Here is a 56,121-nt window from a genome sequence, read left to right on the forward strand (position 1 = left end):
CCAACTCGTCGAGTCCCTCCTCTCACTTCACAACCCTGTTCGCTGCAGCTCGTCGAGTATGGCATAAACTCGACGAGTTCCCTTTCGATTCTAGAATTCAGGCTATCTGCATCCGACTCACCGAGTTGTATGAAGAACTCGACGAGTTGTTCTTGAATCTATGAAGATTTCCTTAAGCCCGCCGAGTTGTATGAACAACTCGTCGAGTCCCTCCATTACTGATTCTAACCTCCGACTTACTGAGTCCATTCTACTACTCACTGGTCCCCACTCGGAATCACTCAAAGGGGAAAGATCGGGGACTCGCGGCTCGACTCGCCGAGTCGCATGCATGCAGTTACTAAAAACTCGATTATGCTCAAAACCACTGTATACAATTTATAGATCTGAGTTTCTAAGGCTTGTTTACCACATAAAGTTTCCAACTTTACGTGTACATACGCATGAAAAGGGATTTAAAGGTTGAAAAGGCACTTAAAAGAGTAGATCTAGGGTTATCATGCAAAATGGCTCCATAAAGGTGTTAGATCTACGTTTTTGGAACTGAAACATGGCTAGATCCGAAGGCTAAACAACCCAATGTGATCTCTCTACTATAAACAAGCTAAGAAATGGATAAAATGGACCAAATGTGCTTATAATGGAGAATCAATCATAGAAACAGAAGGAAATCTGATTATTACCTCAATAAGCTCTGTAATGGTGCAAGATCTTGGATCTTCTTCTACTCCTTTGGATCTAGCCTCCTTCTTCTCTTCAAAATTTCAAGATTCACACATGAAATGCTCAAATACTCAAGGGAATGGTTAGGGTTTGCTAAATGTGCTCTGAGGGTGAAGGTGACGAGTTTGGGACTCATAAGATGGTTTAAATAGGGTGCAAACCCAGGGATTTAGGGTTTCTACCTGGCAGGCGGACTCTCCGAGTCCTGAATATGGACTCGTCGAGTCGCTGATCTATACGCTGCTTAAGATCCCGTATCTACTCGACGAGTCTGGCAATAGACTCGTCGAGTCCCTCTTAAAACTTCTAAATAAATAACATGAAAACAACATACCAGAGACGGGTCGTTACAATTCTCCCCCACTTGACTCAGACTTCATCCTCGAAGTTTGCTACGACTGAATCTGAAAATAACTCTGGGTAGTGCTCTCTCATCTCAACCTCAGCCTCCCACGTCCACTCAGACCCCTTCTGGTTCTCCCACTGCACCTTCACTAGCTGAATTACCTTGTTCCTTAAGGTCTTTGTCTTCCGGTCCAGAATCGCGACCGGCCTCTCAATATAATTCCGGCTGCTATCAACCTCAATATCTTCTAAGGGAATAACTACTGACTCATCCACCAAACACTTCCTCAACTGAGACACATGGAAATTGTTGTGGATCTGGCTAAGCTCTGCCAGAAGATCCAGCCGATAAGCAACCCGACCCACTCGGGCCAAAAACCTGAAAGGACCAATGAACCTGCGGCCTAGCTTGCCCCTCTTCCGAAACCTGATGACACCCTTCCAAGGTGAGACCTTCAGAAGGACCATGTCGCCTACCCGGAACTCCAAGTCTGAACGCCTCCTGTCGGCGTAGCTCATCTACCGACTCTGCGAAGTCTGCAATCTACTATGAACCTGCTGAATCAACTCGGTCGTCTTGAGCACCACCTCTGTGCTCCCAATGACTCGCTGACTGACCTCGCCCCAACAAATCGGGGTCCTGCACTTCCTCCCATAAAGCATCTCAAAGGGAGGTCGGTCAATGCTCGCATAATAACTGTTGCTATATGAAAATTCCGCTAACGGAAGATACGTATCCCAACTGCCATCGAAGTCTAGGACACATGCCCGGAGCATGTCCTTGAGAGTCTGAATCGTCCTCTTGGTCTGCCCGTCCGTCTGAGGGTGGAAAGCGGTGCTGAAATGGAGACGAGTACCCATCTCGTCGTGAAATCGCTTCCAGAATCTGGATGTAAAACGGACGTCTCGGTCTGACACCACCGATACCGGCACTCCATGACGTGCAACTACCTCCCGCACATAGATATCGGCTAACTTCTCCGCCGATATGCTCTCCTGGATCGGTATGAAATGAGCACTCTTCGTCAACCGATCCACTACTACCCAAATCGAATCTAACCCACGTGCGGTCCTGGGAAGCTTGGTGATAAAATCCATGGTGATGTCCTCCCATTTCCACACGGGAATGTCTAACGGCTGCATCTTGTCGTGAGGCCTCTGGTGTTCTGCCTTGACCTTCCTGCAGGTCAGGCACCTCTCTACATACCAGGCGACATCCCGCTTCATGCAGGGCCACCAGTAGGGATGAGCAAAAGGACCGAACCGGCCGGAACCGGCCCGAACCAGACCGGAACCGGGAACCGGCTTCGGCCAAAATCAAGAACCGAACCGGCCCGGCGGTTCTATCGGTTCCAGTTCTACCGGTTCCCGGTTCTTACCGGTTCTTGTCGTGTCTTCAAATGTTGGAACCGGTCCTTGAAAAATAGCATCATACGGTTCCGGTTTTTGCCGGTTCTACCAGTTCCGGTTATATCGGTTCCGGTTCCTACCGGTTCCCGGTTCCAAAAATCCACAAAGATAACGTCCCGGTCTCGGCCCGACCGGTTCCATCGGGTTCCGGTTTCGGTGCCGGTGCCGGTTCCGGTTCCGGCCGGTTCCCCGGTCCATTTGCTCATCCCTAGCCACCAGTAATCGGTTCGAAGATCTCTATACATCTTCGTCGCCCCTAAGTGGATAGAAAATCGAGACTTATGAGCCTCGTCCATCAACACCTGTCGTACTCCACCCCGTACAGTACCCACACTCTCCCATGAAGGGTCAACAACCCCCAACTATCATAATCAAACGAAGCTTCTCGGCCCACTATCCTCTCGCACTTCTGTCTCTCCTCCTTGAGGCCCTCAACCTGAGCCTCCCTGATCTGTTCCAACAACGGAGTAATCACTGTCATCCTTAGACATAAGTCTCTGATAGGGGCTGCTGTCACCTTGCGGCTTAGGGCGTTAGCCACTACTTTGGCCTTCCCTAGATGGTAAAGGATTTCACAATCATAATCCTTCAGCACATCCAACCACCTCCTCTGCCTCATGTTTAGACTCGGCTGATCCATAAGGTATCTCAAACTCTTGTGATCCATGTAGATGGTACAACGGACCCCATAAAGGTAATGTCTCCAAATCTTGAGGGATAACACCACCGCCCCCAACTCTAAATCGTGGGTAGGATAGTTACCCTCGTGAGGCTTCAACTGTCTCGAGGCGTAAGCTATCACATGCCCTCGCTGCATCAATACTGCTCCCATACCTGTGATTGAGGCATCACAGTAGACTACAAAATCCTCTATTCCCTCTGGCAAGGTAAGAATCGGAGCCTCGCACAACCTCTGCCTGAGGGTCTCAAACGCCGCCTGCTGCTCAAGCCCCCAACAAAACACCACCGACTTCTTGGTCAGTCGGGTGAGCGGTACTGCAATCTTGGAGAAATCCTGAATGAATCTTCTGTAATACCCTACCAAACCTAGGAAGCTCCGAATCTCGGATGGAGACTTCGGGACCTCCCACTGCATCACGACCTCTATCTTGGCCGAATCTACTAAGATACCCTTCTGGTTGATGAGGTAACCTAGGAACTGCACCTCACGCAACCAAAACTCGTACTTTGAGAACTTTGCGAAAAGTCTCTTCCTTCTCAAAACTTCTAGCACCTCCCTCAGGTGCTCCTCATGCTGCTCCTAAGTCTTGGAATACACCAAGATATCATCTATGAATACTATCACGGACTGATCTAGCATCGGTCTACATACGCGATTCATGAGATCCATGAACGCGGCTGGAGCATTAGTGAGCCCAAAAGGCATCACCACGAACTCGAAATGACCATAACGGGTCCTGAAAGCAGTCTTCTACACATCTTCGCCTCTGACTCGCATCTGGTGATATCCGGAGCGTAAATCGATCTTGGAGAACCAAGACGCCCCCTGAAGCTGATCAAACAAATCATCTATCCTCAGGAGGGGGTAACGGTTCTTCACCGTTACCTTATTCAACTCTCGATAGTATATACACATACGGTGCGACCCATCCTTCTTCTTCACAAACAGGATCGGCGCTCCCCAAGGTGAACTACTCGGCCAAATAAAACCTTTGTCTAGCAGCTCCTGCAGCTGCGTAGACAACTATTGCATCTCAGGGGGAGCTTGCCGGTACGGTGCCTTAGCTATCGGAGCCGCACCAGGAATTAGGTCGATCCCAAACTCGACCTGACTCTCAGGAGGTATTCCCGGTAAATCCTCTGTACATCCGGGAAGTCTCGCACTACCAGAATATCGTCAACTGTCGTCTTGACCTTCTCTCGGGCATCCAAGACATAAGCTACATAACCGGCGCAACCCAGCTGAAAATAGCGCCTCGCCCTCGCGGCTGAACAAAAAGTTGGTCCACGTTGTGACCTCTTGCCCTGAATCACTAACTCTCCCCCACCGGGAGTGCGAACCCTCAATAGCTGCAACTCGTAATCAATCACTGCTCCGTTGGGACTCAACCAATCCATGCCCACTATAACCTTATTCCCTCGCAGGGGAATAGGGACCAAGTCCACCGAAAATTGCTCGTCGAACAACTGAAGAGAACATCCTCTATGCACCCTGGCGACCCTCACGGTCCTTTCATCTGCTATCTCGACCTCTAGTGGACAATCCAGCTCCCCTGGAGCTCTACTAAATCTCTTGCTAAGCGCTAGCGATACAAACGATCAGGTAGCCCCCGAATCAAATAATACTATAGCAGAAATGCCATTCACAGAAAACGACCCTATACAAAACATATAACCATAAGCAATAATCAATTCTAATATAGAGATGAAGGGAAGATACATACCCATCACCACATCAGGAGTCGCTCGTGCCTCCTCTGCTGTCATCTGAAAAGCTCTACTCTTTACCACTGGTGCCTCGGCTCGGCCCTGCCGGCCATCTGTAATCCTCAAAGTAGCAGGGGCAGGTGCAACCACCTTCCTTGCTGCAACTAAACTCGGATACTGGGACTTTTTATGTCCCCTCTGGTTGCACTGAAAGCAAATCAGATCTGATGCTGCAATAGCGGTAGCAGGGGCCGTACAATCCCTGCTTAAATGCCCAGTCCGACCGCACTTGTAGCAGCCAGAACTCCCTGCCTTGCACACCCCATCGTGCAATCTCCCACACTTGCCACATCGACCATGGCTCTGCTGACTCCTGGATCTGTGATATGAAAACTTGGGCTTTTTGCCCGAACTACCTGTACCCAAAACCGCCTCCGATTTCCTCTTCTTCTCCATCTCAAGGTCAATCTCTCTCTCCTGAGCCCTAGCAATCATGTCATCCAGCATTTTACAGCTGGACCGGCTCACAAACTGGCGGATATCGCTCCGCAACATCTCATGATAACGGGCCTTCTTCATTTCCTCATCGGCTGCATACTGAGGAACGAGAAGAGCCCTCTCCCTGAATTTGGCGGTGATCTCCGCCACGGTCTCTGTAGTCTGGGTGAGGTCCTGAAACTCTCTGGCTAACTGATACACCTCAATAACTGGTGCAAACGCCGCCCTAAACCTAGTGAAGAAATCAGCCCAGGTCATGGCATCTAGTGCTGCATCATCTCCAATGGTATGTCCGACCTCTTCCCACCAATCCCGTGCTCTGTCCTTCAGAAGACAGGACACCAATCTAACCTTGTCCCCCTCGGGACACCTGCTCGTGCGGAAAGCGTTAGCCACATCCGCCAACCATCTAGTACTCGCTATGGGGTCCCGCGCCCCGTGGTAATCAGGAGCTCCACATGCCCTGAACTCCCTGAACGTAAGTGTGCGCGACCTCATCATGGCCGCCACCTCGGCACGGAAGGTGCCCAATCTCTGATCCATCAGCTCTAGGATACCCTCCTTGATCGAACTGAAGATCACAAGAGTCTGCTCTAGTATGATACGAGTAATCTCTGAAGAAAGAAACTCTCCGGTCTGCTCATCCAACTGCCCGGCCTCCGGGCCTGATCCTGATCCCCCTCTGGCACCTGAACTACCGACTGCTGGCCTCGAACGTAAAACTACCATTCTGAAACAAATCAGCAACATCAGAAAAACTGAAATATCTCAAGGGATCATTGATACCAATACTAGTTTCCTGGTCTTGTCTCAGCCTTCCTTGATTCGAGTACGGATCCTTTGCTTTCAGTAGTACGGGCCCATACTACCTTCCACATCTATCCGTACTTTCCTCAAGAACTGCCTTGACTCCACCAAGTCACTTCTACTACTACTGATCTCTGCTACTCTCATCCTAGGCTTGCCCTAGGGAAATCTCTGACTCCATTCAAACCAGTCCTCAGTTGCTGAAGGCCTCCTTGTAATACTAATTAGTCATCACCTGAATACCATCACATGTGATGAGGCTCAGATAATCCTTCGAGTAAAAGACTCGTCCCTACAACGGTTAGACTCAAACAAGAGCTGCGCAATAGGGCCAAATCCAACACTCTGAGATTATTCAACCCTTATCACATGTGATGTGACGTATTCACCTAATGGCTAACTCCCATCACTCAGAGTCCCACAAAGCACAAAGCAAGCAGGATTCGGATACAGGAAACTACTCAAGCAAATCTATTCTCATAACGAGATACTGTACTGGCATACAATGCTAAGCTCATACTATCAGGCATAACCTAAACAAGCTATCCTACTATTGTCTACTCAATACTAGCATGAAAATCTTGTAAAGCTGAAACACATATAGCAGGCACATAAGGCATCCTCCTAGATCCTTAGTCCTATTCTGTTCTACTGAAACTAAAACTGACAATCATAACATAACTTGTATCGGTAATTTGGGAGTACTTACTTGAGCTCGGTTGATCGCATACGCCACACCATTTTCCTTTTATAAAAACTCTTCTTCTTTCTAAATTCTTTTTCAAAAACCACTTTCCAAGACATTTTTCTTTTGAAAATCCTTACCGTTTCCTTAGTTTGAGTTCAGACACACCCGAAAAGTGTATCTAAATCCCTCAAACCAAGGCTCTGATACCAACTTGAAACATCCCAAAATACGACCCAAATTTTTTTTTAATAATTACTAAAAACACCATGATAATATCATAAGGTAAAACTCGTACGTCAATATCTCAAAAACAATAGCAAAGTGTTATGAGTAAACTGTATCAAGACTGTATCAAATCACATCTATGAAAACTAAAAACAACTCCTAGGACAACTGAAGTTGTGGTGTGTGCGATGCCATCAACCCGAGCTCTTCCCTTTGCTTGAGGAAGTACCTGAAACCAAAACTAAAACTGTAAGCACGAAGCTTAGTGAGCTCCCCCAAACTACCACATACCATACAATACATATAAACACATACTGGGTCTTGCCCACTGCATCGGACCGAAGTCCAGAACTAACCAGGGCCTTGCCCTTTGTATCAGACCGAAGTCCGGAACTACTGAGGCCTTGCCTCCTGCATCGGACCGAAATCCGGAACTAACTGCATCGGAGTGAAGTCCGGAACTAACTGCATCGGACCGAAGTCCGGAACTGACTGCGTCGGACAGAAGTCCGGAACTACTGAACATAGCATAGCATAAACATATCAACTAGCATGAACACATAAACTGCATACTGCATCGGGCTGTAACCCGGAACACATAACACATAAATCCTGTCTGAGCCACGAAGGCGTCAAACATACTAAAATCTGCATCGGACCGAAGTCCGGAAACTACTACTAGCTAAACGGGCCGGTATTGTGGCCTTAGACCCATTCCTACTAGAAGGAAACTCACCTCGTGATCTGGCTGCTGAGTGTATGGCTCTGGAAGCTATCTGCTGCTGCTCCGGTATCTCCCCGGTTACAATTCCACAAATACACTCAATCAAATACTAATAATTGCATTGTGGTAAAATGACTCTTTTACCCCTGGCTAAAGTCAACTCTCCTGGTCAAAGTCAACTTATAGTTGACCTGACTCGCCGAATTGACCTGACTCGCCGAGTTGGGCCGCCAACTCGCCGAGTCCCTACTCTCACTTCTCAACCCTGTTCACTGCTACTCGTCGAGTATGGCATAAACTCGACGAGTTCCCTTTCGATTCTAGAATTCAGGCTATCTGCATTCGACTCGCCGAGTTGTATGAACAACTTGACGAGTTGTTCTTGAATCTATGAAGATTACCTTAGACTCGCCGAGTTGTATGAACAAATCGTCGAGTCCCTCCATTACTGATTCTAACCTCCGACTTACTGAGTCCATTCTACTACTCACTGGTCCCCACTCGGAATCACTCAAAGGGGAAAGATCGGGGACTCGCGGCTCGACTCGCCGAGTCCGAAGAACGACTCGCCGAGTCGCATGCATGCAGTTACTGAGTCCATTCTACTACTCACTAGTCCCCACTCGGAATCACTCAAAGGGGAAAGATCGGGGACTTGCGGCTCGACTCGCCGAGTCCGAAGAACGACTCGCCGAGTCGCATGCATGCAGTTACTAAAAACTCGATTCTGCTCAAAACCACTGCATACAATTTATAGATCTGAGTTTCTAAGGCTTTTTTACCACGTAAAGTTTCCAACTTTACGTGTACATACGCATGAAAAGGGATTTAAAGGTTAAAAAGGCACTTAAAAGAGTAGATCTAGGGTTATCATGCAAAATGACTCCATAAAGGTGTTAGATCTACGTTTTTGGAACTGAAACATGGCTAGATCCGATCCGAAGGCTAAACAACCCAATGTGATCTCTCTACTATAAACAAGCTAAGAAATGGATAAAATGGACTAAATGTGCTTATAATGGAGAATCAATCATAGAAACAGAAGGAAATCCGATTATTACCTCAATAAGCTCTGTAATGGTGCAAGATCTTGGATCTTCTTCTACTCCTTTGGATCTAGCCTCCTTCTTCTCTTCAAAACTTCAAGATTCACACAAGAAATGCTCAAATACTCAAGGGAATGGTTACAGTTTGCTAAATGATGCTCTGAGGGTGAAGGAGATGAGTTTGGGACTCATAAGATGGTTTAAATAGGGTGCAAACCCGGGGATTTAGGGTTTCTACCTGGCAGGCGGACTCGCCGAGTCCCGAATATGGACTCGTCGAGTCGCTGATCTATACACTGCTCAAGATCCCGTCTCTTCTCGAAGAGTCTGGCAATAGACTCGCCGAGTCTCTCTTAAAACTTCGAAGTAAATAACATGAAAACAACATACCAAAGACGGATCGTTACAATTGTTTTATTGGATTATTAATTTATTATAGTTGACTTTTTTTAATTTTTTTGTTAGAGTAATTCTTTTTATTGAGTTATTATATATCAATACATATAGTTTTTCATATATAGTATTTATATCATAATAAATATTATATTATTGGATTATTAATTTCTTTTAGTTAATATTTTTAATTCTTTTTTTAATTTTTTTTTATTGGATTATTTCTTTTATTTCTTTTAATTTATTATTTTCTTCATATACTAAATGTTGTTTTATTGGATTATTAATTTATTTTAGTTAATTCTTTTTTAAAAAAATTGTCGAAGTAATTATTTTCTATTGAATTATAATATATCAATACATATAACTTTTAATATATAATATTTATATCATAATAAGTATTATATTATTGGATTATTATTATCTTTTAGTTAATTTTTTGTAATTTTTTTTTAAAAACTATTTTTTATTGGATTATTACTTTTAATTTATTATTTTCTTCATATACTAAATATTATTTTATCGGATTATAATAATAGTTCTTGTTAATTTTATTGGTTCCACCCCAAAGTCATGGGATACGCAAAATCGTCGTCTCTCATCATCGAAATCGTTAGGATCGCTGTCAAACACTTTCATTTCATCTAGCTTATAATGAGAAATCATTGGGAAAATACCATCACTCGGTCACCACCACCACTTATAAATGTTATTGGGGTTTGTTGCGCATTATGTGGGATATGAAGGATTCCAGTGGATTATGAAGAGGTTTTCGCAGGTGGCTACCAACAACGTTGGGTGGAATAGGGTATGGTATCTATTGAACCTCTGATGGAGGTGTTTGGAGGTGATCCTGCTAATTTCTGACGATGATAAGCGACACTTTTATGTATTTCGGCGATATTGTGGTGAAACTAATAAAATTAAAAACAATTAATAGTATAAATTCAAAATAAAATAATAATCCAATAAGATAATATTTATTATATTAAAAAAATAATAAATTAAAACTAATATTTCAATAAATTAATAATTCAAAAAAAATTACAAAAATTAATAATCCAATAATGTATTATTTATTATGATGTAAATAGTATATATTAAAAATAATATTTGTTGATATATAACAATCTAATAAAAAAGGAATTGCTCCAACAAAAAGAAATTATAAAAAGAATCAACTAAAAAAAATTAATAATCCAATAAAATAATGTTTTGTAATATGTAATAATTTCTTAATATAATATTTATGATGATATAAATATTATATATTAAAAACTATATGTACTGATATATTATAATTCAATAAAAAAAGAATTACTTCGACAAAAAAATTAAAAAAATAATTAACTAAAATAAATTAATAATCCAATAAAACAACATTTACTATAAGAAGAAAATAAAAAATTAAAAGTAGCAATACAATAAAAAATAATTAAAAATTACAAAAATTAACTAAAAAAAATTAATAAGCTAATAATATAATATTCATTATGATATAAATATTATATATTAAAAACTATATGTATTGATATATAATAATTTAATAAAAAAGAATTACTCCAACAATTTTTTTTAAAAAAATCAACTAAAATAAACTAATAATCCAATAAAAAATATTTATTAATATATAATATTATATATTAAATATAATATATATTAATATATAATACTTCATTAATATATATATATATATATATATATATATATATATATATATATATATATATATATATATATATATATATATATATATATATATATATATATATATATATATGCAAAATTGTCCTTATAGTATAGTAAAAGACAAAACTATGAAAATGATCACTGGAGGTAAAAATTGTCATTTTAAGGAACTTAACGGATGAGGAACCAAAACCACAAAAAAAGTTTCTGTAAATGACTAAATCTGCAACTTTTCAAACGTTTGAACGATAACCATATAAAATGAGAAACCATAGGGATCATTTTTGCAGTTTTATCTTCTATCGAATTATAGATTTAATTAAAGGTGAAGTTGCCCGATTACAAATATATTAAGAAAACAAAGTCAATAAGGCCATAAACGGGCTAGACATATACAACAGAAATAAGCTCAAATTGGGCTAAATATAAATATATACTATAGACAAATAATATACACTAATACCCATGTCTGGTAATGATATTTGTGGCTATCTTTCTAGTACACTGTGATTATGTCAAGTGGGAGAATGTTGTACCGCTCATAACTTCATATTATATTGCTTAGGATTATTTATCTCTTGGATTGGCCGACCACGTGCCCTGATCCTTTTTGTGATCGTTTGCCAAATCCACTATGTTTTTTTATTTATTGATATACAAACATTACTCATATGATTTTATCCTTGTTATGCAAAAAAATAAATAATGTTTATATACAAATCTGTAAATATTAATTATCTATAAGAATATTAACACCTAAATAGTAAAATATTAATTAGTGCGAAGTTCGGTAAGTTTAGTTTAACAAGTATAAGATATATTTTATATAAGAATATATCGTTATAAACGCACGATAAAATATATATTTTCCAACCCTAAACATATAAAAAAATATGAGGTGTTTATGCTCCAACGGCAAATGGTTTGGAAGTTATATGATTAATTTAAAGTAAATGCGGGACTTGACCTTTATCTTTTTTCCACACGCCACTAGGCCGATTAGCACGACAACTTTGACGAGCAACCTCGTTAGTCTGACCTTATTAAACTTCGGTTTGAATCAGCCTGGCTATAAGTACCTCACACACACACACACTCTCTCTTCTCTTCACTGCATCTGCTTCTGCTACATCAATCTAAGCTTCAAACATGGCGAAATCACCAGAATCAGAGCATCCCATCAAGGCCTACGGTTATGCTGCCCGCGACACTTCTGGAACCTTCTCACCCCTCACCTTCTCCCGAAGGTAAGCACTTCAGAGACTACAAATCCAACTGCTTCTTTTAGTTTTATTTTCTATCATTCCTATTTTGATTCCACTAACAAGAATGGTTGCTTTGACTAGTGTAAGTGGAAAAGTAAAGTTATTTGTGACGTTATTTGTCATTGATATGTTACAGAGCTACAGGGGATAAAGACGTAAGATTTAAAGTTCTTTATTGCGGAATCTGTCATTCGGATCTTCATTTTGCCAAGAACGAATGGGGAGTGACTACCTATCCGGTAGTTCCAGGGTACAACTTCTATCACCCCTTTTATTTTTTAAACTGTTAGAACTACAATATGAATATGTATGCATATATTTATCGAACTTATGATGACAAATGAAGGCATGAGATTGTGGGTGTCGTGACAGAAGTAGGAAACAAAGTAGAGAAATTCAAAGTGGGAGAAACAGTTGGTGTTGGATGCTTGGTGGGATCATGCAGATCATGTCAAAGCTGTTCTAACAATCTTGAACAATTCTGCCCGAAGATGACCTTCACTTATGCTTTTCCTAATTATTCCGATGGCACAATCACATACGGTGGCTACTCGGATCACATGGTTGCTGATGAGCACTTTGTGTTGCATTGGCCTGACAATTTGCCACTTGACTCCGGTGCACCATTGCTATGTGCTGGGATCACAACTTACAGCCCCCTCCGACACTACGGACTTGACAAGCCGGGTATGAAGATCGGGGTGGTTGGTCTTGGTGGACTCGGTCATGTTGCAGTGAAGATAGCCAAGGCTTTGGGGGCAGAGGTTACAGTTTTTAGTACGACCCCAGAGAAGAAGGAGGAAGCGCTCGATGGACTTAAAGCTGACCATTTCATTGTTAGCAAAGACATGGACCAAATGCAGGTCAATGGCACTCCTAATTTTATTTATACTTTAATTATATACTACTTGGAACAAATTATTTGTTTCCATTACAGAAATGGTCTAGGGTGGTGTGGGTTAGCTCAAAGAATAATCATTTTTGCATGAACTAATTATTTATATATTTGCTTAACTTGACTTTATTGATTTTGTGAGTAGGCTGCTACGGGAACGCTCGATGGTATCTTAGATACGGTTTCTGCATCTCATTCGATTGTGCCGTTTCTTAATATTCTGAAAACTGATGGGAAGCTTGTTCTTGTTGGTATGCCCGGGGTGCCACATGAGCTACCAGCATTTCCTTTGGTCTTAGGTAACGAGTTCAACTTAACTCAGTCGATACTTTTTTTTTGGTGTCGATCCCACATTGGCTTGTATAGTCCGCCCTGCCTCTATATATGTTTAGAATCTTTTCTCTGTCACTCTCTCCCTTTAGAACCTCTTATTGAGAGAATATGAAGGACTTTACATATTAATATCTAGGTCTAGTACCAAATCTCTAGGATTAAATACATATTTGGTCAAATCACATTGGCGATCACTTCATGTCAAGGCCATGTTGGTGTGGCATGTTGTCTATAATATATTGAACTTCATATAATGCGGCACATTATTATTATGTCTTCTATATAACTCTATTTTTTTTCCATATAATGCGGTGAACTTACAAAGTTCAATGGACCATATTTAAATATTTAGTTAAGTATTAGAAATCCTTATTGTTATAATTTTTTTTTCTATTGAAGGGTTCAATGAACTCCAAATTCTTTTAATGCCAATGAAGAATTTGTTAGAATTTTATTTATTAAATGATTACTAGATTTGTCATACCATTCAACTCTTTTATTCGACTCTCCATTATGGATGCTCTAACTTGTGCCGACAAAAAGTGATTCAACCAAACCTATTTAAAACACCATCTGACTTTAGCCTTGTTAATATTCTAGTTATAATAATCATTTTTATTTTTTTATTTAATTTAGTATGGATAGAAAATTGTTTTATATCTAATAAATATAAATAGAATGTAATTCATAAACTTGTATTTGATTTCTACTATTTTCACATGAGGAATCCTTTTACTTAAATGGCTCAATCAGGGTTTAATCCTATTATTTCAACATGTTTTATTATAAAAAGAATAAACGGACCAACATAAACCAGTTTATTTAATAGTTGGAAAATCTGAGCCCTTTTAATTAAACATGTCAACCCGAATCCAACATGACCCATTTCTACCCGTAGGTGTAATACCTCAAATGTAGGGCTCAACACACGTCTAGTTTAATCTCACATCAATTTGTCCTAACTACCTCTTTATATGTTGGATTGTGCCTCTCTCTTAGACTCAAGGACTCCATATATCTAACTTGTTTCGAAATTGGTTGTTTGATTGAATAATTTTGAGAGTAATGGTTTAAAAATTGATAGGGAGGAAGATTGTTGGTGGTAGTAATATTGGAGGACTGAAAGAGACTCAAGAGATGCTTGATTTTTGTGCAAAACATGGAATAACAGCAGATATTGAGGTTATCCCAATAGATTATGTGAATACAGCCATGGATCGTCTCTTGAAATCGGATGTTAGATATCGCTTTGTGATCGATGTTGCAAATTCCATAAAGGCTCCATTAGAGTTGAGATCCAAAGTATGAGGTTGATGAAGGTATCCGGAAGAACTTGGTTATTAGTGAACATGAGTCGTTATATTTAATTGTATGCTTTTTGTTAAAGCTTTTGTTTGCATGATGATTCACTGCTACAAGATACAAGTCCAACTATAAACATGAATCATGATTAGATAGTTTCATCAAGTTCTTCATAATACAAATTTACAAATTTTACTATTGTTCCATATGAAACATATGATAATGTGAGTTCTTAGATTCTTCTATTTTAAGAACAAACTTGTCCCATTTTTTCTAAAAAACAAACCCATCATATGTTTATATCAACGATATGCAACTGTTTTTAAATAGCAATTCCAGTCTATGTACATATTAACTCCTTTCGTTCAAGTTTTCTACATGTATTATATCATTTGTACATGCGTTTTATAGTTACTTCTCATGTATTGAAGACATTTTTCATGGAATGTACACAACTTGTACTTTAATGAACATAGGTTTCTACCATCAAATTCATAAAATCCATATTATAATAAAAGAATAAGTTTATTATTTTTTTGTTATATCACCTATTAGATCTTCTGATTAATATAATGTTCTTTATCAACAAATTGATTTTCTATTTTAAATTTTAAATTTTAAAATTTTCATTTTAATTATATTAAATTAATAACATTATAATAAAAAATAACATAAAATTAATACAGATTATAAAATAATATAATTTCATTTATTTATTTAAATCAACGATTATAATATTATATAACTAAAAAATATTTGTTAATTAATAATTTATTTAAAATAATTAATTAATAATTTTAATTTTATTTTATTTAATTAATTTTATAAATATAGTTTCCAAACTATTTATAAATAATCCACATATTACTTCCGATTCTTTCATTATTGTCGGCACATGCCAGCAACCCTTTGTCCCTTTTATCTTTAGAATTTCACAGATTATAAAATTAGGATCTTGGTGCTATTGATAAAGCCAATATTTCAATATTATTTTAATTCACTGATGGGTCTTGCATCACCAATTATTACAAACTATTAACATATATGCTTCATTCATCCCATTTGTTACTAGATTCGGTATGCAATTGCAAACAGATATAACCTAGGATTTTGTCTGCGGTTTCACTCCGTTTTGTACATTGAATTTTGATGATTGTATTGATAAAAATAAAGTATATTTGTATTTGTTGGTATATAAATATACAAGGTTGATATCAATGACTAGCTCTAATATAACATACAAGTTGTGAGACCTATGTATTACATAGATTAATTTAAAAAATAAATAAATATAAAAGTTAAAATATTTAAGAGCTTTAAAATATAAGAAAATTAAAAAAATAATGAATTATTATAATGTAAATGTTTTTTACCTTTTAAATTTAAGAGTAAATTACACGAATGGTCCCTATGGTTTTGAGTAATTTGCACGTTTGATCCCTAACTTATTTTTTTTAACTCGGAAGGTCCTTACTGTTTGTTTTTGTTACGTGTTTGGTCCCTACTGTTTGTTTTTGTTACACGTTTGGTCCCTGTCTTACCCAAAACGACTATTATTTAAATAGGAAAAATAATAGGGCGGGTAAGGTAAGGTGAGAAGGGTGGGGTTGGGGGTCTGTTTATTTAAATAGATTAAAAAGTCAAGGGTAAAATAATCTTTTTATGTATGACAGGGATCAAGTGCGTAACAAAAACAAACAATAGGGATCTTCCAAGTTAAAAATATAAATTAGGGACCAAATGCGCAAATTACCCTAAACCATAGGGACCATTCGTGCAATTTACTCTAAATTTAAACAAAAAATCTAAATAAAGAAAAGATACTAATGATCTTTAATTTTATGAATTTTGAAATTAAATGGTAAGTTTATTAATGAAATTGATATCTAATTATTACTATATTTAATTATTCCATTAAAATATTATGTGGAATTTAATAAAATACAAAACTCATAAAATGACATGTGAATAAAAAAAATTAATTCAAAATAACTATAAAATGACATTTGACAAATTGAATGAGAGTATGACAAGTAACAAAAATGACATTCATTTATTATATATAATCAAATTCATACATAAGAAACTTATACAAAAATAAAAATGAAACGTAAAGAAACTGAAATTTGTACCGACACGTATATCAAAATAAGTAAGTAACATTTTTTAATCAAATAAAAAACCGTATTGTATATGACCTGACTCATAAGTAGGAATCTTAAATAAAAATTAGCACAAAAACACACACACACACAAAAAAAAAAAAAAAAAAAAAAAACACATCAAAACGTAGACAAACTTGATTTATACCGACACATAGATAAAAAAAACAACTTGATTTTTTTTTGTATAAATTGACGAACAAAAGTTCTAAATTAACGTCGAAATGTTGACCAAATGAAATTTATACCGCGCATACATAAAATTTATTTTTTTAGGTTAATAAACGAAAATATTAAGGGACATCGGATTATGTATACTATGTGGATAAACATGAAAATTTATAAAATAGAGGGGATGAAAGTGATACTTTACAAAGTTCAAAGTCGATGGGATCAAAGTGAAATTTTTTTAAAAAGATAGATGGAAAATGACATTATACAAAGTATTTAAAAAATAAATGGTCAAAGTGAAATTTTAAAAAATATAAAGGTAAAAACTATCATTATTATTAAAAGTTGGTTTAAAATGTTGATGGTAAAAAATGTCATTTTGTGAAAGTAGATGGGTTACGATGTCGGTGAAAACTTTCACTGACATTGCAAATTAATATATAGTTAATATGAAATCAAAAATTTGAATCAAATGACCCTTGCCCTACAGGTATTATGTGTTTGAATATGGTTTCGTTCAGCAACAGGTTAAGGGTGTAATGTAACATTCATAAAAATCATGGTAAATTTAAACGTTTTAAAACCAACCACTTTCATAAATTGTTTACAAACATAGTTTTCAAAGTATTCCAACATAAGAATTCCCAAAACATAAGTCCAAAATATGAGGATGTGTAGGGTCACGTGTTCTCCTTTCCACGGTCCTTTAAGTACCTAAAATGTAACAACGTAAATTTCAGAAAAAAAATTTCATTTTTCATTAACCAAGTTCATATAAAAACATCCTCAAATATTTCCAATATTAGTTTTTGAAACATAACATATCCCAAGATCATAAAATCAAGCTCTCTCTCTCTAGTGTGTACGAATCACGTCGGCGCTTTCCCACGGTCCTCGTTAGTACCTGAAACACATAATACAACAACTGTAAGCATAAATGCTCAATGAGTTCCCCAAAATACCGCATACAACACATACGCCACTCGAGGCTATAATACGACCCTCCGGTCGATGTGTCTCAGCGGGACCCTCCAGTCTCGTAGCTCGTTGGATCCTCTGGTCTGGTCATAGCTCGTTGGACCCTCCGGTCTGGTCTATAACATCATACAACATACATATATCATATAGCACATAATCTCATACGTAATGCATAAGACCCTCTGGTCAACACATAATATCACTCTAGGTAACGTCTAGTGAAAAGACTCACCTCAGGTGTCTCAGTAAGTCTCTGACTCGGTAGAAATGTGATCTAGCCTCCGCCTAATCACATAAAGTAAATACTCTCATAAATATAACTATACTCAAACCTTTCTTAACACTCTCAGAAGAGTAAAAGACCATTTTACCCCTCTCTTGGCTTAAAGGCCTCACTGTTGACCAAACCCTAAAAGTCAACAAAATTCAACGATCAAACTCTGACCCGACTCATCGAGTGCACTTGGGCGACTCAGTGAGTCTACACGTGTCCACTTACTCTCTTAGTCCCTCTTGGCACGTCGAGTCCTTCCCCTTACTCGACGAGTCATACCTGGCATGAATCGCGGGGCCACCCCGACTCAACTCGTCGAGTCTCAAGAACAACTCGGCGAGTTCCGCCTTGAACTCCAGTCCCCTAACTCTCCCTGACTCAGCGAGTTATTTCCCCAACTCAGTAAGTCTACTCACTGAGTGATTTACGGGAAACCCTCATCCTACTCGTCGAGTCTGCTCTTCGGACTCGGTGAGTTCATGCTATGCACAAACTCCACAGGCCTCCTGAGGTCAGATCTGTTCCTTAAATTCATAGATCTGGTCTTCCCAAGCATGATAATCACGTAAAGTTCAGACCTTGACACTCATATAACATCTAAAGGGTGTAACTTGGTGATTTAGCCCCAAAAATGACATCCCAAGCTCATGGCTCCCAAAATAACTCATAAAGCTCCAAGGGTTAAGGCCTCTGGACCTCTTTGGGTCCAGATCCAGAGCATGGACTCGAGAAGGGACCAATTGCTCCACATATCCATCCTCTAAAGGGGCTAGAAAACCCTAACTCTAAGAATCAACACCAAAATTGAAAAAGGTCCGAGCAAATACCTGAATATGATCTCTATGAACTCAAAAGTCACCAAAATCGCACTTCCTTCAGCCTCCTCTTGCCTTGGTCACTTCCTTTTTGCAAATACACCAACAAAAGGATCAAGAATGGCCTCTCCTTCTTCACAAACACTCTAGATCTCTTAGGGTTTCTCTCTGGGGTTTGGTAGCCGCAAATGACGGCCTTAAGAGCCTTTATATAGTTCTCAAACCCCGGAAATTAGGGTTTCATTAAACAGCGTGGACTTGCCGAGTCCACTCATGAAATTGCCGATTCCGACTATGAACCCGGATACGAATCCGCAACCATACTCGGCGAGTTTAAACACCAACTCGCCGAGTCTCCTCAAACATCCAAAATAAAAGAATAAAATGCTATACCTAGGAATCCGGATGTTACAATTCTCCCCCACTAGAATTAGACTTCTCCCTCGAAGTCTCACTCTACAAAGAACTCTGGATGCTGCTCCCGCATCTCACGCTCCGGCTCCCAAGTCAACTCCGACCCTTTCTGATGCTACCACTGGACCTGCACCAAAGGCACCTCCTTGTTCCTCAAAACCTTGATCTTCCGATTCCTAATCGCCACCGGTCTCTCAACATAATTCAGGCTCACATCCACCTGAATATCTTCTAATGACACCACTGCCGACTCGTCGGCAATACACTTTCGCAGCTGCGACACGTGGAATGTGTCATGAATCTGACCCAACTCTGCAGGTAATTCCAAATGGTAGGCTACCCTGCCTACCCTCGCGATCACCCTGAAAGGACCAATATATCGGGGCCCCAACTTGCCCATCTTCCTGAATCAAATCACTCCTTTCCAAGGAGAGACCTTCAGGAGCACGAAGTCGCCAACCTGAAACTTGAGCTCGGACCGGTGTCTGTCCGCATAACTCTTCTGACGACTCTGAGCGGTCACAACCTCTGTCTGACCTGTTGAATCTGCTCTGTCATCTGAAGCACGATCTTGGTACTACCCATCACACGCTGCCCTACTTCTCCCCGGAAAATGGGGGTCCGAAACCTCCTCCCATACAACAGCTCAAAGGGCGGCATACCAATGCTCGAATGATGACTGTTGTTGTAGGAAAACTCCGCCAAGGGAAAATACGTGTCCTAACTCCCGCCGAAATCCAACACACATGCTTGGAGCATGTCCTCGAGCATCTGAATCGTCCGCTCACTCTGCCCGTCAGTCTGTGGGTGGTATGCGGTATTAAAATGCAGTTTCGTAACCAATTCCTCATGAAACTTCTTCCAGAATCTAGAAGTGAAACATACATCTCGATCTGATACAATCGATATCGGCACTTCATGCCGCGATATCACCTCTCTCACGTACATCTCTGCCAACCTCTCCGCGGAAGAGCTCTCATTGATAGCCAGTAAGTGAGCACTCTTCGTCAAACTGTCAACAATCACCCAAATTGCATCGACACCCCCTCGGAGTCCTTGGCAATTTGGTGATGAAATCCATGGTAATCTGTTCCCATTTCCACTCGGGAATCTCTAACGGTTGCAACTTACCATGTGGACTCTGGTGCTCGGCCTTAACCCTGCGGCAGGTCAAGCATCTCTCTACAAACCATGTGACATCCCTCTTCATACAGGGCCACCAATACTCCCTTTTCAGGTCCAAATACATCTTAGTGGCCCCGAGATGGATCGAGAACTTCGATCGATGAGCCTCTTCCATCAAAATGGTACGCGTTCCACCCACCGACGGTACCCATATCCGACCCTTAAATGTCATAAGCCTCCGACTATCGGTAACGAATTCCGATACTAGTCTGACAACTCATTCTCTCTTCTGGCTTCCTGGCCTCACGGCCTCAGCCTGGGCCCCACGAATAGCATTCAACACCGGGGTCATCACTGTCAATCTCAAGCAAACATCTCGCATCGGGGCGACCTCCGCCCTACAGCTCAATGCATCGGCTACAACATTAGCCTTTCCCGGGTGGTACAGGTCCTCTCAGTCATAATCCTTGACCACATCCAACCACCTCCTCTGGCGCATATTCAGGTTGGGCTGATCCATCAAATACTTCAAGCTCTTGTGGTCCGTGTATATCGTACACCGAACCCTATACAGATAATGTCGCCAGATCTTGAGGGCGAACACTACCGCTCCCAATTCTAGATCATGAGTGGGATACCTCGATTCATGAGGCTTAAGCTGCCTCGATGCATATGCTATCACATGCCCCCTCTGCATAAGCACCGCTCCCAATCCGGATATCAATGCATCACAATATACCACAAAATCCTCCATCCCTTTAGGAAGGGCCAATACTGGGGCTTCGTATAATTCCTGGCGAAGTGTCTCAAACGAGGTCTGCTACTCCGGACCCCAAGAAAATGCAGCACCCTTCCGGGTCAACTTGGTGAGTGGCACGACGATCTTGGAGAAATCCTTAATAAATCCCCGATAATAGCCGAACAAACCCATAAAGCTCCTGATCTCGGTGGGTGATCTCGGCACCTCCCACCTCATGACCGCCTCAATCTTGGTCGGATCGACCAATATCCCATACTGGTTGACGAGATGACCCAAAAACTGAACCTCCCGTAACCAGAATTCACATTTGGAGAACTTGGCAAAAAGCCTCTCCGATCTCAGAACTCTGAGGATCTCCCTCAAATGCTCCTCATGCTGTTCTCTGGATCTCGAATACACCAATATGTCGTCGATGAACACGATCACCGAGCAATCGAACATCGGTCTGCACACTCTGTTCATGAGATCCATGAACACCGTCGGTGTGTTGGTTGGTCCGAAATGCATCACCACGAACTCGTAATGCCTATAATGAGTCCGAAATGTTGTCTTCTGGACGTCCTCTTCTCGCACCCTCACCTGATGATACCCAGACCTCAAATCGATCTTGGAGAACCAATATCATTTACTTGGGTACTTTCTATAATCCATAGATTATACACACATTGCTTCTAATATAGGGAGTTCTTGATAAATTTGGTATGGTATTTGTCACATAGTTTCTTCCAAAGCCTAGCAGTAGAATTTTTGATCCATAACCTCACTCAATACTTCGTCCGTCAAGATTAACATAGCATTATACGCTTTTGCTATAATATCCTTATTCAACATTTTAGCCACTTATTTTGTTAGTTTCGCTTCTCCTTGCAAAGGCACTGCACAAACCTTTGAATTAGAAGATCCATCATCTTCACCTTACATAAATTGAAGTCATTCGAACAATTAAATTTATCCAAGTTTAAATTGTGCGGCATCATCTCTTCAATATACATAACATATCGTAGCTCAGATACCACTTATTATAGAATAAACTAGAAATCATGTAGAATGAAAAACATACAAAGACACAATATTTAACGTTGTTCGGTCAATGTGACTTACATCCAAATGGCTAAAGGGAGTATTCTTATTTACTTAGTTCAAACAATGTAATAGTATAATCAAGACCAGAAAGACCTTAAATTTGATCAACAAATAGAACCCTCTGAAAAGATTGTACAAAAGATCATCTATAACTCTTAACTAGATACACCTAAGCAACGTATTTTGGAGGTGTCATCACATCTAGGAGCACATTCACAATTCTAGGAGAACATTTAGGTTTATCCAACACATTCAAGATGAACTAGTGCATCAAAAGAGCACATCCTTCATCGACATCGCATTTGGTGAAGGTAGGAATTCATTTGCTATACCAGGAACACATTTTTCTTACTCCATAGGGTGGATTGCTTTTGAAAAAATCTCTAGCACATTCTGATACACCATGATTACATTTGGCAAAAGTCCTAACACTTTCGACCAAATGCTCCATCTTGATTCAGAATGCTCAAGTCACATTTAAGATTATGTGTGTTCATTTTAGTTTTATATAATGTTAAATCTCTATTGACATGTTGTATTGTGATTCATGGAGATTCATACACATATCTATCTATCTTTCTCTTATAATACAGGACATTCAAATGAATGTGGTTGAAGATATATGTCATATATCCTGAACCGTATTCAATTGAAACTCCCCGACTCTTCGTCTTATGATACTTAAATGATTATTTAATTGAACTTTTTTTTGATATGGTTATCTTTTATAATAATAATAATAATAATAATAATAATAATAATAATAACAACAACAACAACAGCAGCAACAACAACAACAATAATAAATAAATAAATAAAACATAATAATTTTAAATTTAAAAATAAATACAATAATAATAATAAGATAATAATTGTGAATGTAACAATAAAAATAAAATAATAATTATAAATATAATAATAATAAAAGTAAAATAAAAACTAGTAGTAATAATATTGAGTATAAAAAGATTGGAAATAAAAACGTTTATTACCGATTACCAACATAATTTAAAAAAAAAAATCCAGTTTTAAAAGAAATCTAGTTTTTCTATTTCTATAGTTATTCTGTATCGAATTTACCTGCATTATAACTACAATATTTATTTAGCTATCCCATCCGAAATCCATCATTAGATTAGGGAAACATTTTTTTTTGTATGATATCTGTTGCTATTCCATAGGTATTTTTCTAATTTTTCGCACAACTTATCCAATTTTTTTGTAGTGTAGTATTATAGTATGAACAAGTTGGTCTAATCCACTTGGCTAACAATGAAAACTAAATAGGAGCTATTGGGTTAATTCCAAAGAAAGATAATTATATTATGATTTGCTATTTAAAAAAAAAGTATTATAGTATGGTCCGAGTAAAAAACTAGGTCAATGTAATGGCAAATGTCACCTTTAACTGGTCAATCACTCAGATAAATAATCAAACAGTATAAACTCAGTCAGATATGGACTTAGTTAGTATTTATAACTTACTCAACTTCTAACCCAGTCAACTCTAACCCAATCAGCAACTATCAAACGACTCCTTAGATCGTTCAGGTGATGACCCGTATCCAAAAGATAATAATGTCTATATAGAAATCATCTTAATACCCATTATTATTTAGAATATTAAAACCCAAAATGTTTATTTAACAATGTTATTATAAGAAATATAAAATATATTTATATTGATCGCGATAAGAAAATATATAATATATCATTATATGAGATAAAATATATATATTTTCCACGACTACGAAACAAAACTTGGGTGGTTTACCCTAACGGCCAAACATTTGGAGGTTATCATTGATTTCTTACGAACCTGGAAAGTGCACTGTTTCTTTTTCCACCCACTACAAAAATTAGCACGACAACTTTGACTAGCATCATAAACGCGAAATCAGCCTATAAGTACCTCATACACACTCTCTTCTCTTCACACCTTGTGCTGCATATCTAACCTTCAAAAATGGCGAAATCACCAGAGACCGAGCATCCCATCAAGGCCTATGGTTATGCTGCCAGCGACACTTCTGGAACCTTCTCACCCCTCACCTTCTCCCGAAGGTAAGAAGCATTTAAAAGACTAAAATCCAAAGGATTTTGTGTTTGTTTTATTTACTTTGATCAAGCAAGTACTATTGTTTCCATGTTTTACTTTGTTTCCACTAACAAGAATGGTTGCTTTGAAAATTAAAGTTATGATGCGTGACATCATTTTCCATTGATTTGTTTTACAGAGCTACAGGGGATAAAGACGTGAGATTTAAAGTTCTTTATTGCGGAATCTGTCATTCCGACCTTCATTTTGCCAAGAACGAATGGGGAGTGACTACCTATCCGGTAGTTCCAGGGTACAACTTCTATCACCCCTTTTATTTTTTAAACTGTTAGAACTACAATATGAATATGTATGCATATATTTATCGAACTTATGATGACAAATGAAGGCATGAGATTGTGGGTGTCGTGACAGAAGTAGGAAACAAAGTAGAGAAATTCAAAGTGGGAGAAACAGTTGGTGTTGGATGCTTGGTGGGATCATGCAGATCATGTCAAAGCTGTTCTAACAATCTTGAACAATTCTGCCCGAAGATGACCTTCACTTATGCTTTTCCTAATTATTCCGATGGCACAATCACATACGGTGGCTACTCGGATCACATGGTTGCTGATGAGCACTTTGTGTTGCATTGGCCTGACAATTTGCCACTTGACTCCGGTGCACCATTGCTATGTGCTGGGATCACAACTTACAGCCCCCTCCGACACTACGGACTTGACAAGCCGGGTATGAAGATCGGGGTGGTTGGTCTTGGTGGACTCGGTCATGTTGCAGTGAAGATAGCCAAGGCTTTGGGGGCAGAGGTTACAGTTTTTAGTACGACCCCAGAGAAGAAGGAGGAAGCGCTCGATGGACTTAAAGCTGACCATTTCATTGTTAGCAAAGACATGGACCAAATGCAGGTCAATGGCACCCTTTCTACTTGGATCAAATTATTTGTTTGGTTTGAATGTGAATTTAATGTGGATGGGCAATTCAATGTGGATTGGGCCCATTTTGAGCCCTTTGATCTGTCCACTATTTATCTTATTTATCTCACATGATGATATGTGTGGTGTCACACACAATAATATATATATATATATATATATATATATATATATATATATATATATATATATATATATATATATATATATATATATATATATTTTTTGTAGAAATTATATATATGTTTAACTTGGGTTTATTGATTATGTTAATAGGCTGCTACTGGAACGCTTGATGGTATCTTAGATACGGTTTCTGCATCTCATCCGATTGTGCCGTTTCTTAATATTCTTAAAACTGATGGAAAGCTTGTTCTTGTTGGTATGCCCGCTGTGCCACATGAGCTACCTGCATTTCCTTTGGTCTTAGGTAATTACTTTAGCTTAACCTGATCAATATTATTTTTAGTGGTGTCTCACATCGACTCACATAATCACATCTGGTTCTGTATATATTTTGGAGTCTCTCTGACTCCCTTCCCTTAAAATCTCTTTTTGAAAGAATATCAAGGACTTAACTTATCAGTGATGGGGTCTTGTTTAATCTCACATCAGTTCAATACGGTCTCATCAACCACTATATATAAGGACTCAATATATGTAACTTGTTTCGAAATTGATTGTTTAATTATACATGTTCTAGTGTAATTGTTTGAAATTTGATAGGGAGGAAGGTTGTTGGTGGTAGTAATATTGGGGGACTAAAAGAGACTCAAGAGATGCTTGATTTTTGTGCAAAACATGGAATAACAGCGGATATAGAGATTATCCCGATAGATTATGTGAACACGGCCATGGAACGTCTTTTGAAATCTGATGTTAGATATCGCTTTGTAATCGATGTTGCAAATTCAATCAAGGTTCCATCAGATACGAGATCCAAAGTCTGAGGTTGATGAAGGTGATGGCACAAGTTGGTTGTTTGTGAAACATTTAATCATAAGGTTTTTGCGTTAGATATTTGTTGGCGTCATTGGCTAGAAGAAGCAAGTCCAATAATATCTATAGCATTTACTTGGTTGTCGTTATTATTTTCAAGGTCACTTCATGCTACAGTTTTTGTTTTTGTTTTTATTTTTATTTATTTCCTGAACTATTGAAATGGTCCCTGTATAATAATGAAATTTCAGAAAATGTTTCTGTATTAGCCGGAAATAACAATTACGGAATGTTCCCTATATAATAATGAATTTATAGAAATGACCCCTATATGATTATCCAATACAAAACTATAGAAATTGTCCCTATACAAAGGCAAACGCTATATAGGTACTATTTACCATAGTTGTGGTAAAATTTGAAATTTTATCTGAGGGGTGATGATTTAAAAGGGTGAAATATTTTTCGAACTGAGTTTTTTTTCGTTTGTATTTACCCATTCAACTTGTTAAACTGTACATATTCAGTCTTCATGACCGGTTATTCCAGATTAACCAATAAAAATGATTTAATAGGGTAATATATTTATTACTTTATACACATTTGGTCCTTAATATTTTTGTACACATTTAGTACTTAATATATATATATATATATATATATATATATATATATATATATATATATATATATATATATATATATATATATATATATATATATATTGCAAAATAAGTCATTTTTGTTTTTGTACTTATTTATTGTTTATAAATGATTTCTTAATATTTTTCTCATTACATCTTATGTGGGATAATCATTAATAAGGTGTTTAGGGTTTTTGATGTTTATGTTCATCGTGATCTCGACAACTTGATAGCTTAGGTCATGTGTTCTGAACGTAATAAGTTCTTCATACGATCTCAGATTTTAACGATCTTTATATCGATGCGTTTGTTCTTTAGTCTACTACAACTTTCATTTAGATTACTCTTGTTAAAAAGTAATATATTTTTAGTTACGATCTTTATATTCATACATTTTTTATAAATGCATGTATAGATGTTTTTTTTTTTTTTTTTTTTTTTTTATATAAAATCGTAAGTATAAATATATTAGATTTTAACGGGTGTAATCTTAACGAAAGTTGTAGTACGGACGTGTTTGGCATAGAGCTTTTGAAAGCGTTTGGGAGCTTCTAGCTTGTAGTTTTTGATAAAACGCTATAGTTTAAACAAAAAGCTTTGTTTGACAGTACGAACGTTTAGCTTTTAGTTTTAACAAAACGCTCCGATTTTAAAAACTACTTCATGTAGCGTTTCACAAAACGCTCCTGAGCTTTTACAATCAATTTCCATAATTACTCTTATATATATATATATATATATATATATATATATATATATATATATATATATATATATATATATATTAATCAATTGTCCTTTTATGTAATTTTATATATTTTAAAAGCTTCCAACTACTTTTGTCAAACATTCATATAACATAAAAAAGCTACAACTTCCTGCTACCAGCTACGAGCTACACGCTACCAGCTACGAGCTACACGCTACCAGCTAACCGCTACGCGCTCCAGCTAACAGCTACTTTTGCCAAACATGCCCGTAGACTAAAAAAATTAACACATGGAAATAAAGATCGTTAAAATCTGATATCGTATGAAGAAGTTACAATGTTCAGAACACAAGACATAAACCAAACCACAAGATCTACGCAACCAAACAGTCGAGATCGCGATAAACATAAACATCAACAACTTGAAACACCTCATCAACGAGTGTCCCACGTAAGATGTCGTGAGAAAAACCAAAAACCTAAATAAATCATTTATAAGTATTGAATGAGTACAAAAGTAAAATTGACTTATTTTGAAACAAAAAAATATTAAGGACTAAATATGCACAAAAAAATAAGGACTAAATGTGTACAAAATGATAAATATATTACCATATTAATTTATTTTTCCTGGTTAACCTAGAGTAACCGGTCAAGGACTAAATGTGTACAGTTAACAAGTTCGAAGGGCAAATATGGACGAAAAAAAACTCAGTGACCAAATGTGTACAAATCAAAAAATATATTATCCTTTTAAGTCATTATCCCTTGAGTAAACTACATGAATGGTCCCTATGGTTTATGGTAATTTGCATGTTTGGTCCCTAACTTATTTTTTTTAATTCTGAAGGTCGCTACTGTTTGTTTTTGTTACGCGCTTGGTCCATGTCTTACCTAAAAAAAACTATTTTGACCTTGATTATTTAATTTATTTAAATAAACACACCTTCAACCCAACCCCCATCACCTTACATTACCTACTTATTATTTTTCCGTGCTTAAATAATAGTCTGTTTAGATAAAAAATGGACCAAACGCGTAACAAAAACAAACAGCAGAGATCAAACGCATAACAAAAACAAACAATATGGACTTTCCAAGTTAAAAAAATAAATTAGGGACCAAACACGCAAAATAACCCAAACCATAGGGACCATTCATGTAATTACTCTTATCCCTTTTATCTACCATATTTGTGGTAAATTTCAAAGGACGCATGTAAAGATCACAAATAGGACACCTTTTGGATGTAGGTGACGCAAACGAAAAATAATACACGATTTTGATATTTCCAAATTGTAAAATCATAATCTATTTATAACTTTTAAAACTTGTAAAATTTTTAGGAGCATAAATTTAGCAGTTTGTTAATAAAACCAAATCTTTTGTATAGATATAACAAAAATAAATAAATCTTTGAAACCTAATATAATTTCTCGCTAAAAAATAAAAGAATGGTGAAAACTGAAAACTAAAAAACCTATGAAATTATAATATTTTGTATAACCGAACACTACTTTCGTCTTCTTAATCTTTCTCGGTGGGCATGCATCTGCAACCAACCTCCATCGACCGGAGGACGCTGCAACCTGCTTCTCCTTTATTTTAGACTCCTTTATTTTAAGGTAGCTCTTTTTCGTGTTTTACTTTAATTTTGGTTTGGTGTATGGGTATAAGCTAATATAAAATGATTTTGTATATGAAAAGTCAAACATTGACACTAGCTAAAATGATTTTGTATATGAAAAGTCAAACATTGACTGTAGCACCATGACAAATACTTGGTGAGGAACATTAAGGTGTTGTTTGATTTTCTGAAGCAAAAATTCATGAAGTCTGCGGACCACCTCGGCAACCCTCTGCAGTACAAGAGGTGGACCAAACGGCTGCAGACTATAATAAGAAGCGTGTTTGTTTTTTTAACATCTGCATACTGCTGCAGATATTAAAAAATTAAAATAAACTAATTTTATAAACCGAAAATAGCTTTTTAATACGTAAAATTTAATAATGTATAACATTTCGGTAAAAATTAATGATATTTCAGTAAAAAAGAATGATATTTCAACAAAAAATAAAGATATTTTCAGTAAAAAATAATGATATTTCATCAAAAATTATCATTATTGAATATAAAAAAAATGAAAAATAAATTCAATAAGAATAAACGAAAAAAAGGGAAAAAATGTGAAATAAATTTTTAATAACATATAATCAAAATTTCAGCAATAAAAAAAGAAGAAGAAGAGGTTGGAAGAGGCAGTACAAGTGTTGCGCCAAACAGAGCACGCGCAAAGGTTTTTGACTAAGAAGACTTCTAAAAAACAAACAACTGCGAGATGAAAAGTGTTGCGCGTGTGCTGCGCCGCGTAACAGTAAGAGGTTTTGTAATGACCCGTTCCCGGTATGTTAATTTATTAGTAATTGTTTTAAAGATTTGCAAGAGGGACTCGGCGAGTTCATAGCCTGACTCGCCGAGTAGGGTCGCGACTTCGAGCACGTGTTAGCTGGAGACTCGGCGAGTCCATATCCCGGACTCGGCGAGTCCATCCGTCTGGGTGAAACCCTAAATCCCCGGGTTGCCCACTATTTAAGTCACCTTATAGCCCCATTCTTGCCTCCTTCACCCTGAGAACACTGTGAGAAAACCCTAGTTCATCCTTGAGAGTTTATAAGTGATTTTGTGTGATTTGTGAAGGCTTGAAGAAGGAGAAGAAGAAAGGAGCAAGGAGAAGAAGAGTTGTGCAAGATCCAAGGGCAAATCTGAGTTATTTGGAGGTATTTTCGGATTCCCCTCTTGTTTTATGCTTTAAACCTCCATTAGAACTCTTCTAAGAACTAGTTGATGCTTGTTCCAAGCCTTGTGCTTTCATGAACGCCCTAATAAGCCGAGATAACCTTGGATCTATTCATTGAGAAGTCCCATAGTCCAGATCTATTGCCTTTATGAGGATACTTTGCATATTAACCCTAGATCTATCCCTTTTATGCATCTTTTAGCCTTATTTTCCCTTATTCATGTGTTGTACATGTAAAGTTGGAAACTTTACGTGGTAAACCAACTTATTGGACTCAGATCTATCATTTGTATGTGTTGGATTCAAGCAAAATCGGGTGAAAAACAGTTGCATGGCGGCAACTCGGCGAGTCGGGAAGAACGACTCGGCGAGCTGAGTCGCGAGTCCCCGATTCCTTCATTTTTAGCAGTGTTGAGTGGAACCAGTGAGTTAGAGAGTGGACTCTGTGAGTTGAAGGTAGACTCAGTAATGGAGGGACTCGGCGAGTTGTTCATACAACTCGGCGAGTCCAAGGCAATCTTCTTAAGATCAAGAACAACTTGTCGAGTATGTTCATACGACTCGGCGAGTCGGATGAAGATTGTCTGAGTTCTTGGATCAAGAGGGTACTCGTCGAGTCGATGCCATACTCGACGAGTAGCAGCGAGTAGGATTGAAAAGTGAGAGTAGGACTCGGCGAGTTGGGTGGCCCAACTCGGCGAGTCAGTCCAAATGAGAGTAACTTTGACCAAGGGTAAAAGAGTCATTTTACCCAAGTGCAGTGTTTAGTATTTGATTGAGTGTGTTTATGGACTTATAGCCGGGGAGATACAGGAGCAGCAGCCGTTAGCTTCCAGAGCCACACACTCAGCAGCCAGTTTACGAGGTGAGTTTCCTTCCAGTAGGGATGGGTCTAAGGCCACAATGCCGGCCCGTTCAGTTAGCAGTAGTTTCGGACTTTGGTCCGATGCAGTAGCTAGTATGTTTGATGCCTTCGTGGCTCAGACAGGATTTGTATGCTATGTTTTATGTGTTAAGTGTTATGTGTTCCGGGCTACGGCCCGATGTAGTATGCAGTATATGTGTTCATGCTAGATGATGTGTTATGCTATGCCATGTTTAGTCAGTCAGTTCCGGACTTCGGTCCGATGCAGGGGACAAGGTCCCAGTCGATTCCGGACTTCGGTCCGATGCAGATAGTTCCGGACTTCGGTCCGATGCAGTTAGTTCCGGACTTTGGTCCGATGCAGTTAGTTCCGGACTTCGGTCCGATGTAGGGGACAAGGTCCCAGTCAGTTCCGGACTTTGGTCCGATGCAGTTTCCGGGCTTCGGCCCGATGCAGTGGGCCAGGCCCAATATGTGTTTATATGATACTGTATGGTATGTGGTAGTTTGGGGGAGCTCACTAAGCTTCGTGCTTACAGTTTCAGTTTTGGTTTCAGGTACTTCCGCAAGCAAAGGGAAGAGCTCGGGGTGATAGCATCGCACACACCACAGCTTAGCTTTTATCCTGGGGATGGTTTTAGTTGTCTTGATTTGATATAGTATGATACAGTTTTTCCGCACAGTATTTTATTATGATTTGGGATACATCGCGTATGTTTTTATGTTATGATACTCAGATTATGGTTTTGATTACATTGAAAAACAAAATTTTTGGGTCGTATTTTTGGGTCGTTTCAAGTTGGTATCAGAGCCCTGGTTTGAGGGATTCGGATACACTTCCGGGTGTATCTGAACTCAAACTAAGGGAAATAAAAGATTTTATTTTTAAAAAAAATAAATAAATAAATAAAAACGTTTTACAAAAAGAATTTTGAAAGCACTTAGAAGGAAAGAAATCGTTTTTTTAACGAGATAGAGGTGTGTGCATGCGATCAGCCGAGCTCAAGTAAGTACTCCCAAATTACCCATACAAGTTATTTGTTCAGTTTCAGTTTCAGTAGAACAGCATGCTAAAATAGGACTAAGGAGCTAGGAGAATGCTTTATGTGCCTGCTTTATGTATTACAGCTTTATGAGTATTGCATGCTAGAATTGAGTAGACAGTAGTAGGATAGCCTGATTAGGTTATGCCTGATAGTGGGAGCTTAGCATCCTATGCTAGTGCAGTTTCTTGTTACGAGAATAGTTTTGCTTGAGTCTGTTTCCCTTGTCCGAATGTTGCTTGCTTCGTGCTTTGTGGGAATCTGAGTGATGGGAGTTAGCCATTAGGTGAACACGTCACACCACATGTGGTCAGGGTTGAATAATCCCAGAGTGCTGGAACTGGCCCTATTGCGCAGCTCTTGTTTGAGTCCAACCGTTATAGGGACGGGTCTTTTACTTGAAGGATTATCTGATCCTCATTACATGTGATGGTGTTTAGGTAGTGGCTAATTGGCATTATGAGGAGACCTTCAGTAGCTGAGGACCAGTTGTGTTAAGTCTGAGGTTTCCCTAGGGCAAGCCTAGGATGAGAGTAGCAGAGAATAGCAGTAGTAGAAGTGACTTGGTGGAGTCAAGGCAGTCCTTGAGGAAAGTACGGATAGATGTGGAAGGTAGTATGGGCCCGTACTACTGAAAGCAAAGGATCCGTACTCGAATCAAGGAAGGCCAAGACAAGACCAGGAAGCTAGTAGTAGTATCACGATCCCTTGTGATATTTCAGTGTTTTGATGTTGTTATGATATGTTTCAGAATGGTAGTTTTGCGCCCGAAACCAGCAGTCGGCAGCTCAGATGCCGTAGGGGGATCAGGATCGGGATCAGGCCCAGAGGTCGGGCAGATGGGTGAGCAGACCAGAGAGTTCCTTTCTTCTGAGGTTACCCGCATCATACTGGAGCAGACTCCTGTGATCTTCGGTTCGATCAAGGAGGGTATTTTAGAGCTGATGGATGAGAGATTGGGTGGTTTTCGTGCTGAGATGGCGGCCATGATGGGGTCGCGCACACTTACGTTCAGGGAGTTCAGGGCATGCGGAGCTCCAGACTATCATGGGGCGCGGGACCCCATAGCAAGTACCAGATGGTTGGCGGATGTGGCCAACGCTTTCCGCACTAGCAGGTGTCCCGAGGGGGACAAGGTCAGATTGGCGTCCTGTCTTCTGAAGGACAGGGCACGGGATTGGTGGGAGGAGGTTGGACATGCCACCGGGGATGATGCAGCATTGGATGCCATGACCTGGACTGATTTCTCTACTAGGTTCAAGGCGGAGTTTGCACCGGTCATTGAGGTGCAGCAGCTAGCTAGGGAGTTTCAGGACCTTACCCAGACTACAGAGACGGTGGTGGAGATCACCGCCAAGTTCAGGGAGAGGGCTCTTCTTGTTCCTCAGTATGCAGCCGATGAGGAGATGAAGAAGGCCCGTTATCATGAGATGTTGCGGAGTGATATCCGCATGTTTGTGAGCCGGTTCAGTTGTAAAACGCCGGATGACATGATTGCTAGAGCTAGGGAGAGGGAGATTGATCTCGAGATGGAGAAGAAGAGGAAACCGGAGGCGGTTTCGGGTTCAGGCAGTGTGGGCAAAAAGCCCAAGGTTTCAGATCACAGGTCCAGGAGTCAGCAGAGCCACGGTCGGTGTGGCAAGTGTGGGAGATTGCACGAGGGGGCGTGCAAGGCAGGGAGTTCCGGCTGCTACAAGTGCGGTCGGATTGGGCATTTGAGCAGGGATTGTATGGCCCCTGCTACTACGGTTACAGCATCAGATCTGATTTGCTTTCAGTGCAATCAGAGGGGACATAAAAAGTCCCAGTGTCCCAGTTTAGCTGCAGCGGGGAAGGTGGTTGCACCTGCCCCTGCCACCTTGAGGATTACGGATGGTTGACAGGGCCGATCTGATGCGCCAGTGGCGAAGAGCAGGGCGTTTCAGATGACAGCAGAGGAGGCGCGAGCGACTCCTGATGTGGTGACAGGTATGTATCTTTCCTTCACCTTTTAATTATCATTATCGTTTGAATATTACTTGATGATATGTTTTATTTAGGGTCGTTCTCGGTGAACGACATCTCTGCTTTGGTATTGTTCGATTCAGGGGCTACCCGATCATTCGTATCGCTTGCGCTTAGCAAGAGATTTAGCAGAGCTCCAGGGGAGCTGGATTGTCCATTAGAGGTTGAGATAGCAGATGATAGGACCGTGAGGGTCGGCAGAGTACATAGAAGGTGTTCCCTTCAGATATTTGATGAGCAGTTTTCAGTGGACCTGGTTCCTATTCCCCTGCGAGGGAATAAAGTTATTGTGGGTATGGATTGGCTAAGCCCCAATGGGGCGGTGATTGATTGTGAGCTTCAGCTAGTGAGGGTTCGCACTCCCAGTGGGGGAGAGATAGTGATTCAGGGCGAGAGGCCCCAGCGAGGACCGACCTTTTGTTCCGCCGCAAGGTCGAGGCGCTATGTTCAGCAGGGTTGCACCGGTTTTGTAGTTTACGTCTTGGATACCCGGGAGAAGGGCAAGACGACGATTGATGATGTTCCTATTGTTCGGGACTAACCGGATGTATTTCCCGAGGATTTGCCGGGGATACCTCCTGAGAGACAGGTTGAGTTCAGGATCGACCTAATTCCTGGTGCGGCTCCGATAGCCAAAGCACCGTATCGACTAGCTCCCCCTGAGATGCAGGAGTTGTCTACACAGCTGCAAGAGCTGTTAGACAAGGGTTTCATTCGGCCGAGCAGTTCGCCTTGGGGAGCGCCAATCCTGTTTGTGAGAAAGAAGGATGGGTTGCATCGTATGTGCATTGATTTTCGGGAGTTGAACAAGGTAACGGTGAAGAACCGTTACCCACTTCCGAGGATAGATGACTTGTTTGATCAGCTTCAGGGAGCGTCTTGGTTCTCCAAGATCGATCTACGCTCCGGTTATCATCAGATGAGGGTTAGAGATGAGGATGTACAGAAGACTGCTTTCAGGACCCGGTATGGTCATTATGAGTTCGTGGTGATGCCATTTGGGCTCACCAATGCCCCAGCCGCGTTCATGGACCTCATGAACCGCGTGTGCAGACCGATGCTGGATCGGTCGGTGATAGTATTCATAGATGATATCTTGGTATATTCCAAGACACAGGGGCAGCACGAGGAGCACCTGCGGGAGGTGTTGGAGACCTTGAGAAGGGAGAGACTCTTCGCAAAGTTCTCCAAGTGTGAGTTCTGGTTGCGCGAGGTGCAGTTTCTTGGTCATCTCGTCAACCAGAAGGGTATTTTGGTAGATCCGGCCAAGATAGAGGTCGTGATGCAGTGGGAGGTCCCGAAGTCTCCATCCGAGATTCGGAGCTTCCTAGGGTTGGCAGGGTATTATCGGAGATTTATTCAGGACTTCTCCAAGATAGCAGTGCCGCTCACCCGACTAACCAAGAAGTCGGTGGTATTTCGTTGGGGGCCTGAGCAACAGGCGGCGTTCGAGACTCTCAGACAGAAATTGTGCGAGGCTCCGATCCTTACCTTGCCAGAGGGAGTAGAGGACTTCGTAGTCTATTGTGATGCTTCGATCACAGGTATGGGAGTAGTATTGATGCAGCGAGGCCATGTGGTAGCTTATGCCTCGAGACAGTTGAAGCCTCACGAGGCTAATTATCCTACCCACGATTTGGAGCTGGGGGCAGTTGTGTTTGCCCTCAAGATTTGGAGACATTACCTTTATGGGGTCCATTGTACTATATACACGGATCACAAGAGCTTGCGATATCTTATGGATCAGCCGAGTCTGAACATGAGGCAGAGGAGGTGGTTGGACGTGCTGAAGGATTATGATTGTGAGATCCTTTATCATCCAGGGAAGGCTAACGTGGTGGCCGACGCCCTAAGCCGCAAAGTGTCGACGGCCCCTATTAGAGATCTGTGTATGAGGATGACAGTGATCACTCCGTTGTTGGAGCGGATCAAGGAGGCTCAGATGGAGGGCCTCAAGGAGGAGAGGCAGAAGTGTGAGAGGATAGTGGGCCGAGTAGCTTCGTTCGATTATGAAAGTCGGGGTTTGCTGACGCTTCATGGGAGGGTATGGGTACCGTACTGGGGTGGAGTGCGGCAGGTATTGATGGACGAGGCTCATAAGTCTCGGTTTTCTATCCACCCAGGGGCGACGAAATTGTATCGAGATCTTCGACCTGATTATTGGTGGCCCTGCATGAAGCGGGACGTCGCTTGGTATGTTGAGAGATGCTTGACCTGCCGGAAGGTCAAAGGCGGAACACCAGAGACCTCACGGCAAGATGCAGCCGTTAGACATTCCCGTGTGGAAATGGGAGGACATCTCCATGGATTTTGTCACCAAGCTTCCCAGGACCGCACGCAGAGTGGATTCGATATGGGTAGTAGTGGATCGGTTGACGAAGAGTGCCCATTTTATTCCAATTCAGGAGAGTATATCGGCGGGAAAGTTAGTCGATATCTATGTGCGAGAGATTGTGGCACGTCATGGAGTGCCGGTATCGGTGGTGTCAGACCGAGATGTCCGTTTCACATCCAGATTCTGGAAGCGGTTCCACGACGAGATGGGTACTCATCTTCATTTCAGCACCGCTTTTCACCCCCAGACTGACGGGCAGAGCGAGAGGACGATTCAGACTCTTGAGGACATGCTGAGGGCATGTGTTCTAGATTTTGGGGGCAGTTGGGATACATATCTTCCGTTAGCGGAGTTCTCGTATAACAACAGTTATCATGCGAGTATTGATCGACCTCCTTTTGAGATGCTGTATGGGAGGAAGTGTAGGACCCCGATTTGTTGGGGCGAGGTCGGTCAGCGAATCATCGGGAGCACAGAAGTGGTGCTCAAGACGACTGAGTTGATCCAGCAAGTCCGTAGTAGGCTGCAGACTGCGCAAAGTCGGCAGAAGAGCTACGCTGACAGGAGGCGTTCGGACTTGGAGTTTCAGGTGGGAGATATGGTCCTTCTGAAGGTCTCACCTTGGAAGGGTGTCATCAGGTTCCGGAAGAGGGGCAAATTGGGCCCCAGATTTATTGGTCCTTTCAGGGTTATGGCCCGGGTGGGTCGGGTTGCTTATCGGTTAGATCTTCCTGAGGAGCTTAGTCAGATCCACAACACCTTCCACGTGTCGCAGTTGAGGAAGTGTTTGGTGGATGAGTCAGCAGTTGTTCCCCTAGAGGATATTCAGGTTGATAGCAGCCTGAATTATATCGAGAGACCGGTCGCGATTCTGGATCGGAAGGCCAAGACTTTGAGGAACAAGGTAATTCAGCTAGTGAAGGTACAGTGGCAGCACCGGAAGGGGTCTGAATGGACGTGGGAGGCTGAGGAGGAGATGAGAGCGCACTACCCGGAGATATTTGCAGATCCAGCCGTAGCAGACTTCGAGGACGAAGTCTGAGATAAGTGGGGGAGAATTGTAACGACCCGTTCCCGGTATGTTAATTTATTAGTAATTGTTTTAAAGATTTGCAAGAGGGACTCGGCGAGTTCATAGCCTGACTCGCCGAGTAAGGTCGCGACTTCGAGCACGTGTTAGCTGGAGACTCGGCGAGTCCATATCCCGGACTCGGCGAGTCCATCCGTCTGGGTGAAACTCTAAATCCCCGGGTTGCCCACTATTTAAGTCACCTTATAGCCCCATTCTTGCCTCCTTCACCCTGAGAACACTGTGAGAAAAACCCTAGTTCATCCTTGAGAGTTTATAAGTGATTTTGTGTGATTTGTGAAGGCTTGAAGAAGGAGAAGAAGAAAGGAGCAAGGAGAAGAAGAGTTGTGCAAGATCCAAGGGCAAATCTGAGTTATTTGGAGGTATTTTCGGATTCCCCTCTTGTTTTATGCTTTAAACCTCCATTAGAACTCTTCTAAGAACTAGTTGATGCTTGTTCCAAGCCTTGTGCTTTCATGAACGCCCTAATTGATGGGTTTTGAGCATTCTAACACTTCCTAATGCAACCCTAATAACCTTGGATCTATGTTTGTCTAATTGTCATGCAAAGTTGAATTCCAAGGTTATATTCCTATCTAGCATACATGGGGAACAATTTTAACTTAAAGTATAGATAGAATAACTTACCTTGTTGTTGTTTGTGTTCCTTGAAACCTTGTGAGCCTAGCACCCCAAGTGTGATGCCTCAAATGCTTCACACAACACCAAATGCTCTTGGAAGAACTTATGAGAGAACATACACTTCTTCAAAATCGGCCAAGCCCTCTTGTTTCTTAGTGTAGCCGATTTTGGGTGGAGAACATGTTACTTATATAGTGTTGACACATCTAGGGTTAAACCCTAATGTGTCATGACTCTTCATTTCCATGACCCATGGGTTTGTAAATCCCATGGAGCATCCATGGAGCATCCTATGGGTGGAACCCAACTTGATAGTCCATGGAGCCTTTTAGCCCACTATACAAGATATGGATGATTTACATAATCAACCCATATATTTAATTAGTTATCTTTTGATCACATAATTAATTCTAAATTAATTCTTGATCATACTAATCAAATAATATTATTAATATATTTGAACTTATAATATATTAATAATCTCCAAGTGTTATTTCTCTCATTTAGTCTATCCAATTGCATGGTGCCATGCAACCCAAATGGACCATGCCGGGTCGGGTCAAGTACATACCAGAAATAGTTATGGACTTAGACACCTTATCCAACAGTCTCCCACTTGGATAAGTCTAATAACTGTTACTGCAAGTATGACTTCAGGAACCAATCGGCAATCGTAGCTCTTTTCAAGGTTTCTCGAAACTGAGAAGATGATGGTACGCCATTTAAGATAAGTGATCATATAATCCTCTGTTCTAGATATCAGTCGGACAAATACATGGAACAATGTCTTACTTATTGTCCAACAATTTGTTTCCCGATTTCCGATTTGTTTGACAAAGAACTTCATTGAACACATCAATTTAGTTCTGACCGGGCCCGGTACATAGGTCAAAACAAAATCATCGAGGGGCCCAGATATCAGCTTCTAATCCAAGAAGGAACAGATAAACTTCGACTCATATGTTTGTTCTACTACTCATTGAATTACACACAAGAGAGCGATTTATAACATCGAGTTACCAATGCGTTTTTCGTACAATCAATGCATAACCAACTTGTAAGTAACAAATCACATCTCTAGGTTTAAAGACTTATATGATATTACCGTCTCACGATCACCCGAGATAGAATTCCATGAAGTGATTCCAGTGAGCGTGGGTTGAGTCCAATGCTCAGAACTTATGAGCACTCATGATTGCTGTAGCCTTGTCCCAGACCTCTACAACCAAACATGACAGTCTTGATTCATACCTACTTCCGACATATGACCGACTGTGGAGGTTTGAATAATATGTTATACCAAACAAAATTATTCTGGAAGTCAAAACATGCAAAAGAAATATAGTAAACGATCGACAAGAGATAGCAACACTTTACTCATAAATAAAACACTTTTATTCATCATCAAATGTCAATTACACTTTACAAATTTTGAGGTTATCTAACTACTAAATCTAATATCATCCTTCAGCCCTATGCTCCGAGCATGCTGGAGATGCTTAACCCGAGTCAGTCCCTTCGTGAGGGGATCTGCCAGATTCTCATCTGATGATACCCTCTTTGCCACGAGGAGTCCTTCTTCGATCCGATGTCTGATGAAATGGTATTTTCTGTCGATGTGTCTGGATCTCCCGTGATCCCTTGGTTCCTTGGCTAAGGCAACAGCACTTTCACTATCACAGAAAATTTCCATTGGCTCTTTAATAGCTGGTACAACTCCAAGGTCTCCAATGAAGTTCCTCAGCCATAATGCCTCCTTTGCCGCCTCGCTAGCTGCAATATACTCTGATTCACAAGTAGAATCTGCCACTGTCTCTTGCTTGGAACTCTTCCAAGAAATTGCTCCTCCATTTAGGGTAAAGACCCAGCCCGACTGAGAGCGGAAGTTATCCCTATCAGTCTGGAAGCTAGCATCACTATACCCTACAACTCTCAAGTCATCACTCCCACCGAGGGTAAGGACCCAGTCCTTAGTCCTTCGTAGGTACTTGAGAATATTCTTTACCGCAGTCCAGTGTGCCTTGCCAGGGTTCCCCTGAAACCTGCTAACCATGCTCAGGGAAAAAGCTACATCAGGTCGAGTACACGTCATAGCATACATGATCGATCCTACAGCCGAAGCATAAGGTACTCGACTCATTTCTGCTATCTCAGCCTCAGTGCTAGGGCTTTGTGTCTTACTCAACTTGGCGCTACTCTGGATGGGCAACTCTCCTTTCTTGGAGTCTTGCATTCTGAATCTCTTCAGAACCTTCTCCAAGTAGGTACTTTGACTAAGTCCAATTAGTCTTTTACTCCGATCTCTCAAGATCCTTATCCCCAAAATATAGGCAGCTTCACCAAGGTCCTTCATAGCAAAACACTTTCCAAGCCAGGACTTTACTTCCTGCAGGGTTGGAATGTCGTTTCCTATGAGTAGTATGTCATCCACATACAATACCAAAATGTAACTATACTCCCACTAGCCTTGACATATACACAAGATTCATCTTCACTCCTAGAAAAGCCAAATTCCTTGACCTTTTCATCAAAGAAAAGATTCAACTGCGAGGTGCTTGCTTTAATCCATAAATGGATTTCTCAAGCTTACACACTCTATTAGGGTACTCGTTGCTGACAAAACCCTCTGGCTGACTCATGTAAACATCTTCAGCCAACTTCCCATTAAGGAAAGCGGTTTTGACATCCATTTGCCAAATTTCATAGTCATGAAATGCGGCTATGGCTAACAGAACCCGAATAGACGTAATCTTGGCTACCGGAGAAAAGGTCTCATCATAATCCACTCCAGGAATTTGAGAGAAGCCCTTTGCAACCAGTCTAGCCTTATAAGTGTGTACTTTACCATCCATGTCGGTCTTCTTCTTGAAGACCCATTTGCACCCTACAGTCTTTCGACCTGGTACATTCTCAACCAAGTTCCAAACTTGATTGTCATACATGGATTGTATCTCGCTATCCATAGCCTCTTTCCATTTAGCAGACTCGGGGCCTGCCATGGCTTCCTCGTAGCTGTTAGGGTCATCTTGACTTACTAGTGTCTCATCACTAATAAGTGCCTCACCTTCTGCAGTAATATGGAATCCATAGTAATGCTCAGGTGCACTCCTAACTCTCGTGGAACGCCTCAGAGGTACATATTCGTCAATTGGCTCAACAGGAGTTTCCTCCTCAGGTTGAGGGCTAGAGTTTGAAGTTCCTTCACCACTTGACTCTTGAATTTCTTCAAGATCAACTTGCCTCCCACTGTCTCCTTGGCTTATAAACTCTCTTTCTCGAAAGACTCCTCTTCTTGCTACAAAGACCACATTGTCACTAGGTCTGTAGAAGAGGTAACCAAAGGATTGCTGTGGGTAGCCGATGAAAATACACCTCTCGCTTCGGGGTTCGAGCTTATCATGAGTCTCGCGTCTCAGGAAAGCCTCGCAACCCCAAATCTTGATGTGGTCAAGTTTAGGTACTTTACCAGTCCACATCTCGTGAGGAGTTTTGGCAACTTTCTTTGTAGGGACTAGATTAAGGATATGGGCGGCAATCTCTAAGGCATACCCCCAGAATGAGATTGGTAGCGAAGCTCGACTCATCATGGAACGAACCATGTCCAACAAGGTTCGATTACGCCTCTCAGCCACACCATTCAATTGCGGTGTCCTGGGAGGTGTCAATTGTGAGACAATCCCACATTCCCTTAGATAGTCGAGGACTCTGAACTAAGATACTCACCACCCCGATCGGATTGAAGCATCTTAATGTTCCTGCCCAATTGATTCTCGACTTCCTGTTTAAATTCCTTAAACTTCTCGAAAGTCTCTGACTTATGCTTGATTAAGTAGACATATCCATATCTACTGTAATCATCAGTAAAAGTCAAATAATAACGATTAGCATCCCTTGTGGCATGTTTGAATGGTCCACACACATCCGTGTGTATAAGGTCCAACAAACCTTCACCCCTTTCACACGAGCCTGTGAAGGGTGACTTTGTCATTTTTCCAAGTAAGCATGATTCGCAACTATCATTTGACTTTAGGTTCGATCATGTACGCTATGACGTAGGTTCGATCAGCCTGTGAAGCGTACATGATCGAACCTAAAATCAAATGATAGTTGCGAATCATGCTTACTTGGAAAAATGACAAAGTCACCCTTCACAGGCTCATGTGAAAGGGGTGAAGGTTTGTTGGACCTTATACACACGGATGTGTGTGGACCATTCAAACATGCCACAAGAGATGCTAATCGTTATTATTTGACTTTTACCGATGATTACAGTAGATATGGATATGTCTACTTAATCAAGCATAAGTCAGAGACTTTCGAGAAGTTTAAGGAATTTAAACAGGAAGTCGAGAATCAATTGGGCAGGAACATTAAGATGCTTCGATCCGATCGAGGTGGTGAGTATCTTAGTTCAGAGTTCCTCGACTATCTAAAGGAATGTGGGATTATCTCACAATTGACACCTCCCAGGACACCGCAATTGAATGGTGTGGCTGAGAGGCGTAATCGAACCTTGTTGGACATGGTTCGTTCCATGATGAGTCGAGCTTCGCTACCAATCTCATTCTGGGGGTATGCCTTAGAGACTGCCGCCCATATCCTTAATCTAGTCCCTACAAAGAAAGTTGCCAAAACTCCTCACGAGATGTGGACTGGTAAAATACCTAAACTAGATCACATCAAGATTTGGGGCTGCGAGGCTTTCGTGAGACGCGAGACTCATGATAAGCTCGAACCCCGAAGCGAGAGGTGTATTTTCATCGGCTACCCACAGCAATCCTTTGGTTACCTCTTCTACAGACCTAGTGACAATGTGGTCTTTGTAGCAAGAAGAGGAGTCTTTCGAGAGAGAGAGTTTATAAGCCAAGGAGACAGTGGGAGGCAAGTTGATCTTGAAGAAATTCAAGAATCAAGTGGTGAAGGAACTTCAAACTCTAGCTCTCAACTTGAGGAGGAAACTCCTGTTGAGCCAATTGACGAATCTGTACCTCTGAGGCGTTCCACGAGAGTTAGGAGTGCACCTGAGCATTACTATGGATTCCATATTACTGCAGAAGGTGAGACACTTATTAGTGATGAGACACTAGTAAGTCAAGATGACCCTAACAGCTACGAGGAAGCCATGGCAGGCCCCGAGTCTGCTAAATGGAAAGAGGCTATGGATAGCGAGATACAATCCATGTATGACAATCAAGTTTGGAACTTGGTTGAGAATGTACCAGGTCGAAAGACTGTAGGGTGCAAATGGGTCTTCAAGAAGAAGACCGACATGGATGGTAAAGTACACACTTATAAGGCTAGACTGGTTGCAAAGGGCTTCTCTCAAATTCCTGGAGTGGACTATGATGAGACCTTTTCTCCGGTAGCCAAGATTAAGTCTATTCGGGTTCTGTTAGCCATAGCCGCATTTCATGACTATGAAATTTGGCAAATGGATGTCAAAACCGCTTTCCTTAATGGGAAGTTGGCTGAAGATGTTTACATGAGTCAGCCAGAGGGTTTTGTCAGTAATGAGTACCCCAATAGAGTGTGTAAGCTTGAGAAATCCATTTATGGATTAAAGCAAGCACCTCGCAGATGGAATCTTTGCTTTGATGAAAAGGTCAAGGAATTTGGCTTTTCTAGGAGTGAAGATGAATCTTGTGTATATGTCAAGGCTAGTGGGTGTATAGTTAGCTTTTTGGTATTGTATGTGGATGACATACTACTCATAGGAAACGACATTCCAACCCTGCAGGAAGTAAAGTCCTGGCTTGGAAAGTATTTTGCTATGAAGGACCTTGGTGAAGCTGCCTATATTTTGGGGATAAGGATCTTGAGAGATCGGAGTAAAAGACTAATTGGTCTTAGTAAAAGTACCTACTTGGAGAAGATTCTGAAGAGATTCAGAATGCAAGACTCCAAGAAAGGAGAGTTGCCCATCCAGAGTAACGCCAAACTGAGTAAGACACAAAGCCCTAGCACTGAGGCTGAGATAGCAGAAATGAGTCGAATACCTTATGCTTCGGCTGTAGGTTCGATCATGTATGCTATGACGTGTACTCGACCTGATATAGCCTTTGCCTTGAGCATGGTTAGCAGGTTTCAGGGGAACCCTAGCAAGGCACACTGGACTGCGGTAAAGAATATTCTCAAGTACCTACGAAGGACTAAGGACTGGGTCCTTACCCTCGGTGGGAGTGATGACTTGAGAGTTGTAGGGTATAGTGATGCTAGCTTCCAGACTGATAGGGATAACTTCCGCTCTCAGTCGGGCTGGGTCTTTACCCTAAATGGAGGAGCAATTTCTTGGAAGAGTTCCAAGCAAGAGATAGTGGCAGATTCTACTTGTGAATCAGAGTATATTGCAGCTAGCGAAGCGGCAAAGGAGGCGTTATGGCTGAGGAACTTCATTGGAGACCTTGGAGTTGTACCAGCTATTAAAGAGCCGATGGAAATTTTCTGTGATAGTGAAAGTGCTGTTGCCTTAGCCAAGGAACCAAGGGATCACGGGAGATCCAGACACATCGACAGAAAATACCATTTCATCAGACATCGGATCGAAGAAGGACTCCTCGTGGCAAAGAGGGTATCATCAGATGAGAATCCGGCAGATCCCCTCACGAAGGGACTGACTCGGGTTAAGCATCTCCAGCATGCTCGGAGCATAGGGCTGAAGGATGATATTAGATTTAGTAGTTAGATAATCTCGAAATTTGTAAAGTGTAATTGACATTTGATGATGAATAAAAGTGTTTTATTTATGAGTAAAGTGTTGCTATCTCTTGTAGATCGTTTACTATATTTCTTTTGCATGTTTTGACTTCCAGAATAATTTTGTTTGGTATAACATATTATTCAAACCTCCACAGTCGGTCATATGTCGGAAGTAGGTATGAATCAAGACTGTCATGTTTGATTGTAGAGGTCTGGGACAAGGCTACAACAATCATGAGTGCTCATAAGTTCTGAGCATTGGACTCAACCCACGCTCACTGGAATCACTTCATGGAATTCTATCTCGAGTGATCGTGAGACGGTAATATCATATAAGTCTTTAAACCTAGAGATATGATTTGTTACTTACAAGTTGGTTAGGCATTGATTGTACGAAAAACGCATTGGTAACTCGATGTTATAAAATCATGCTCTTATGTGTAATTCAATGAGTAGTAGAACAAACATATGAGTCGAAGTTTATCTGTTCCTTCTTGGATTAGAAGCTGATATCTGGGCCCCTCGATGATTTTGTTTTGACCTATGTACCGGGCCCGGTCAGAACTAAATTGATGTGTTCAATGAAGTTCTTTGTCAAACAAATCGGAAATTGGGAAACAAATGTTGGACAATAAGTAAGACATTGTTCCATGTATTTGTCCGACTGATATCTAGAACAGAGGATTATATGATCACTTATCTTAAATGGCGTACCATCATCTTCTCAAGTTTCGAGAAACCTTGTAAAGAGCTACGATTGCCGATCGGTTCCTGAAGTCATACTTGCAGTAATAGTTACTAGACTTATCCAAGTGGGAGACTGTTGGATAAGGTGTCTAAGTCCATAACTATTTCTGGTATGTACTTGACCCGACCCGGCATGGTCCATTTGGGTTGCATGGCACCATGCAATTGGATAGACTAAATGAGAGAAATAACACTTGGAGATTATTAATATATTATAAGTTCTAATATATTAATAATATTATTTGATTAGTTTGATCAAGAATTAATTTAGAATTAATTAAGTGATCAAAAGATAACTAATTAAATATATGGATTGATTAAGTAAATCATCCATATCTTGTATAGTGGGCTAAAAGGCTCCATGGATCATCAAGTTGGGTTCCACCCATAGGATGCTCCATGGATGCTCCATGGGAGTTACAAACCCATGGGTCATGGAAATGAAGAGTCATGACACATTAGGGTTTAACCCTAGGTGTGTCGACACTATATAAGTAACATGATCTCCTCCCAAATCGGTTACACTAAGAATATAGAGGGCTTGGCCGATTTTGTGAAGTGAGTATTCTCTCATAAGTTCTTCCAAGAGCATTTGGTGTTGTGTGAAGCATTTGAGGCATCACACTTGGGGTGCTAGGCTCACAAGGTTTCAAGGAACACAAACAACAACAAGGTAAGTTATTCTATCTATACTTTATGTTAAAATTGTTCCCCATGTATGCTAGATAGGAATATAACCTTGGAATTCAACTTTGCATGACAAATTAGACAAACATAGATCCAAGGTTATTAGGGTTGCATGTACACTTAGGAAGTGTTAGAATGCTCAAAACCCATCAGGTGTAACTTTCCTATTCCCCATGATTAAGTTTATTCTTCCTTGCTCCACATTCTCACTTCTTCCTAGTCCCTGCAAGTCACAACAAATATGAATACCGCAACCGGTATCAAGGACCCAAGATTTCGAATAGGGTGAGTTATTAGAAATGATAGTGTAAATACCTGCATGGTTGGGTTTGACTTTCCCATCCTTCACATCCTGCTGGTACTTTGGGCAGTTTCGCTTCCAATGAGCTTTTTCATGGCAATAGAAGCATTCAGCCTCTTTTGGGTCAGAAGAAGGAGTAATGAAACCTTTCTTGGTTCCACTTGAAGAAGAGCCATCAAGGGTCCGAGCCTTGGTACCCTTCGAAGATCTCTTTCTCTTTCTCCCTCGACTTTGCCCGATTGCCAAGACCGGAGTTGAGTCTGGAGTAGGAGTGATAGCAACCGACTTCCCCTTAAGACCTGTTTCTGCAGTCTTGAGAATTCCCCGAAGTTTGCTGAGGGTGACCTCTTCCTTGTTCATGTGATATGTCATGCGGAATTGATCATAGCACGATGGTAAGGAGTGCAAAATGATATCTATTGCAAGCTCCTCAAGGAAGTTCACATTGAGCTTCAGCAAACGATCCACATACCTTTGCATTTTCTGCATGTGGCTCGTGACGGACTCTCCGTCCTTCATCATGGTTGTTATCATGGAGCAGATGACTTCGTACCTCTCTTGTCGTGCACTTTGATGGTATCTTTCCATCAAATCTTGGTGCATTTCATAAGGGTAGAAATCTTCATAAGACTTTTGGAGTTCAGCTGTCATTGTGGCCAACATGATGCAAGCCACCTTGGTTGCATCTCTTTCATGAGTATGAAAGTCAGCGATCTCCTGGGGAGTTGCAGTGGACTCGTCAATTTCCTTAAGCTCCTTGTCAAGGACATATTCTTTGTCCTCGTAGCGGGTAATCATCCTGATGTTTCTGATCCATTTATTGAAGTTGGATCCATCAAAGGTGACTTTCCCACACAAACTCATAAGAGTAAAGGAGCCATTAGGATTCGAGCCAGAAGCATTATTTGAAGACATCTGAAAGAGAAGAACAAGTTTAGTTTAGATTTAAGAGAGTCCTTAATAAAACACCCAAATGTAATATTAAGGCTAGGATCCAATCACAATATAATATAACTTAGAAGAGGTATGCCGTAATCTAAGCTATACCATATTTGAAAGGTAGGTGAATGACGATTCACCAATTTCCACCACGAAAACCGAAATATTAGATATTTAGTTTTATTGGTTTTAGAAATTCCTAGATTCTTTGAGATCCAATGAACTTTTCAAAGGCATGTTTCAATCTCGAGAGTGCCCTCCAAGTTTTGTGACTGGGATGCCGAGGATCACAAAACGAGGTGTGAAGTAACCATGCAAATCACTTGGTACCCTTAAAGTTTATCACTCAATCGATGTGCCGGTAAACCACACACGCTCCACCGATACTATAATAAACCTTAAGTCACCCTTTACCTACCTTGTTAAGTCCAAGTTAGTGTGCCGGTTAACCACACACGCTCCACCAACGACTTTAGACAAAGTGTAAAGTGTAATTTCATGGATTAGCACCTTATTCACATTTTTCCTAAAGTAACTAAGATTGGGAATTTAATAAACATTTAGTTACTTTATTATATTCATCATACTTTGAATGAGAATTTATAAGTCCTTGTCTTATCCGTTCGGCTAATGACCCTCCACCAGTCAAGCAAGCGGTGGGTGAGAGTAAACACCCATTAAGTCACCATTTTATAGGCAACAACCTTATACCCACCTTATAGACCGGCTTCGTGAATGAGGCGTACTAGCGGTAAGACGACTTTATTCTTATACATATATATATATATATATATATATATATATATATATATATATATATAATTATTAAATCATCATAATATAAGTATAAGGGTTGAATTTTAACTTTTAAAATTCTAGGGGTTGGAACTTAAAGTTTTAACTTAACTTTACTTGTTCCAAAACTTGAGGGCAAGTTTTGTAACTTTCAAAACTTTTCATTTCTTGTAACTTATGAGTTTAATAGAGTAATAAAATGAAGACTCTTCATTTTTCTAACTCTTGTATTTGTTTTAATGGTTTTAACTCAAGTGTGACTCTTGGTTTTCCATAACTTAAGGATAAGTTATGGACTCCATTAAAACACATTATGATCAAGAATTAATCTACCAAATAGGTTACAAATAATTCCTATGATCATCTAAAACATCATAAGAACAAGAACATGAATATGAACATAATCAAAAATTACATAAAACTTTGTAATTTTGATAACTAGTTGTTGTAAATGAATTAGCAAAGACATTACACCACCAAAAACAAGTTTTCAATTACCAAAACAGTTTAGGGTAATGTTTCTAATTCATTTTCCAGTAACTGAATCGAAATTCTGCAATCAGTCGACCCTACTCGCCGAGTGCATGAACTGACTCGCCGAGTTGGTTGAAGATACTCATGAACTCGACGAGTCCCCCCCTATAGACTCGACGAGTCCATTCGCAGACAGCAAGATTTCCGATTCTGTTTTCAACTTTTAAGCACAAATAAGAGCAAACAAGCCTAGACTCTGATACCACTGATGGGTTTTGAGCATTCTAACACTTCCTAAGTGTACATGCAACCCTAATAACCTTGGATCTATGTTTGTCTAATTGTCATGCAAAGTTGAATTCCAAGGTTATATTCCTATCTGTTGGGTTATGAGCATTCTAACACTCCTAAGTGTACATGCAACCCTAAATACCTTGGATCTATGTTTTCTCTATTATACATGCAAATATGAACATCCAAGGTATTATCCTAATCTAGCATACAAAATAATGAATATAACAAGATAGAATACATACCTCTTTGATAGTGCTTGTCTTCATGAAGCTTGAGTGCTTAGTGCCTCAAGTGTGACACCTCAAATGGTTCACACAACACCATAAGCACTTGGAATAACTTGAGAGAAACTAGAACACTTCATGAAATCGGTTAGCCCTCTCTAGAATAATCTAGTCACCGATTTTGGGAAGAATAATATCTTTATATAGTGTTACAATTAGGGTAAACCCTAATTGTCATGACTTTCCATTTCCTTGGATCCATGGGTTCAAATACACCATGGAGCATCCATGGAGCATCATATGGGTTTTGGCCCAACTAGATAATCCATGGAGCATTAGCCCACTATATAAGTATGGATGATTTACACAATCAACCCATATATTTAATTAGTCTTCTTTTGATCACTTAATTAATCCTAGATTAATTCTTGATCAATACTAATTAAATAATCTTATTATTCTTATTATTAATATACTAGAACTTATAATATATTAATAACCATAAGTGTCTTATTTCTCTCATTATAGTCTATCCAAGTGCATGATGCCATGCAACCCAAATGGACCATGCCGGGTCGGGTCAAGTCTTACCAATTATAGTTATGGACTTAGACATTAATCCAACAGTCTCCCACTTGGATAAGTCTAAAACTATTATTGCGTATGACTTCAGGAACCAACTAGCAATCGTAGCTCTCAAAAGCTTCTGTCGAACTCTGACCTTGTAGATGAACTCTGATTTTTGTCAACGACTTGTCCATTAGATAAGGGATCATATATTCCTCCATTCTAGATATCATATGGACTGAGACATGGATTATAATCATTCTCTCTGTCCATTAGTTGTTTCCCGATTTCCGATTTATGACGACTGACTAATTGAACAAATCAAATCAGTCCTGGCCCGGCCGAGCACTTCCATTTGTCATCATCAAATCATCGAGGGGCCCACAGATATCGCTTTCATCCCGAAGGTAAAAGGAATGGATAAACTTCGACTCATATGGCTTGTTCTACTACTTGTTGAATCATACACAAAGACACGTTTTATAACATCGAGTTACCAATGCGTTTTCGTGTAATCAATGTACTATCAACTCATAGTAACAACTCATATCTCTAGGTTTGAAGAATATAAGATATTATCGTCTCATGATCACTCGTGATAAAATCCATGAAGTGATTCCAATGAGCGCGGGTTGAATCCAATACTCAGAACTTATGAGCACTCATGAGTGTTGTAGCCCTTTGTCCAACATCTTAGACCTCTACAAGCCAACCCATGACAGTCTTGATTCATATCTACTTCCAACATATGACCGACTGTGGATGGTTTGAACAACTTAGTCATTCCGGAAGAATAACCTAGTTTTTTCGGGAAGTCAAAACATGCAAAGTGAAACACAATAATAATTGAATCCAATATGGTCTCAGAACTTATGAATATAAATAAAACTCCTTTTATTTATCACCATATGATTACACATTATTCATTGTATATTGTTTCAGCTATCAACATTATTCTTGAATTTAAAACAATAGTTGTCCCATGCTCCAAGCATGCACACTATGTTTTCTAAACAATAGTCATGCCACACACCAAGTATGCATAATATGTTTGACTATGATCTTTATTTTGTGAACTAGATCAAATTAACATAACTTCAATGATTCTCTTTTCACACTCCCAAATCCTTACTGCAAATGCAAGAATTCCAAATTCATGTCATTTACTGAAATCTGTTAGATTCTAAACTCATATGCATCGATCCTCTTGTAATGATTATGCACAAAGTCAGAAAGACTTAACAACAATCATTACAGAGCATTCCAAAGGAGATCAAGTCCTTGGAACCATCCTTCTTGCATTAAGTTTCCTTAATCTTACACAGATTGAAAATTCTAACTTTGAAACATTTCCAGATTCCATTTTGACTATCACTTCTGAACAAGAGTTGCCTCCGTACAGATTATGTCAATATGGTCCTTCCAGAATTATCACTATACTTCCAATTGTCCTTGAGAAACCAGTCTTTGGTAAACCTTAGATTGTCCTCGACAATTGTTTAATCCTTTTAGTCATATCCAATTCTAAACCTTTTCCCTTCTTAATGCCCTAGGCATTTTGAAAATTTTAGAAAGGATAAATATAGCACATGTAATCGATCCTATATCCGAAGCATATGGGACACGATTCATGATGTCTCACATAAAGACTAAACCAGTCTTTTGCTATAACATTTCCATTTCTATTTGCCAAGTTCTCATAATTCAGATTATGAAAAGGGATGCCGTAATCATAATCGAATTTAAGAACGCAAATAATGGATCCATATACAGAATTTCCTTATGTTGAGCCATTCCAACATGAAATTCATATATATCCTTGACTAAATGATTAAAACCTCACGATCTAAGCTTATAGATTTGAGATGAAGTATAATTTCCTCTCCCTTAATTATAGCAAAACAACTTTTCCCAATTGAAACATTTTGTTTTCTATAATTAACATTGCTAGCTTGCAATACTTATCGTAATTATCATGCTCCCACTAACATGATGATTATTAGCATAACACTTATGCTCCCACTAGCTTTGACATGTACTCAGCAATCAGCTGGACTTCTAGAAATCAATACTTTATTGACTTTCTTACCAAAGTTCAGATTTCTGATACTAGATTGTTTTGATAAAACTTTATCAAAAACATACACCTTCCTTAGATAGCTTGTGGGTGTGTCAAAACAATTTTAAGAACTATGAAAAGGGATGCCGTAATCATAGTCTTGAAACCTTGTGAGCCTAGCACCTCAAGTGGTGATGCCTCAAATGCTTCACACAACACCAAATGCTCTTGGAAGAACTTATGAGAGAATACACACTCTTCAAAATCGGCCAAGCCCCCTTTTTACTTAGTGTAACCGATTTGGGAGGAGATCATATTACTTATATAGTGTTGACACATCTAGGGTTAAACCCTAATGTGTCATGACTCTTCATTTCCATGACCCATGGGTTTGTAACTCCCATGGAGCATCCTATGGGTGGAACCCAACTTGACGATCCACGGAGCCTTTTAGCCCACTATACAAGATATGGATGATTTACTTAATCAACCCACTGTTGACCTTTGCCATTTCTCACAAGTCCAAGTTAGTGTGCCGGTAAACCACACACGCTCCACTAACGACTTTGAGATCACAATTGCTATCTAGCTAAAATCTACTTAGTGGAAGTGTTTCCTCACCATCATTTTCATGAATCGGAGAGAAACCTTATGACACTTAGATTTAATGGTGTATGTGTTCTTATCCATGTGAATTGTCAAAACCATAGTCACAAGACAAAGATAATGACAAATCCAAAACCATATGGATTGAACTCAATCTTAATTTCTTGCCACCTGGCAGCTCAAGGGCCTGCCATTGCTTCCAAGTTGTTGTGCAACACATTGAGAACTCTAAGAACTCATATGCAAAGCCAACTTTAACTAGAATGGGCATAGAATATGTCAACACGATAGGTTATAAACCTCAAGTCGTGTGCTAGTGAAGAACTTCAGGTTTCATTCTTGATTAGTTCTTGAGACTTTCAAGACCTTTAAGACTCCCACTGTCCTCTTGACCTATAAGACTCCCTTGTCAAACATCCAAGAGATAGTGTGGATTCTAATCAAGACAAACACTTCACACAATTGGCCGAAGTTGGTCTTTGTTTTATCCAAAACATCACAACTTACCAATTTCAAATGTACAAGAGTAGAAAACTTTTACTCTTACATTTGTCAAGTGTTTTAAACCTTCTTTAAGACATGTCACTCAAATTACAATCTTGGAGTATGACTCTAAGACTTGTATTGGAACGAAGTATGACTCATCTTCTTGATTTAACCATTTCAACAATTCAAGATCCCTTCTTCTTAGTCATAAGAATGCACTAAGACTTCCTTAGAGAACTAATTTTGATATGGTTTCTTAATCATTAAGATGATCACAAAACTGATACTAAAGTACTCTCCCATCTTTTCAGATTTGAGAAACTTTTATCCTTCTGCCTAATTTGATTCTTCTTATTCGCTCTGCCATGCATTGGAACCTTTTCCAATGTCTCAGAGTTACACTTAAGCTTGTAAGTATAATCATATTTACTAAGCTTTAGTAAACTATGACGAATAGCCTAATATCTTTTGTGGTGGACTTAATCAGTGCACATGACTATGTACTTGATCCCTTAGTCCATTACTTGACTCACACATCCATGTGAACAAGTAATTAGTCTTAATTTTTTCCAATACTTGAAAGTTCTCATTCATCATGCTATACAACTTGCATGATTCCAAGTCCCGGTCCAATTGAGACTTTGGATGATGAGAATCTTTCCTTATTTGGTAAATTTAGACATTACCACAAATGAAAGAATCAATTTGCTATTAATGGAATCATATAAGCAACAATTTTTTTCTCAAATGCCATTGTAAGGATATTTTAAAATAAAATCAAAATTTTCTTTTATTTTAAAACTATGCGGAAAAACTTATCCTTACAATCCATATGAAAACTTGTTATTATCTATTCCTAAGCAATATCTCATAACTCCTAAGAAGTAGCTCAAGAATCCGATTTTCAAACTACGCGATAGAAATCCATCTATGCGATCAGATTCAGCATATTCTTTCTTTAAGTTCCTTTACTTTTCTTTGATTCTTAAAACATTACCATGTGACCCAGTCACATCATGTATCAGGAATCTCATAATAGAAACTTAACAGAGTTAGATTAGTGGACGTTACCTGAAGTAGAGTCAAACTTGTTGACTTTAACATCCTTAGGTAAATTGACAGCTTCGCAACTAATGACCCTTTCTTTGGCAATATAAACATATGGACCCTTTGATAATGGTACACGGGACTATCACAGACTTAGTTTTTCTCTTTACCATTTGTTCAACCGAGTTGACTATGGCCGATCCATTGGGAAGAGAATGCCTTTTCTGTATTTCCAGTTTCACCATTGTCAATGTCCATAAAGTTTCAGGAAGTTGATCTTAACAAATAGATAAGATCATTAAGGGTCTTGTCATAGTCTATTTCATAGGTGTTCCAAAGTAACTCACTATGTGACTTAGAAAGTGATTGAACCACCAACTTTCTCAAGACTTTGACACCCAACTCTCCCGGCTTGTCAATATGTGACTACATCTCCAAGATGTGACCACACCAAGACCTTGCCTTGCCAATAGGGCTCGAGTGACTTTAAAATTTTAAAGAACTTGTGGGGTAGGGAGAATAATTGGAGGAGGAGAAAGAAGTATGATTTCCATGGGACATCATCTTCATTTAGGAAAGCTTGTTTCAAGAGATTTGGGAAGATCATAAATGTCTAATTCAGACATGTTATGGGAGATATTCAAGATAGTTGATCTTTGAGTCCTTAATATGACACCCAATATGAAATATTAAGGCTAGGACCCAACAAACTATTTTATAACTTAGAAGAGGTATGCCGTAATCCAAGCTATAAAACAATTTGAAGGTAGGTGAATGACGATTCACCAATTTCCACCAAGATAAACGAAATATATTATTAGGTTTTAATTGGTTTTGAAACTCCTAGATCTTTTGAGATTCATTGAACTGTTCAATGGCATGTTTCAATCTCGAGTGTGCCCTTCAGGTTTTGTGACTGGGATGCCGAGGATCACAAAACAAGGTGTGAAGTAACCATGCAAATTACTTGGTACCCTTAAGTGTTTACCCCTCAATCGATGTGCCGGTTAACCACACACGCTCCATCGATACTATGATAAACATTAAGTTACCCTTCGCCTACCTTGTTAAATACGAGTTAGTGTGCCGGTTAACCACACACGCTCCACTAACCGACTTAAACAAAGTGCAAAGTGTAATTTCATGGATTAGCACCTTATTCACATTTTTCCTAAGTAACTAAGATTGGGTATTATTTAGAGTTTAGTTACTTAGTATTTATCATTAATACTTTTAATGAAGGGAGAATTATAGTCCTGTCAAACCCGTTCGGCTAACGACCCTCCACCAGTCAAGCAAGCGGTGGGTGAGAGTGGACACCCATTAAGTTGCCATTTTATAGGCAACAACCTTATACCCACCTTATAGACCGGCTTCGTGAATGAGGCGTACTAGCGGTAAGACCGACTTTACTCTTATACATATATATATATTATTAACTTATAATATTATAAAGTATAAGGGTTGAATTTTAACTTTTAAAATTCTAAGGGCTAACTTGGAATTAAAGTATTCATAAGAGAAAACTTTACAAATTCCAAAACTTGAGGGCAAGTTTTGAAACTATTCAAAACTAATTAATTCCATAACTTATGTATTTAAAGTAGTTTTAATCCAAAAACTCTTCAAGTTCCATAACTTGTGGAC

General features: G+C 39.7%; 2 protein-coding genes across 2 annotated transcripts; both read left to right on the forward strand.

The window, feature by feature from the left end:
- Positions 1–12,004: 12,004 nt before the first annotated feature.
- Positions 12,005–14,929, forward strand: LOC145036658 (mannitol dehydrogenase-like). Its single transcript, XM_078985123.1, has 5 exons — positions 12,005–12,183; positions 12,338–12,451; positions 12,548–13,064; positions 13,242–13,395; positions 14,514–14,929. The coding sequence occupies exons 1-5, from the start codon at positions 12,086–12,088 to the stop codon at positions 14,735–14,737; spliced, it is 1,107 nt and encodes a 368-aa protein (XP_078841249.1). The 5' UTR covers positions 12,005–12,085; the 3' UTR covers positions 14,738–14,929.
- Positions 14,930–24,426: 9,497 nt separating this feature from the next.
- Positions 24,427–26,708, forward strand: LOC145036657 (mannitol dehydrogenase-like). Its single transcript, XM_078985122.1, has 5 exons — positions 24,427–24,577; positions 24,751–24,864; positions 24,961–25,477; positions 25,781–25,934; positions 26,231–26,708. Exons 1-5 carry the CDS (start codon positions 24,480–24,482, stop codon positions 26,452–26,454), a joined length of 1,107 nt encoding a protein of 368 aa, XP_078841248.1. The 5' UTR covers positions 24,427–24,479; the 3' UTR covers positions 26,455–26,708.
- Positions 26,709–56,121: the final 29,413 nt, after the last annotated feature.

Source organism: Lactuca saligna, chromosome 3, assembly GCF_052625555.1.
Source record: "Lactuca saligna cultivar CGN05327 chromosome 3, ASM5262555v1, whole genome shotgun sequence".
Lineage (NCBI taxonomy): Eukaryota > Viridiplantae > Streptophyta > Magnoliopsida > Asterales > Asteraceae > Lactuca > Lactuca saligna.

Excerpts from the sequence above, each read along its gene's own strand:
- LOC145036658 (XM_078985123.1), top strand. The coding sequence starts at position 12,086 with ATGGCGAAATCACCAGAATCAGAGCATCCCATCAAGGCCTACGGTTAT. Across the intron at positions 12,184-12,337 it reads CCCCTCACCTTCTCCCGAAG|AGCTACAGGGGATAAAGACG; the intron begins GTAAGCACTTCA and ends GATATGTTACAG. Across the intron at positions 13,396-14,513 it reads AGCATTTCCTTTGGTCTTAG|GGAGGAAGATTGTTGGTGGT; the intron begins GTAACGAGTTCA and ends AAAAATTGATAG.
- LOC145036657 (XM_078985122.1), top strand. The coding sequence starts at position 24,480 with ATGGCGAAATCACCAGAGACCGAGCATCCCATCAAGGCCTATGGTTAT. Across the intron at positions 24,578-24,750 it reads CCCCTCACCTTCTCCCGAAG|AGCTACAGGGGATAAAGACG; the intron begins GTAAGAAGCATT and ends TTTGTTTTACAG. Across the intron at positions 25,478-25,780 it reads AAGACATGGACCAAATGCAG|GCTGCTACTGGAACGCTTGA; the intron begins GTCAATGGCACC and ends TTATGTTAATAG.